The following is a 71,190-nucleotide window of genomic DNA, read 5'->3' as shown; positions in this document are numbered from 1 at the left end:
TACAACGGCCGGTTCGGCCTATATTTCAGCACATTTGTGAACAACTGTCAAAGCAGAAGTTAATGGATGCGCACTGCTATCAGTTCCCCGTGCTGTTGTGTTGAAGGTGACATCTACACAGGGATCATGTGTCATGCTGTCGTTGGTTTTGTGTGTGTGTGTGTTTGTTTTCTTTCACTCCCCCACCCACTTTCTTGAGACCCGATCTTAGTGTGTAGCCCTGGCTCTCCTGGAATTCACTATGTAGACCAAGCTGGCCTTGAACTGCTAGAGCACTGCCCGATTTGCCTCCCAAGTGGTAGGATTAAAGGCGTGTACCACCACACCTGGCCCGACCTTTCTTTTACTATCTAAGTATACCTACGTATTTGGAATAAGGCTATTCTTTTCTTACGTGCTAATCAGTATTAGACTCTTTTCTCAGATAGGAGTGTTTAATATTTAACTTAATCAAGGCGACTATGTGACCTCTGTCAGAGACTCTTGGTTTGGTTACGTGTTTATTCGAGGTTACCGACCCCTCTGATTGACAGGTAGTTGTGGGCAGGGTTGGGAGGAGGCTGTGGAACTGCACATGTATGGTAATGGAAAGGCCATGGACTCTGGAAAGTCCGTGCTTTTTAATATGTTCCAAACATTGGGCAAGTATTCTCTTTGTGTGTCGGTCTGTGGCTAAGAAGCCATAAAATGGCGTTGATTTTTGCTCTGAGTCTTACAAAACCAAATGCAGCGGTGACGACAGCCCGTCCCTGCAGGCCTAACGCGCAGTGTACACATGAGGGACGGCGGCCTAGGTCCCCGTTATCTGAGGAGTCCTGCATGGCGCAGAGTAAATCTGGGAGGATGTTTCACACTTAGAATATTCTGAATTTCTCAAGTTTGTATGTCCTCATATGGCCCTCTCACACGTCCCACGCCAGCTGCTTCGTATTTTCTTTCCTATACCTGTGAGTTACCAAAAGGGCTAGATTCGAAAAGGGATTTACCCTTCCAGTCTTTGTCCTGAATATATTTTTCCCAACTTCAGGCAAAAAATGGAGTCCAGGAAATGGAGTGCTGCTCGCTGGAGTCCGACTGGATCTACTTCCATCCTGATGCCTCCGGAAGAATAATACATGTCGGACCAAATCAAGTCAAGTGAGTCCTTTTTCAGCCCTTGAAAATTAAAAGCGGTTCTTGTAGCATTTTTGTTTTCAGTTGAGACCCCTGTAATTATGTGAAAGATTCATTTGTGTGGAATATTTCCCGAGAGACTGTTGTCTGCACAGTCTGTTTTTATTCTTTAGCTCTACTGTTAACTGTTTGTAAGTATTACATATCCTCAGTCCCTTACATATCAATCAGTCCCTTGATTGATATGGGAATGAATGAGAGGAATTTTACATTATCTTTTTTCTCATTGAGTGTTGTTTTGTTTTAACACAGCTTCTTTGGGGTTTGCTGTGTAGCTCATACTGGCTTCCAGGGTCTGTAGCACTGGCCTTGAACTCAGTCTTTCTGCCTCTATGCCCTGACTAATGAGATTACAGGAGCATGCCACACACGTAAATGGGTCTTAATTTTCTAGGATTGATGAGAAAGAAGATAGCTGAGCCAGGTGGCACAGGCCTGAAATCTCAGCTGCCCAAAAGTCACAGGCAGGAAGATTGCAAGTTCAAGGCCAGGCTGGGCAATTTTGTGAGCCCTTGTTTCTACATAGAAAGGGGCTGGAGCTGCAGTTTAGTGGTAGAGCACTTACCTGTACTGAGTGAGGTTCCGAGTTCAGTCTCTGGTACCCTGCAGAGAAAGACACTGATTGACATTTGTTCTGAGCCAGTGGACTAGTGTTTGCTTTCCAGCTGACCTCTGCCTTACAATGGCCTTAATGTGGCTTCCCTGACATCAAACTGCTCTCATGGTTTTGATCTTTTACCCAGACTTCCACCAACTGAAGCTTATCTTCAGCATTTAGGTCTTCGCTTCTCTTCTCAGGTTTTCTTTCTGTTTGGTTCTAGTTATTTCCTTGATTCAAAAACTGAAATATTCTGCCCTTCCCACCTGCCAGCTTATTTGCTGGCCCAGACCTCTCATCAGTCTCAGAAATCTGAAATTCTGCTTTTCATTTTTTGTTTGTTTTGAGGCAGGGTCTCTGTGGTCCTGGCTGTCTGTCCTGGAATTTGCTCTGTAGCCCAGGCTGGACTCCAACTCAGATCTGCCTGCTTCTGCCTCCCAAGTACTGGGATCAAAGTCATGTACCACCAAGCCAGGTTTTAAACTTTTTTAATATTGCCACGAATTGAGCTAGTTAATTTCTCAGTTTAAAAACCAGTATCTGATTCCTCTGTCGTTGGCAGCTATGAAGTGCCATTTGTCGCGGCCGTGGTGGCGACTTGCTGTTCTCTTTGCCTAAGGGACTTGGAGCTTTGAAAAGCTTTTAAAGCCTTTTAATGATATAAACAGATTTCTATGGGTGGGAAGCAAATTATTTTATTTTCTCTTGATTAATATGCTTGATCCATGAGATCATTTTTACTCTGGAAATCTAAACCTTAAAATATAATCCTAAAAGAAATGGTATTGTTGGTTGCAGATTTTGCTCTCTTGTGAGAGTCCAGTGTTCCGGCTAATTGCTGTCCTGTCTGTCTCACTGTTAACTCTAAGAGTTATTCTTATGTGTCTTCTACTAAAACTACAGTGCAACCTCTCATGGGGCAGGAGAGACACTCTGGTCCTGCTGCGGGAGGAAGAGGCGAGGCTTGCTCTGCAGTGTCACTAAGCCATCTGGAAAATGCCTCAGGACTGAGCAAGCTGCTGCCTTACTGGTTCAGTACCACTCACAGCCACACTTTCCTGTTCCAAAAATAGGAGTGTGGAGAAGGTTCTGGATTTTAGTGATGAGATTAATATTATAGGCTAGTCAATGGAGGGGAAGTGAGTTGCTGCAGTTTTCATCTGTCGAGTCTCATGTGAGGTCACCTTTGCCAGATTGATGGTGCTTCTTGCATTCTTAGACTTCTGTATCCTTTCCAGAGTCTTGAAGCTAAGTGAGGTAGAAAATAATAGTTCCCAGTGTGAGATCTCTGAAGATTTCATCATTTGGGCCAATAGAGAAAACAAAGTAAGTCAAAAATCCCTTATATCCTTTCTGTAGAAGCATCTGTGTAGCTTGCACTGTGCATGCCTGCTGGCTGAAACACCACCACAGCTCTTCAGAGGCTGTTCACTGGGTCTGCGTGGCTAGCTAGTCTCACCCCACTTACATATGAGGTCTGGAGACAGTTATACTGGGTTTATCTTGCTTCTCTCTGTTTTTTTCTCTCCAAGTTTTTTAGTAATGAATTGTCAGTCTTTGGTTCTAAATAGTTGTACAAACTTAAGGCTCCCTGGGTATCAGTCTTTTAAACCAGATACCATGCCTTAACTGTAGCTGGTACTTTTCCTTTAGTGTGTAAGCTGAGGTGCTTGAAGAGAAACATTTGTGAATGCAGATATACCTTTAGTTTCCTGTCAGAAGGGTGAATGAAGAGCAGATTTATAACTTTTAATTAGTTTTTGCCTATTTTAGTATTTTATCCATTTAAAGCTTTTATTAAACTATGATTCACTGAGTGAAGAATTTAAATAAACTTGGAATGTTCTCAGTTCGCTGAAGGCTGGTGTGTGCTGGGAAGGGCTATCAGGTGGAAGCACATTCTGGGACTGTTGCCCTTGCGTGCATGCAGTGGAGCGTGTCTTGACTTTCCTTCTCCCACTCTGATAGAATGAAAGTTTAGTCACTGTTACAGCTTCTGGACGCGTGGTGAAAAGAAATTTCAACCTTCTGGATGATGACCCAGAGCAAGAGGTATTCTTTAGCTAAACATGAGAGTCCAACAGTCCATTTCCCCTCAAACCTATGCTCCCAGGCCCCGGGGCAGACACTGGAGTCAGAGACCCTGCAGACAGGATGGTGTAATTTGTTGAAGTCAGCATCACCCGTTTTCTCTTTTCTTACTGGAAGCTTTCTCACAGTCTTATTTGTAGTAAAGTTTGTAGGGCCAAAAAAATTTGGAAGGATTATTAGCTTACTGTTTTTGTGAGGCATGGATTTACTTTTTTTTTTTTTTTTTTTTTTTTTTTTTATTTGTTTTGAGACAATATTTCTCTTTTTAACCCTGGCTGTTCTAGAACTCACAGAGTTCTGCTTACCTCTGCCTCCCAAGTGCTGAATTAAAGGGATGTGCCACCACTGCATTCACACACAAACACACCACAAACACAGTTTTTTTGTCTTGTTTTGTTAGATAGTTTTTAAAAAGCAAATTTTAAAATTCATGCTGACTAAATTTAGCTTAGCAGTAGAGTGCCTGAGTAGCATGCACAAGCTCCTAGTTTCAATCTTTGGAGAAAAGGAAAACAAAAAGCTGGAATCATAAGGTTGTGCTGGCAGTAGTTTGGGGTTGGAGCAGTGGCTCAGGAGTCAAGAGCACCTGCACCAGAGTTCTGGTCCCAGCACCCATGTAACAATAAACTGAGCATACTAGAAAGGCCTATAACTCCAGCCCCAAGGGAGCCAGTGTTCTTTCTGGCTCTGTTTGCCAAGTCTGTAGGATTCAGATTTCCCTGGAAATCTGGGGAATGACCTATATTTTACAGGTACACGTAGAGATACATTTCTACTGATTCTCCCACCCATTTGTTCTTCTCTTCATCCTATTTTCATAAGTGACAGAATAATTAAATTTAAAGTGTAGGAGTAGCCCTAGCTTATTAACTGGAATTGACCTACTTTTATCTGTCTTCTTCATCTGCCCCAAGACTTTCAAAATTGTGGACTATGAAGATGAGTTGGACTTGCTTTCTGTAGTCGCTGTCACTCAAATAGATGCCGAAGGCAAAGCTCACCTGGATTTCCACTGTAATGAGTATGGGACCTTACTCAAAAGCATCCCACTAGTGGAGTCCTGGGACGTGGTACGTATAACCTTTGGGACACTAAGTTACAAGGGTTTCCTTTACCGGTGCCGTTTATTAGAACATGTCCATATCAGTCCAGTCACCTGTGCCATGACCACACAAAAGAAGTTATTTCCCAACATGCAAGACAAAATGAGTACTCCCAAGCCTTCTCTTAGCATTGGGGATACCTTCTTAGCAGTATCCTTGGAGATAAAACTTGGTGTCTCTTGAGACATGTTATTTCCTTACCATAGTCTTTTATTTTCCTCCCAGCTATAAGTTTGGTAACATTTTTAAAAATGAAATTATAATGTGGTTATCTTCCACAGTTAGATAGTAAGAGGCAATATCTGGGTAAATTGGGTTTCCAGCACTTGGGAATATTCATTCTTCCAAATATTCTAACATAGAAATGTCTTGGTAGAGTACCAGCCTAGCACACTAGACTCGTGTCCAGTTTCGAGCCCAAATGAGCTGCTGGTGGCAGTGAATAAGAGTTGAGAGGACTGGGGAGCTGGCTCCGTTCCTGTGCAAATGTGAGAACTTCGAGTTTGGATCCTCAGCACCCACACAGATGCTGATAGCTGTGTCAGCTCCTCTTTCAGAGGTGCAGACAAGGTCTCTGAAGCAACATGGCTAGACCAGCTAAATCACTGTGCTCTGGGGCCAATGAGGAAGGTAGAGAGGGACTGAGGAAGCACCCTCCGGCCTCCACACACACCTGAGTGTGCACACACTCCACAGCACATGTGCAAAAGTAAACGCTGCAAGGAACAGCATACTTTCCGCATACACCTTTTTCTGTCAATAAGGAACCCATGAACTCTTGTACGTGCTCATGCAGCTAGATGGTTGTATGGTTCTGACAGTGAACTGTGGATTCAGCTCCTAAGTCCAGAGCTCTAAATGGCCTGTTTTTCCATTAGTCATCCACATGCACATAACTATTGAAAAATCCACTTCTGGCAGTTCTTCCAGAACTGTGTACATAGGAAGGTGCCTGGGGTAGGTGCTATAGTATTGGTGACGCTACGGTGAATATGATTATGTGAAAAGCAGATCCTGTGTGACTGTTTTCTTACAGACTTACAGCCACGAAGTCTACTTTGACAGAGATTTGGTGCTGCACGTCGAACAGAAGCCCAACAGGCTCTTCAGCTGCTATGTTTACCAGATGGTCTGTGACCCTGGAGAAGAAGAAGACGACGTCAGCAGAAGTGGTTAAGACAATGGGGTCACTGTGACCTGATGGAATACCCAGTCAGCCGAGTTCAGTTCTCATCTGCATAGAACAGTCTGCAGTAATTTCCGGAACAGGTCTTGTTCTAACTTCAAAGGACTAGGTTAAACCCTTGCCACATAGGGTGGTAAGGACTCCCTTGTATGTAAATGCTCTCCAGGATGCTGTCCTAAGAGGCTACATTTTGACTAGGTGCTAATGTGGATATAAAGTGCTGGGGAAAGACAGTTAAATCTGGGTGTTGAGGAAGCATCATTGATTCAGGGATTACTAGCATAATTCTTAAAGACTACTGTAAAGTTACAATTAGTAAGGCTAGGAGAGAAAAACAAAAATATTCAACCTGGAAGCCACATGTGGTGGTGCACACCTGTAATCCCAGCACGTGGCAGGTAGAGCAGAAAGATCCGATCTGAGCCACTCTTAGCTATCTAGCAAATTCAAAGCCAGCTTAGTCTACATGAGACCTTTTCTCAAGATGACAGCAAAAAGGTAAAGTCCTGTATACTCTATACCAAACTTTGCATAAGGATTAGAAAAAGCATTTGTAATGTAAAATCATACTTTTGAACCAAAAACTTCACAGCTTCTTTGTAAACAAAACCAAAACAATATATAGTTTTCTTGTGTTCCTATACAATATCAAGAATTGATTCTAGTTTTCAAATTATTTTTTTAAAATTAGTTTTAATTAGTATCATAAAAGAGAAATAAAGCAAAACAGATGAGGTAACAATCAGCCTGGAGAGCTCCCTGAAGAAACACTCAGGAAGAGTGGAAGGCAGGGCTCAGGAAGCCATCTGAGCACAAGGAGGCAGCGTGCTACAAGAGTGCACCTGGACCAAGGGTCCTTTAGGACCTGGCTTAGTATCAGCTTCTCTGAGGAATGGTACCTAAGAAGTTGGGAAATCAAGGTCTAGGCCCCCACAGGCACTGATGGAGGAAATTCAGATCCGCCTCAAGAATGCGACTGAGGGCTGCTCAAAGGGAGTTTGCATCAGCAGCTCACAGCAGGACACCCAGCGCACCACAGATCCTCCTTCTCATCTGGCTGGTCCCCCTCAGTCTTCTCCAGGAGCAAATCATTCAGAGCCCTAGACTGTCTCCCGATAGAGGAAGCGTGCACAGATCAATCAACGTCTGCAACCTTCACCTCACGAGGCCCAGCATGAGACTCTGTGGCTTGATTTCCCCCATGAGTCACGTTTTGTCACGGCCATGGGTTAAGGCATTTGCCAGTTCCTCCATTGTCGTGGTTATTGCTCATCTAAAGTGTGGTTTCTCTGAAGCCCCTCATAAAGCCTGCCCCGTGGAGCATATTGCAGAATGAAGCACACCCAGTTAGCATCACGAAAGTAGCACAGGCGTAGGGTACTCGGGTGATGTAGGCACACCTAGCTCTCCACCTCCCTCTGAAGCTGTTGCTCCACTCCCTCCTCTGTCTGGGCCTTGAGGATCTCCAGGGCCACGGTGAGATGGCCTTCCTCGAGCCAATCCCAGTACACATTCCCAAACCACCTCTTGCCCAGAGGATGCTCTATTTCAAAGTCATCAGTGGTGAGTGCCTCCTGGATGAGGCGCTGGGCTCCATCTAGCCGGTGGGTGAGGAAAGAGGGAGGAAAATGGGCGTGGCGATGCTCAGCCACAGTCCCAGTTTGTGGACGAAGCTGTGCCCAAGGCTGGTCACCTTCCCTTAACTAAAGGGTAAGGGCAAGCTGAAGTTCCATTAGCTGCTCGGGTCCAGGGCTCCCTTGAAAGGGGTGCCTGGTTAGTGCCCCACCCACAGCCTTTCCAGCTGCCCAGAATAGAGCACCCAAGACCCCACTGATAGATAAACCCCAAATTATCCTTTCTTATATGCTCTTATTCCCATGGCTTGATGGTCTTGTGTTGTGTGCACTTGAGTGTGTCTGTGTGGAAATATTTGCAAGTGTGTACATACTTGCATGTGCATGTGCATTTGGAGGCTAGAAGTCTCTCTAGGGCCTGAGGCTCACTGATACCAATAGTCTGGTTGGCTGCTCAGAGATCCTCTTGTCTGCTTCCCAGCACAGGGGTAAGTGGCATGCCATCATGCCCAGATGTTTAGGGCTGGGCATCAAACTCAGGTTTGCATGCTTGTGTTGCAGGCACTTTAGTGTTCGAGCTATCTCCAAGGCACTGAGGAGATATAAAAGATTCCAAGCAAGATTCAAATGAAACCTTTTCATGATTGTAGCCTGTTTAGCTCATACTACATCTAAATATGTTGGTCGTTATTTTCCACACGTTCGCACTTTTCCAATTCAGCCTCAAGAGTGACTATAAAACAAGAGCAGTCAGGGCAGATAGTCACACCTGTAATCCAAGCCTCAGTGATCGGTGACGGGAGGATCTGCAGGTTTCAGGCCAGCGTGAACTAGGTAGCAAAACTCTGCCTTAAAAATTAGACAGAACCACCACCAACAAAAACTTGAGGCAGAGGCAGGACAATCAAGAATTAAGATGCAGCCTGGGCTGCATGAGATCCTGTCTCAATAAAACAAAAGCAATAAACCATTATTTGATTCAAGTTTAAGGTTAAAATTGGTTGTACTCTAGAAGGAAGCCAAATTAGCTTAGAGGGTTAAGAATAGATTAATAATGGCACAGTTATTATGTTGTGAAGTTTATTATTAGGCAAATAAAATAGGGTCTCAGTTATTTGTGTGATAGCCAGATTAAGAGAGAAACAGAAACACGGTTTTATCTAAAAATTAAAAAAAAAAAAAAAACATCCCAGCACTCAGGAGGCAGACGCAGGTGGATCTGAGTTTGAAGCCAGCCAGTTGTACAGAGTGAGTGCCAGGATAGGGCTATACAGAGGAAAACAACAAAAAAAGAACTACCATCTGGGAACATAGAAATAGTTACCTTATGAGCAACATAGTAACCTGTTAAAATCTAATACTTGCATCTACTGATCAAAAAAGTTCAGTCTTGTTTTATGATGTGTAACAGCTCCGTTTGGTGCCTCTGAAGCTCTAAGAACGTTTTGGAGACAGCATTGAAATTAGAGTACTTACAGTGCCCAGCCCTGCCTAGCATATTTACACCTTGGTGATTTGCATTTGCTTTGTTGTTTAGGTGTTATTTTTTTTGTGTGGTGTGCGTGTTTAGACCAGGCTAGCCTCAAACTCAGTTCTGCCTGCCTACACCTTTTATTTTCTGATTTCTTTTTACAATGTATTCATTTTATATCCCGATTGTAACCCCTCCTTCCTCCCCCTCGACCCTTCCGGTAGTCCACTGAAGGGGGGAGTCCTTCTCCTCTGCCTATCAAGTCTCATCAGGACTGCCTGTATCCTCTTCCTCTGTGGCCTGGCAAGGCTGAATAGCCAAGGGGAAGTGATCAAAGAGCAGGAAACTGAGTTCACGTCAGACAGCCCCTGCTCTCAGAGATCCATCTGGAGGCTGAGCTGCCCGTGGCCTACATCTGAGCAGGGGGTATAGATCCTCTCCAGCATGGTTCTTGGTGCATCAGTTTCTGCAGGCCCTCTGGGCCCAGGTTTTTTTGTTTTGTTTTGCTTACTTTATTGGTTTCCTTGTGGGTCCCCAGGTCTTTCTCTCCCCACCCCCTTCTTTCATAAGACTCCCTGCTCTGGCCAAAGTTTTGCTGTGAGTCTCAGCATCTGCTTCAATCCTCTGTTGGGTGGAGCCTTTCAGAGGACCTCTATGACACACCTTTCAAGTGCTGGGAGGTATACCACACTGGACCCATTTTGAAAAACAAGTTCACACAATTAAAAATCCAATTAGAAAAACAACAGCAGAAAAAGGACGATGCTGTGTGGGTTCGGCCCAGCAGTGTCTCTGCTCTGCACTTTGGGAGCATTTGGAACAGGGTGTCCTTAGACTTCAGTCTTGGCAGAGAATCAATTTTAGGTGGTTGTTGACTTTAAGTCATGGCTGTGTGTGTGTGGATGGTAGAACTCATTCAGAACGGCAGTCGAGGCCTTCTGAGGTGCATGGGAAGAAAAGGAACGGGCTGTGTCTAAGTATGATGTGAGCTGAGCCTGATGCTCACATCTGTAACCCTTGCAGCTGCTCCCAGCTGAAGCAGGAGAGTTGCAGGAGGCTAGCCTGGGTTGCACGGTGAGAGGCCATGCTGGGCTACACAACCACCTCTAACTCCAGCTCCAGGAGATCTGGGACCCTCTTCTGTAGGGCCCCTCACATGTGCACACACATACAACAAACATAAAAAGAGCTCAGTGTGAAACTAACAGAATGAGCTACAGCTGTTTAGTTTTGGCCAGTTGTGGCAGTTTATGGGAATGTAGGCTGCATGCTTACGTAAAATGACCTTTTATTCTCCTGAAGTAATTGCTGTCCCAGAGGCTTACTGCCTGTCTGCTAACCTAGGCCTAGTCCAGGAAGCTTCCAGCCTCTGAGACTTACTGCTTAATAAGCTCCCCCTTTCTTGTTCTGTCTGAGCTCCAGGCTGGCCGGTTCACCTCAGCTGTTCTGCCTCAAACTCCTCTCAGCTGATTCAATCTGGTTTCTCTCCCGGCCTCTGAATTCCTCTGCCTGGCCTCAGTTTAAACTCCAGCAATCAGCTCTAATCTTCTGGCTCCTCTGGCTCCTCTGGCTCATTCAGACTTCACTTCAGTTTTCTCTCTCCGAACCTCTCTATTACTGTCTCAGTAAAACTGCCTCCTCTCTTTCTCATTGCCCCTTAAGTAGCTTCCTTTTCGTCTCTCTTCTCATGAGAGTTGGGCATGTCCTATTTTGTCAAGTCTTCCTCTGATTTGTCACTGTTTCTGCCACTCAATTAGGCATCTCTTTCAAACATGGGTGGTTCCTATTACAAACTAACATTACCTTCATTGTTTGGGTTTTTTTTTTTTTTTTTTAACCTGAAACTTGTTCTATACCAGGCTGTCCTAGAACTCAGATCTGCTCGCCTCTGTGTCCTGGATTAAAGGTGTGTCTGTATTCCAGCTAGATCACACTGACCTAGAAAGTCTTTGGATTGTAATCTCTTGCCAAAGCAGCCTGGTTCTGAATTAGCATTCCTCCACTGATAACAGGACTGATTCCTCCACTGATAACAGGATGGTGGATAACAAGACGCCGAAAGATGTGGAAGCTAGAAAAGAATGGAGGAGATTTAGATGCCACTCATACCATGAAGATGAGCTGGGAATGTAGCTTAGCAGTGGAGCACTTGCCTGTTGTGCTTGAGGCTCTAGGTTCATTTCCGGTGCTGGGAAAACAGCAGCCGCAACGACAAAGACTGCTTCCCCAAAAGGCACGGTCTTTCCAGTGTCTGCAGCTGCTCGCTCGGAGGTGGGGTTGCTCCTCTCAGCAAGTGCAGATGTTAAGCAGAAATGAATGCATTTCTGTACTCTCAGAGTGGCACAGCAGGCCTATGGTTCTTTGGCCTCTACAGTATTTGTCACAACTCAGAGCAAAAAACAAACAAAAAACTGTCACTATTGAAATAACAAGTGCTTTGTTTAAATAAATTAATATATTTCAGTTTCCTACCATTTGAGTGTTTATTAAACCTTGTGTATACTTTTTTAAATAAAGGAGAAAATCATGTTCTGTATCTCTAGCTCCCTTTTCCTCCTTCTGTCCCTTTTCCTCTCCTTCCCTCTCTCCTCTCTCTACCCCTCCCTTTCCTTCTCTCCCCTTCTCTCTCCCTCTCTCCCAACCCCTGAAATGCACTGTGTAGTCCAGGCTGTCCTTAAATCTGTGACGAACCTCCATACCCAGCTGGGTGTTCTGAATGTTTTCTATCCAATACTGGTTTCAATACTTGTACAGTATTCCTATTAGAATTGATCAGGTCAGGTGCACTGCCATTGTCTTTCCCCTTTGACTGGGGAGGAGGTGAGGCTTGTACAAACTCCCATAGCCTACTGACAGTTATGACATTAAGGACCTGAGAAGGTGCTCACTGAGTGGGAGGCGGTGTTGGTTTGCTATGTGAGGTCTGCACTCCACCCTGGGGCTGAAGATTGACTTGGGGCCTCTGTGTACACTAAGCAATGCTTTTACTACATCTCAGATCCTAGTAAGTTGTGTGGCTGTGATAATTGAATTTCTACTTTTCCCTAAGTTTGGATAAGGCACAGTTTATACATAAATTGACAGAAACATGGCTCTTCATTTAATAATTGGATTATTTCAGAAACAATGTTGTTTGTAACGGGGTAAACAACATTATAGGAACTACTCTTACTATAAATTTGCTTCTCTTCAATAAGTGGCTGTACACTTGAGAAGCAGAAGAACAGCCACAGGCTCAAGCCAGCCTCAGCTACTTAGTGAATAACCTTGAGGCCAGCCTGGGCTCCTTAGTGAGTACCAGTCCAGTAAGGACAATAAAGCAAGATCCCATAAAAAACAAAACAAAACGTAACGATAGTGTAGGTGATTTTCACTGTTTCTTCTCTTGTTTGTGAACATTAAACATTTTAGAACTAAAGAAAACTCAGGAGCTAATTTCTGCTCCCTGCATTTCTGTGGGAGGACAATGTATTTAAAGCAGGGCCTACAACAGATGAGCCTAAGAACCTTCCTCATTGTGTTGGGAAGATTTTAAACATAGTAAAGTTTATGATTTTATTGGGTGTAACTGAAAGGGTTAGACTAACTTTGTAACCTGTATGTCTTCTAAAGCCTATAGTTTTGAGTTTTTAGGCTCAGGTTAAGCTAAAGCCTCTTAGTACCTTTCCAGAGAATGAAAAAGTGTGACCCTATCTATGAGGACAGATAGAAAAAAAGGCAAGCAAGCAATGATCTTCACTCAGCAAAAAGAAAAACTCCTGTCTTTGAGATAGCATATCTTAGCAACAAACCTAGACTTCTTCTGAGTAGCTTTTGACCTCCAGCCAAAAGTCTGCAGCCCCTAATCTTCAAGGATGAGCTAACCACCCCCACCTTCAATTGCAGCTGCATCCACACTTGGCAGGACTGGCCAAGCTTGAGCACCTAAGACTAGCCAATTGTCTTACTTTATAGCTTCCTCATCCAATCCTAAATTGCCAAGACTGCAACTTCAAATCTCCCAAATTTCTTTTAAAAACCTAAAGGCCTTTGTCTCCGTGTGCCACTCTTTGCTGACCAGCAGGGGTGACCCCATTGTGCAATGGTTAATAAACCTCTTGCTTTTGCAACGAGTCTTGGTCTGGGGGAGTTTCTGGGAAGGGCGCGATCTTGAACTCCTGAGCTGTGAGACCCCAGGTCTTACATAACCAAACACTAACTAGTTTTACTCTCTCTTATTACCCAGCTTTCCAGTGCATTTCAAACCAAATCACCAATGTCAGATTATCCCTCTAGTACATTAGCACACATATAATAAATTCATTATCATGTACATTTTTAATATTTACATGTAATGAAATGTTCAGACATTGTATAAACTTGCTGAATTTTTGTGACTGTATTCCGAATTCTTTTCAAAATTGAAAGCACTGAAGTCATTCCTTCCCAGGCCACCTACGCAGCTGTAACTCATCACACTCCAGGTTGAACTACTCAGCACAGTGACTGAAATTCGCTTATTTTGGAGCATTACTTGTTTATTCCTTTTTATTTCTGAATATTTTATATGAATACAGCCATTTGTTTTTCTGTCTCCTACTGATGGACACATGGGCAGTTTCTGCTATTGTTTTCTTTCTGTTATAAATAAAGCTGTTTTGCTCATTTGTGTGTGTCTGCATTTATTTATTTATTTATTTATCTCTCATGGATAAATTTTAGGGTTAAGATAAAATGTTGGAGCCTTTTCACAACACAGTCATCTCCGAATACATAAAAGAACACATACTGGAGAGAAACCCTACAAATGTAATCAATGTGGTAAAACCTTTGCATATCATGGTTATCTTCAGATACATAAAAGAATACATACTGGAGAGAAACCCTACAAATGTAATCAATGTAATAAAGCCTTTTCACACACACACACAAAAAAAAAAATGTTGGTGTCTACCGATAGGTGTGTGTTTGACACACCAGACTTTTCCCAGAAACGTGCTGTAATTCACATGCCTGTCACACAGTATGAGATTTGCAGTTGCTTTTTATTTTAACATTTTAACATTTTTATCACTGGTGGCGAATGTGTAACCCCTTCTGGTTGATGCTCAGATTGTTTCTGCATGTGTCCGGCAGCCCTCTTGGCAAGCCGTTGCTCTTTACCCTTTTTTCACATCCCACCCCCACTCCAGGAACTTTGAAGCATTATTTGTGATAACAATTAAAACGACCTGAAACTCAGACTGAACTGTTCTTTATCAGACACAGAACACTGTGGGCACCCTGGCTCATTATTAGAGAGTAGCATTAAGATCGAAACAGGTTCCAAGGTCACATATTGAATTGCACACGTGACCACTGGAGCTGGACGAAGTGGCACAGGATGAAAGAGGCTCCATGAGTCTCTAATAGCAGAAATTGATGACTGTTCTAAAGGTCACGAGTTCACGTTATTTTAGGTTGTGTTTGTCTGCACTGAGCAAGCTTTTTCCTTTTCCCACCAATAGTACTCTAGGATGCATATGATACTGAATAGTTATTCAAGCTGAAAGTTAACATTTTAGAACACTTTGTTTCTCTTCTGTTCTCTTTGAGTCTTGGTTTAAGTGTCCTAGAATTTGTGTAAATCTCTTCCTTGGAGTCCCTTGAGCCATCTCTGGGAGCAGAGGAGGGCAATAGAGGATCTTAGCCTCCTGTATAAGCCCAGTAAGAAGAACCACACATGGGCACTGGAAATCTCAGATAGGATCCCACAAAATTAATAGAAAATGGCAATGAGAAGGAGGCTTTTAATAAAAGACCTTCAGATTTGTGGGCTATTTTTCTTTAGTTCCTATCTTCTTGGCTAAAAGTGCTACTTTTAATAGAGGCAATACTGAATTTGATTTTTTTATAGAATAGATTTTTTTGTGGATAAGTAGTAATTCATTTTCTCCAAATTTTATCAGTTGACTTTGTATAATAAAACTATATCAGCAAATAAAGTCAGATAATTCAAAACTGTCAGAGGTAAACCGACTTATTTCGGGTAAACTTGAAACACGGTAAACTGGGCATCTGTAAAATATATAACTGGATAAATTTTGCACGAAACTGACCACGATCAACAATAGATGCACCCATTATCCCCAAAATCTTTCTAATCTCTCCCTCCTTCCGAAGGCAATTAACTTCTGTGAACTATCTTTCTGGGTTTGGGTTACCTCACCATGACCTTTCTTAGATCCATCCATTTACCTGAAATGTTCCTGATGTCATTTTTTTTTCTTTACAGCTGCACAGTATTCCACTGTGTGTATGAATCACGTTTTTATTATCCTTTCATCTGTTGGAGGACATTTAGGTTGCTTCTATTTCCTGGCTGTCTGGAATAAAGCCACAATGAATATGTCCGAACGACTATCTATGAAATAGGATGTGGAATCCTTTGGGCAGATGCCAAGATGTTCATATGGTAGATCTATTTTTAGACTTTTGAGGTTCTCCACACTGATTTCTAGAGTGACTGAACTAATTTGCATCCCTACCAATAGTTAATGAGGGTTCCCTCTTTTCCCACATCCCCTTCAGCACCTGTGAATTATTTTGATGATCTTTGCCATTATTCATAGGGTCAAATGAAATCTCAAGGTTGTTTTTATTTGCATTTGATAGGGATGACAAACTTTTTGAGCTATTTCTTAGCCGTTTTTATTTTGTTGTTGTTTTTGTTTTTGAAGACAGTCTAGCTTTGTAGATCTGGCTGTCCTGGAGCTCACCATATAGACCAGGCTAGCCTCAAACTCAGAGAGCCACCTACCTGCCTCTGTCTCCTGAGTGCTGGTGCTGGGATTACCACTATGCCCAGGTTCTTAGCCATTTTTATTTCTACTTTTGAGAAATCTGTTCAGATCCCAGGCCCATATTTTGAATGGGCCATTGTGGGTTTTGTTGTCTCGTTTTACTCTTTATATTTAGTACTTTACATATTCCTGTCAGAAGTACAACTGGTAAAGTTTCTCTCCATCCTTTGGACTTCCTCTCCACTCCACTGCTTGTTTCTTTAGCTGTGAGGAAGCTTTTTAGTTTTATAAAGTTTTGTCAGTTGTTGGCCTTATTTCTTGGACAAACGAAGTCCTATTTAGAAACTCCTTTCCTACACCTGTGTCGTGTTAGGTACTGCCTATGTGTTCTTCTAGCGGTGGCAGTGTTTCAGGTTTCATGCGTAGGTCTCTGATTAATTTGAAATTAAATTTTGTGCAAGGTGATAGATAGAGATATAGCTTCATTCTCCTACCAATTTTCCCATTTGTTAAAACAAGAGGTTTTCTTTTCCCCAGGCTATGTTTTGGCATCTTTGTCAAATGTCCAGTGGCTGAAGTCACATGGAGTCCTGTTTGGGTGTCTGATCTTGCTCATTGGTGTACACGTCTTGGGGCAGCACCATATTGTTTTTATAACTATGGCTCTAGCATAGCTTGACACGCGACCTGATAATCCCTCAAGCATTGTTCTTTTTTTCCCTTAGGATTAGTTTTGGCTACCCATGGTCTTTTGTGGTTCCATCTTAATTAATGCAAGGAGCCTACACTACAAAAGCCAAATCCAGCCACCTGAGGGATCCTCAGTGCTCCACAGCAGCGATATTCATGGCTTCTACACCTCCCATTGATTGTGTATTTACTGCAGTTACAGAATTTACCTAGTACATTAAAGTTTAGAAGTTAAAAATAAGTTTGCAGCCAGCAAACTTATTCGGTTTGGGGGTTAAGAGCACTTTGCTTGATGTCCTGAGCCCAACGGCTAAAACCCATGTGATTAAAGAACCAGATCCCACAAGGCTTCCTCTGAGCGCCACCCGTGTGCTCTCATGCACATGCCCACACACATGCACACCTACAAATAAAACAAAAAACATCAATAAAAGATTGCTTGTTTATTTTTGGTTTTGGAATAGTTCTTACTCAGTGACCTCTAAACTCACAACTATCCTCTTGTCTCAGTTTCCCAAGTGCTGATCTGAGAGGCCTGTGTCACCGTGCCCTGCCAGTCTGCTTTTTCTAGTAGAAAGACTGATGCCTTTGGAAACAGTAGCTAAACTGGAGCCCTGCAAATTACCACAATGTAAGACGTGAGTAAAATAAGTAAAAGACTGAGCTATCATAACTTGGCTTCCCTCCAAAGAAAGCCCAAGTGAGAGCTCACGTGCCACCCCCATGCTAAGAGTGACGTCTCAGTGGCTTCAAGCAGGGCTTCACGCAGGGCTTCAGAGGGAAGCCAGTGTGGGGTGTCAGGCTGGCAACTGTGTGCTTAATCTCAGGGACAGACTTCTGGGAAGCTATGTAAACAATGCTGCAAGGCAAGACAGGCGGGTTTGGGGAACAAAAGGGAAGAATTTGTCTTACTGCTCTTATTTGCCAGTCTTCAAAAGTTCACTTTCAGAACACCTCTCTCTCTCTCTCTCTCTCTCTCTCTCTCTCTCTGATGACCTTAAAACGAAGGGATTGGAGCTGGAAAGATGGCCCAGTGGTTAAGAGCATTGGCTGCTCTTCCAGAGGACCCAAGATCAATCCCAGTGCCCATGTGGTGCTCACAACCACCTGTGATTGCAGATCCAGAAGATCTGATGCCCTTTTCTGGCCTCCACGGATACCACACACACATAAATAAAAAGAGAAAATGGAAATTGTTCCAGATTATCTAGCTGGGATATTAAGGGTGAGTGAACATGGAAGAGGTGGGCAGAAGGTCAGAGAACTAGGTCTGGTATAGAAGAAGGCAGAGAGATACGTCATGGCTTGCTCCGAAGTGGAAGAAGGGACCAATAGCCAAGGAATGTCAGTGGTCTTTAGAAACAAGAAAAAGTGAGAACGTGAGCTCTGCTTTAGAACTATGACCCCATGATCCCTGATTAGCCCAGCAAAACCAACATCCCTTAGCATCGGTAGTCAAAGAGACTTTTAAGAACTTCACTTTTGTCCCATTGAGTTTGGGGTCACAGAGGGCTGAGTGTAAGCGCCCCAGGAGAGGGATGGAGCTTTGTCAAATGGTGGGATTCTCTGCCTGCCTCCCCTGTGAATAAAGGGAAGGATACTGACTGGCCTTTCCTCACAAGAGAAACACCAGCCAATCTGAGGCTGACCTTAGGTCAGGAACGCCTTGGCTTTCCTTTCTGAATACCATTTTGAGACTATGAGTCTGAAATCTGAAGTTACAGGACATTGCATCACCAGAACTGCCACAGGGGTCTGCTGAAAATCTCATCCAGGAACAAGGGAAACTCAGAATAATCTCTTAAGGGGACAGTGACATAGTAAATGAAGTTGCCTTTTTATTGTATGAACCTTCTTTAGTAAGATCTTGCTGTGTAGAGCAAGGTAGCTTCAAATGCATGATAATCTGCTTGGTTCAGACCCCCCAACCTGCTGAAATGACAGGGGGCAGCCTCCACTCCCGGCTTCTCGATGCTTAAGGAAATATCCCCCTCTCCCGAAGATAAGAATCCTACGTACTTTGTCACCTGGGTTTGTAAGGACCCTGAAGGAACATGTCCTGTCTCTGAAGTACTTTGGAATGTCCAGTCTGCCCTTTGCTCTGTTTCTGCTTCTGGAAGTCCTTTTCTTCTACAAAGCCAGTTTCTGTACACAGCCCTTGGGAACCTGCCTCTGTTATATGGGATGATTGTTCCCTGAATCTAGAAGAAAGGGGAAGGCCGATTAAGATGACGGAGCTATATTGTTGTATTTTGACCTTTGACAGTGCATACTTTTCTCCTTTTTTTTTTTTTATTTTTTTTTTGGGGGGGAAATTCCATTCGTGAGCATCGTAACTATAGCCCTCCCCATAGCTCTGGCCTCCGTACAAAGCATGGAAGCAATGTTCTGTGTGTGGCAATCTACAAATGCTGTGCCATGAATGCAAAGAGAATGGAAGGATTCGCAGGCAGGCTTGCTCGTCAGATATATCCCTTGACTACCGATAATAGCAGCTGGTATAGGTTTTTGGTTAGCTGTGATAATGGGACAATCAGAAGTTGTAGTTAGAAGTCACAGTATTCATCATGTGAACACCTATTTTGGGGAACAGCTTGGGCTTTTGTAGACTTTTACCACTTTTGTTTTTGACCTGATTGTATTCACTGAAATGTAACTTTATATGTAACAATCTGATGATAAATGAACTTAACAAGAAAATAACTCTTCTCTCTTTGCCCAGGCTCTGCCTCCCTCTGCAGGGGTTGGGTGACCTTGCCAGGACATCCAGAGCCCGTAAATTAGCGACTCTCAGGCTTCATTTACAATCATAAATAAGGAAAATTCCCCTTTATGCTCATGGCTCTTGGTTTTGCTTTGAACTATAACTTTATACCTTTGACATTTAGATTTAGCAAATAAAAATGTAGATACCTTGACATAGTGAGACATGTTGGAATCCCAGCGCTGGACAGAGAGAGAAGTAAGTGGGTCATGAATTCAAAGCCAGCCTGAGCTACATAGTGAGACATCATCTGGGAAAATTAAAAATAAAAGCCTCCTCTAAACAAACAAAACAAAAAACTAGCCATAGAAAAGAATAAACAATGAGCTGTACATACAAAATGTATAAGACATACTTATGCTAAAAATATTTCTCTGGGGGCTGGAGAGATCAGTGGTTAAGATCATTAGCTGTTCTTTCAGAGGTCCTGAGTTCAATTCCCAGCAACCACATGGTGGCTCACAACCATCATTATGAGATCTGGTGCCCTCTTCTGATATATATGTAATAAATAAATAAAATTTAAAAAAAAAACATTTAAAAAATATTTCTCTGAAATTCACTTTAAACTGGGCACATCTCCATTTTGACCTGAGCACTCTCACTTTAAAAAAAAAAAATGGTAGCACTGAGAATAGGAAGTTAGAGCCCTGTACATCCTAAGCGACAACAACACAAAACTCCGTAGTCTCACGTATTTCTTATCTATCCACCCAACTGATCACTCGAAGGTGTTAGTAGTGGGCAAATTAGAAGAGCTTGGCAAAGCCCACTGGTTAGACTATTTTCCGCCCATTTCTCTATTTCTTCAACAATCAGGATGTGGACTCAGGGATGAGACTCTGTGTTAAAAAGATGCCTACTATGTGCAACACCTGAACTCTGCCCAGCAGTATGAGAAAACCAGAAGCCAAGATAATCCTTGTTACCATGGGGGTTGTGGGAGGGGCTCCTAGATGAGGTCTGAGAAAAACTGTCTGGAGAAAGGTCAGGAAGTCCTTCCTAGGATGTATGGCCTGTTTCAGAGGCGAGGACAGGAGGAAAGGGGGTGGTTCTGCTGTTTTAGCTTCTCCACAGGCTCAATATTTGAATACTTGTTCCCAAGTTGTGGGCACTAGTTGGGTAGGTTCAGGAGGGAGTGTGTCTTGGAACACATTTTGAGGTTTAAAAGCCGAATGCCACTCTCAGTGTCCTGCTCTGTGCTATGGGTCAGCATGTGAGCCCTCAGCTTCTCCGTGCCTGCCGCCTCTGCTCTGCTATTGGGGACTCTCACCCTCTGGAACTGTGAGCCCAAATAAATCCTTTTTCTGTACCTTGTCTCAGTCACGGTTCCATCACAGTGATGGAAAAGTAACTAATGCACTGAGCGGATGTGGTCTTTGCCCATCCTCATCCTACTGTGAGATCTCTCCCTCTTGCTCATGGGTGTGCTCGCCACGATGCAGTATAGCCAGATGTCAGTGCTAAAGGCCAGCATTGGCACCATGTTGTTTGGATGCTCAGCCTCCAAGGCTGAACTACAGGAACTTGTCCCCTTTTTCAGTCAGAGTCCCGGGATCCAACCCAGACGCAAGCGAAGCAAGCACTCTGCCACTGCATTCTCTCGGGCCAGACTCTGCTTTAAAAGTCACATTGGATGAACAGGCTTGTATTTGTACAACTAAAGGAACTCTAATTAGGGCAGGATGGTGAGAGGCAGAAAGGGGATGCCACTGGGCACAGACAGTGTAAGGAAAAATCAGAAGAGCTGCTGACCAGCCTCTAACAGCCACTCCAAGATTTTAAAAGGCCCTCTTCTAGCTGGGCACACACCTGTCATCCCAAGTGAAGGCAGGGGGATTAGGAGTTCAAGGCCAGCCTTGGCTATAGGAAACTACGTCTCAAGCAACAACCACCCACATCAGAACACAACAAAAATTCCCCTCTTAAAAAAAAAAAATTCCACCTCTTAAGACTCATCAGAGAAGGTGGGTATTTCCAGTTTTCATTACCTTCTGACTCAAGAGAAGCCCCCTTTTCCCATTTAGTTCTTTGTCGTAAGTTGTTTTGTTAAATGACTGATAGTTGTGATTCCTCTGTGTTGTGCAGGCCTGATGGTAAGTGCATCAGTCAAAGACACAGAACCCAGGCGAGGCGTCCTTTGATGACAACAGGCACAGGCTCCACTCTGGGTGGCCCACCCACCTTCTTGGAGTCACACGATGGCTACTGGGAAGCGGCTTCAGCTTAGCTTCTTCAGGGCTAACCTCTCAAACAGGAACTGGTAGCTATCAAGACACCGAGATCTCTCATCTTCCTCCCCTAATGTGGGAGTTGAATAGAATGGGGATGTGGGGAAAAGGGTCCTGGATGCTAGCCTTCCTGCTGGAGCCAGTTACAGAAGACATTCGTTGTTTATTCTTTAATATTTACTGCAACGTTATCAATTGTCCTAGCTGCGGCTGTGGTTTGTTTTGGTTTGTTTTTGAGACATGGTATGCTGTAGCCCAGACAGTCTTCAAACCCAGTACTTCACGGTGTAGCCTAGGATGACCTCAAATTTCTGCCTCTGCCTCCTGAGTGCTGGGATTGTAGGTGCACCACTCCAGGTTTTAATAGGTGCTGGGAATCAAACCCTGGGCCTCATGAATGCTGGCCAAGCTCTCCACCAACTAAGGTATTTCTCTCTCCCCCCTCTCTCTCTTTCATTCTTTCTTTCTTTTCTATCTATCTTCCTTCCTTCCTTTCCTGCTTTCTTTTTATTTTTTCCTTTTTCCATATCCTCCCACTTCTCCATATCTTTCCCCAACTCCATGTAGCCCAGGCTGGCCTTGAGCTCATGTCAGTCTTCCTGCCTCACCCTCCCAAGGGCTGAGATTGCAGGCATCAGCTATCGTGGCCAGGATCTCATTCCTTTTTAAATATTATTTAAATGTGTATGGATGTTTTGTCTACATGTATATTAGTGGACCATGTATATGACTGTTTCTCAAGGAAGCCAGAAGAGGAGGTTGGATCCCCTGGAAGTAGAATTAACAGATGGTTGAGAACCACTCTGTAGGTGCTGGGACTCAAATCCAGGTCCTCTGGAAGAGCCAGTGCTCTTAACTGCTGAGCCATCCTCCCTTCAAGCCCTGTCTCATTCCTTTCTTGCCCTGAGACAGATGACAGGGAAAAGCCTTGACAGAGTCAAGCATCTGGTACTAGCTTTGCTGCTGCTTAAAAATATTTATTGACTCAGAAAACAGATTGTTTTGGTAATATTTGGGGGGGGGGGCAGGGATGCTGAGAACTGACTGAGGGTCTCCAACACGCACTTGGCACCTAACTTTTTTCCTCAGCCACTTTGCCTCTGCTACTTCCTTTTTGTTTGTTTGTCTTGGTATCAGTTCTGTTTTTTTGAGCTAGGGTCTCACACTTTCTCCTTTTAAATTGTTTTTCTCCACATATTTGTCACAGTGACGAAAACTAATTAACCCATGAAATGAGGTACCTTGTTCTGTCCTGCAGGGAACCATGGAGTTGGCCCGGCCTGGCTGCCTTGAGAGGCATGCATCATAGGTTTTTCAGGTTGGAATCCATGGCTCCATGGCTGGGGTACTGTGTGTCTTTCAGCTCCTGAGAAACCGAGGCACTCCCTCAGGCGGTGAAGTGTTCAGGCCACTTTATGTTTCGCTGTTTGTTCCCTCGGAAGTCAGGTGAGCATGGAAACCTGACAGGACAATTGGTCGTAGACATTAATCTTGAATATCCTGTATAGCTTTTAAACATCATTGTGTCCTAGCAACTACAACTGTATTGAGCCTGGCAGTCGCCACTTATCTGTTTCTGATAAGGGTATAACAAGTCTGATTTCTCTCAATAAACTTGTCACAGCCTCGGTCTTGGTCTGGCCCCTCCAACCCTAGCCTGGTTTAATTTCTCACCAGCCATAACAGGTAATCTTGGCCTGGTAAGTAGCATGAGCATTTACAATGTCCACCAGCTTAACACACAGCTTTAAAACAGAGAAGAGTAACACTCGGGGCCGCCATAGTGTGGAGGACCGCCATGCCATGATGTAGTTATGTAAAACTGCAGCCATCTTTTGTGAGACAGTTTATTTATTGATTAAAATATTTTACTTTAGCAATTTCAGTTCAGAAATTTGCCTCAAAAGCATCCAATATGTGTGTGTGTATCAAGGCAATTTTAGAATAGAATAGTGAAAGTCTATAAAAGTGTAAGTGTTGAGGTCAAGGAAGGACTGCATTAAATGAATCATCAGGATAACAGTGTCTGTAAGTGGGGTATCTAAACTACTCAAGTTTGACTCACCATCCCGTTATTTCCTTGCAGTAGGAACTTTTTTCCTTAGGGTTTGGCTTCCTCGTCGCAATGATGGCTGTGAGCATTAAACTGTATACAGTGTACAGTTGCCTACTAAGTGATGAATAAGATTCACAGTTTCCATGATTACGTCAACACAGATCGCCAACACTTCCTGTAACAGCCAGGCTATCGCTCTCTATTAGCACTGGACAAGAAAGGATAGTTCCTCTGCTTGAGGTTCGGTAGGAGGCCAGTCCGAGTGTTGGAGTAAGGAGGTTTCAAGAAAGAAAGGGGCCAAGGGAGAGCTGAAAAATCAAGCTCACAGTGAACCCCTGACTGGGGCTCTGGCCAGGCCCTGGGTACCGACAGCACACCAAGCATGACAGGGCATCTGCCAGTCAAACTGTCCCTAAACAGAAACTAAGCAGCTGAGGTACAGATATTTTTCTTCCTTCAGGAGTGAGAGTCAGGAAAGCTCAGATTCCACAGCCATGCTGGATTAGGAGGAGACAAGGCTTTTCCAGGCTGGTTTTCTAAGATTCCTATCAAATCATTCAAGTGCTTTTTTTATATGCCTATTGTGTTAGGATGGTGACAGTGCTCCGTGAGACGTGAATCTGAATTAGTTGATTGTCTTCCCTTGATTGACAGGTCCAGCTGTTCACTCTCTAGAGTTAAAAGCAGAAATAAACGTTAGAAGTTGTTGCCCAGGAGTTCTCAACCATTTGTATAACATGGACTCCTTCAGCAAGCTAATAAAGCCTTTCCCTCAGAATATTGTTTTTAAGTGCAAAGTCCCAAACATAAAAAGCTACAGGAAACCAATCACATTGAAAAGGAATTACCAACATCTTAAAAATAAGTTTATAATGTGGTAAAGTGTTGGCATTGATCCAATAGAATCGCAATTCTCAGTAGTAATTAGTATTAATTAAAAAAAAAAAAAAGGCTGAGCTCGGATGATATCTGTGAAAATCCTATGACATAAAAGTATCAATTATAAGTAAGTGATAGCTATTGCAAATACAAGTGTCACCCACCCACGTAATTAAAGACATCACTCAATTTCATTTAGGAGTAAATACAAATAAAAAAATGCTGTTTTCCCCATCTGTGTTTGATCCCATCTACCAGGTTCAGACCCTAACTGATACTAACACTATCCTATCGCTGGTTAGCAAATGACAGCCCAGTGCACGGTCCGATCGCTCGCTAGCAGCAAGGTCAAGTTCCTCATCCCAAACAGCTGCGTGTCGTCTGCCTGGACTCCAGCTGGGGTAGAAAGAACTTTTAAATGATGGGAGCCTGCCCCTCCCCTGGGCAAAGCAGGAGAGCTGGTTTTGGGGGCACGGGAGAGCTGGCGTGGCTCTTATAGATCCAAAGCTGCAGGATCTCCATGACACAGGGAAACCACGGGACATCTGAGAGGAGACCTGCTGAGGATACAGGATTGACAGTGTAGCAGATGCCAGAGGACTTGAACCAGAACAGTGACTCATTGCAATGAACATTTGAGAGTAAAGATGTGTGGACAAAAGGGTATACTGTGTGATTTAAAAAAAAAAAAAAACAAACTTTTTTTTTTCTTTTCTGGGTGGATGTTGCAAGGGTGAAGGGAAGATATGGAGGGACTGGAGCATGCATGGGACTGGGGTGCATGATGTGAAATCCACAAAGAAGCAATAAAAAGTCTTTGTTCGTTTGTTTGTTTGTTTTTGTTTGAGTCAGGATTTCTCTGTGTAGCCTTGGTTGTCCTGGACTCAATTTACAAACCAGGCTGGCCTTGAACTTGCAGAGCTCCTCCTGGCTATGCCTCCCAGAGTGCTGGGATTACACAATAAAAGTTTTTAAAAAAAATGGAACAGAAGTAAAGTTTGGAGGACCGGAAAGATGGCACTATCAGCAAAACGCTTGTCACACAAACAGGAAGACCTGAGTTCATTACCTAGCATCCACAGAAAAAAAAGGCCAAGAGCAAACACACTACCTGGTGTAACACACGCTTAATTCCAGCACCTGAAGACAGATGCACACAGATTTCTGTGAGTTCGAGGCCAGCCTGATCTAAAGAGCCAGTTCCAGGTCAGCTAGAGCTATACAGAGAGACCCTGTCTCAAGTAAATAAATAATTAAATAAAGTTAAAAAAACGTGAAGCATGCTGGCACATGCTTGTAATTCCAGCACTGGGGAGGCAGAAAAAGGCATATTCCTGCGGGCTCACAGGACAGCCAGCTCAGCCAAATTGGTGAGCCCCAGGTTCCAGGGAGAGACTGTCTTTATAAAACAATAGGTTTCAGTATATTTATCCTATATGACTAATATCCACTTAAGAGTGAGTATATACCATGGGTGTCTTTCTGCTTCTGGGATAGCTCACTCTGGTTTATAGGCAGAGTTCTTTTTTCATCTGTTAGCAGAGATACAATTAAGCCTTCCCAAAACCCAGTAGGAAACGTTTAAACTATTTGCCTGTACATTTTATTTAGTAGAACATCTAACATCTCTCTGGAGCCAGCAAGATGGCTCAGAGAGTTAAGGAGTCTGCAGCCAAGCCGAAAGACCCGAGTTCAATTCCCAGGACCCACATGCTGGAAAAAGAGAAGAGACCTGATTCCCACAAGTTGTCCTTTGATCTCTCTCTGTCTCTCTGTCTCTCTCTCTGACACACACACACTACATTTTTAAAGGGGATAGGGAACGACTGTCTCTGGTCTATAGCCAGAGTTCTTTTTCATGCTTACCTGATCCTTTCACCCTTCAATAAGGCCCTGAAGTCTGTGAGGCCAAATTCTATTTCTGAGGTGTGCTGCTTATGAAAGCCCTTTTAAAAATGCATCAGAGACAGGAGGATTACCATTAAAATACTTTTTTCCCCCATTGTTATTATAAAGCCAACAGGAAAGGCCCCAATAAAAACTCCAAAGGTAGAGTTATGGCTTGGAATCCTCATTAAGTGCATAGCTCAGTTTCTCACACAGTATAATATCCCAGTCACATAGCCTAATGTACTTATAAAACTTTGGTGTGCGTGTGAGAGCTTGAGTATAAGAAACCTTTCCAGGGCATTCCATCCCTCGCTAACTCCTGGTTTTATCTTAGACTCTGACCTCCTTGCTCTATCAGCATGGATGTATTTTTTAATGGTCTTTGTCAACAGCGGTTTCAAGCTGTGTTATCTCTGTTTTCGGTATTATTCATCTCTGGCATTTTGTGTGCCTTGTGGACCCAGGGAGACACCCCTCCCAGTGTAAACTAATTCCTGGAGATAACCTGCCTGCCTGTCCTTGATATGCCTCCATGATGAAAGCACAGTCTTCCCATTAGCAGGGTTCTGACTTCATGCCTTTAAAACACTAATCCTTTTATTTCATTAGGAGCCTTTGACCACTTCTCCGGCGTGTCTCGTATCACAAATGGCAATCTCAGCTGTGAGTCACTTGACCTTGGACATCTGGGATGCCATTTTTTTTTCTCAGTATTAGAGATCAGACCTCCAGGAACCCATGTATCCTAGGCAGGTCCTCCACTTCCCAGCCATACCCAAGGCAACTTTCTGATCCTCATATTTCTTGTCTAGGGAAAAGGGGAGAAGAAGCTGTGGTCGCATCTTTGATTTTTGTTCCAGTGAATGTTCCCCTCCATTCACAGTAAGATGAAACATGAAATGTCTGTCACCGGTCAAACATTAAGTGAACCAAGCTGAAGGGGGAAAGATTGGTTTTGGCTCTTGGTTATTTCTTTATCTTCTTATACAGTTTTACACCTTCTTATTTACTTATTTCTGTGTGCACGGAGGCTGGGGTGGGCATGTGTTACATGGCAGGTGCACGTGTATGACACGTATGTATGGAGAACAGAGAACAGCCTGCAGGGATCTGGTTCCAGGGACTGAAGGTGGCTGGAGTGGGACTATGGTCACACTCCTACCAGGTCATTCTTTTTCCACCTGTGTCTCTCAGGATGAACAGTAGGTTCACACAGAGGATTGATTTTGCGAAGGTTGAACAAATGGAATATTTTAAGGGGGTGGGAGGGGACGGACTGAAAGCAGCTCAGCAAGTGTCAGGGACCACCTGAGGGAACTCGCCAACTTCAGAGACCACCTGTGGAAGCTTACCAACTTGCCTCAATTTGCCTGTTCCCTTACCTGCAGTAAACATACTGCTTGGAGACGACGTCAGAGACCACCTGTAGAAACTCACCAACCTGCCTCAACTTGCCCGTTTCCTTACCTGCGGTAAACATACTGCTTGGCAACAGCAGAGATGTGCTCACAGAACCATGGCTTATCACAAGATGTTTCAGGCCCCTGGCCGAGAAGAATCTGTAATTTTTCACCCACCCTACTTCCTTATCCTGAACCCTTTATAAAAGCTGATTCTGCTCAGTAAAGTTAGTCCTTGACAAGCACCTGTTTGCTGGGACTGGTTTCTCTTTCTCGCCCATCTTTTCACAGGTATGGATTCTCTTTTACCCCGTGAATAACCTTAGCTCTGGTGGCCAGAGCAAGCAAGACTGATGGTAACCAGGGGTCCCAACACAAGAGAAACTGGGGAGGAGGGAGGATGTGGCAATGTGGGTCAGCTATCGTCCTTCTCACCCTTAACCCGTTCGGGGGCTGCATCCATCCACCAAACACAAGCGGAAGCCACACGACAAGGAAAGCTATAGACTAGCTGTTCTCAACCTGAGGGCCGACCTTTGCCACAGGGTTCGCCTAAGGCCATCAGAAAACACAGGTGTCCGCATCACAGTTCATAGCAGCAGCAAAAAGTTACAGTCATGAAGTAGCAGTGAAAACGACTTTCTGGTCGAAGGTGGGGTCCCAGCATGAGGAAGGCTGAGAACCGCTGCTGTAGACCGAAGGCCCCTGGAGAAGAGGTGGAGAACGGAGGAGCAAACAGATACCAATCAACAGTCGACAGATGCAGGTGTAGAAATACTGGCTATCACTCTCTGCCATGTTTAACTCTTTTTGATTGAGAATAACAAGACTTCTTACTCACAAGAAGAAACGTGTGCCATGCTCAGCCCTCCTGCACTCTGCTCTGTGCCCCGGAGAGCGTACCAGCAAGAAGCTGCATCAGAGCCCCCTGGCATCTGATTACCTTCTGATTAGCCACTGGGAGACCTCTGCAGGAGACGGGCAGGAAGGACAAAAGCAGACTAGTTATCCCTGTGCAGTGTTTGCCTTTAAGGGACCTAGCAAGCTGGCTGCGGCTCTCTCCAGTTTTCTCCCTGGACTCCAGCAATCCTCTCTGCTCTCGGCTTGTGGTAGTGTCAAATTACTCAATCTGCACACAGATGTAAACACTCCTAATTTATTCCCAGATCACTTGGTCTGAAGCTGCTGTCCATTCCCTGAAAAGACCCTGACAGACACATTAATCTTCCAGCAAAGGTTTACTGAGTGGCTACTACATGCCAAAGAAGAATAAAAGGGGCAGTCAGAGAGCGAAGACAGCCCTGGGGGCATCGTATCACAACTTCATCGGGGCGCCGAGTGGGCACTCAGGTGGGTGTAACAGAGTCTGGGGCCTGTAAGAACTTGGGGGTTTCTCGGAGGGCATGAAGGGAAAGAGGTTGATGCTCAGGAGGCTCCAGGAGAGACCTTTACGGCCAATAACATCTGTGGTCAGTCAGAGTGTGGTAATTGATAAGAATCAAGGGCCAGGCTGAGCCAGATCAGAGGAAGCCTTAAACCGGAGAGGTGGCTCCCTTCCTTCCGTTTGCTTCATCTCCTTTGAGGGAAAAACAGCAGCATGGCTCGACCTACTTACCTGGGGGGCCTTGACACTCCACTTCCTTGGCCTAAGACCTTTACTTTTAAAAACACACAACATTTTAGGGTCTGGAGAGTTGGCGCAGCTGTTAAGCAGATTGCTCTTCCAGAAAACTGGGGTTCAGTTGCCAGCACCCACAAGGTCCCTAAGAACAGTCCCAGGGGATCCAGTTCCCTCTCCTGTACCACAGGGCATGCTGTGGTACACAGACGTGCAGGCAAAATTCTTACACATACGAAAGTGAGTACATAAACCTTTAAATTAATGCTTCTATTTTCTTATTTCTTTAAAATTAATTTTAAACATCTGAGATGTGTGTGTGTGTGTGTTCTGTGATCAGCATGAATGTGGAGGTCAGAGGACAGTTTGAAGTAGGTTTTCTTTTTCACCCTGTTAAGTTCCGGGGATCACACCCAGGTTAGCAGGCTTCGTGACAGTGCCTTCACCTACTGAACCATCTCACTAGCTCTTAAAACCTGTCTTTGGGAAAATCATTCTTTGATGTGCATGCCCCTCAGATGTGTACACACACACACACACACACACACACACACACACACACCATTGTTAAGGTCTCCAAGGGCTGGAGTGGGCATTTCCAAATGCATTTTACAAGCCATGGTATCCAGTAGAATGCTGACGATGTTCCTGCCCCACCTAGAAGGGATAATGGCAAAGTCCAGTGTCTCTTCTTCAACATAAATCACCCCAGCTGGTGCTGCTGAGGGTGTTAAGGTTTAGGCTCACATTAGTTTGGGCAGGCAGACATCTTTAACACACTCTAGGCAGGGCCAGGGAAGCAGCTACCCATTTTCCCTTGCTCACCAAATGTGGTGTGTGTGTGTGTACACATGCATGCACCTATGGTACGTGAGCTCATAGATGTGTCCGTGGGCAGGCACATCAAGGAATGGTTTTCCAGAGGTTGCACGTGGCATATTTTCTGTTGTTTTTCCCTCTTTCTACCCTTCTTGTATTTCAGGCTGGCTTCAGGCTCTTCATGTAAGTGCGCATATTAAACTTTTTGATCCTCCTGCCTCTACAGGGGTAGGATTACGGGTGTGCGACCACACCGAACCCGGTTCATTTGGTTCTAAGGACTGCCCCCGGTCTTCGTGCAAGCTGCGCAAAGGTTCTCCGCCGCGCCTTGAGCCTTCACTCTTCTCTCTGCTTTGATTTTGGAGACAGGCTCTCTCTGTAGCCAGGCTGGTCTGGAACTCACTATGCAGCCTAGGCTGGTTTTAAGTTTGCGGCCATCCTCCTGCCTCAGCTTTCTGTGTGCTGGTATCGCAGCCGGCTGCATCGGCAGGCTCGGCTCTACTGGTAAAGCCAAGTCCCCTGAGGCCCACACCAGCTACTCAAGCTCTTCTTCCTCTGCATGCTCCGGGCACCAACCGGCTCCCGTGGATCTCTCCGAGCGTGCACCACTGCCCTACCCAAGGATAAAGAAGCTGGGTGCACGAAGGGAAGCGGCAGGCCCGAGCTCCTAGGGTGCTCTCCCGGAGGGGAAGTGACCAAGACGTGACTCACTCTCCTGGGACGCTGGTCAGGTGTCGGCTACCGCACAGCCAGAGCTCTGGGCGCGACCGCGTGATCAGGGGGGTGGGAAGTGGGTGGGACCGTCTCGGAGCTTGGGCACCCGCCCCCCTGGCTCCCCCCCCTCCCCGGAGGCCCCAGAGCCTGTTACCTCGAGAAAGCCCCTCCCCGCGGGCGGAGACGGCGCCGAGGAGTCGCCGCCCCGGCCCCGCCGCCGGGCCAGTACCCCGAGGCCACGGCCGCGGCGCCGAGTTCTGTCCCCAGCGGTGTGCCGCGGAGCATGGGGCGCTGACGGCCATGGACCGCTCCCGGGGCTTCCTGGGGCTGCTGGTGTCCGCGCTGCTGGTGGGCTTCCTGGCGGTGGTCTTCGTGCTCGTCTGGGTGCTGCACTTCCGCGAGGGGCTCGGCTGGGACGGCGGCGCGCTCGAGTTCAACTGGCACCCGGTGCTCGCGGTGACCGGCTTCGTCTTCATCCAGGGCATCGGTACGGGGCCCTTGGGAGGGAGGGGAGGACCGGGACACCAGCGAGGATTCCGAGGGATCCATGAAACTTGAGAAAGTGACTCCTGCGGGCAGGGCTCGCACAGTCAGGGGCGCGGAGCCCCTGCTTCCGGAGGGGAGGGTCCTGCCCTGGAACTTGCTTCAGGTCCCCAGGTAGCGAGGCAGGCCCGGGAGCTCCGCGCAGCATCCTCACTGGCACCGCTCTTCGCTCTCTCTCCTGTCCTTTTCTCCCGAGCGCCCTGCGCCTGGACCAGTCACGGGGCAGCTCTCCACTTGTTGATGTGGCCAAAGTTCCGTGGCGCTTTGGGGGGGGGGGGGGCGGCGGTCTGGAGTCTGGCGGGGGAGATGCCGGCCGAGCGTGGCCGGGAGGGATGGCTGGATGCCCTGGGTCGGGTCGTCTGGCTGCTGTGGTGCTGCGTGGAACCGCCGACCTCCAGAGCTCCTCTCTCTGTCTCTGTCTCTGTCTCTCTCACTGTGTGCGTGTGCGTGTGCGTGTGCGTGTGTGTGTGTTGCTGCTGCCATGCAATGCAACACACGCACTTGACTATCTCCTTCAGCCTGTGTGGCGCAGCACATTTTTCAAAAGGCGACACTGAGGACGCGTTGGGAAAAGCAAAGCTGTGCTGAGGTTGGTTCGCAGAAACTGAGATGCTCGGGACAGGTTCCAGCCCTCTGAATGGGCCTCCGATACCGAAGGTCCCACACACAGCAAACACAGAAGCGCTGGCTTCGTTCCCAAAGGAAACCGTTTCTGTGTGTGCCGTCCCCGCCTTCCTGCGTGCTTTAAACCCGCTCGAGTGTGGCCAGCCTTCTTGCTCAGCCTGCAGAGGCTTCTCTTGTGTGAGGTGGGCGGAAAAGCCGTTTCGTTGCACAGTGCCCAGCTCCTTGGCCACTACCCTAAAATGAGAAAAACACAGTCAAGTTCCAACTTTCCAACCGCCAGAAGCACCATTTCCTTCACGGTGGAGCCCTTGGCTTTGGCCTGAGCTTTCAACACCCTCTGTTTCATCAAAGAGCCCCAAACATTTCTTGGTGGCTTCCATCCACGCAGAACCAGCTCCGGATGTCACGAAAACTCTCCAGAGGGTTGGGCAGTGTCCTGTAGCTGGGGGTGAGGGAGACGCAGGTGACGGCACAGATTACACGACTTACCCAAGAGAAGACAGCCACGAAAGCACTAACGTTGTGGAGCGTTTTGCTGCGTCGTCACTGGACGCATTACAGAATACGCAGATGCACAGGCGCTAATGTCCGTTTGGAAATAGAAATTCCTTCAGCACCTTATTTTAAACAATTTACCCTCTTTCTCCCCGCCCCCCCCATGCTTTCACTTCTTGTGCTTTATGGCACTACACTCACTTTCTGAAAACAGGACTTTTTAAGAAGCTAAAATTTCCTCTAAAATATACTTTGAGACTGTCCGTTCATGGTTGGAAATCCCCTTCACTCTTTTTCCTAAAAGGATTTCTGTTTTCTTTAAACTTGGGAATTAGCCTTGTTTACTTACTTTGGGGCAAAAACATGTATAGGGATATACTGGAAATTTTCGTCTGCGGCTCTTAGACAAAGCTTGCTTCTTCTAAGCTGAGTATGTTGATCTGTGCTAAGGCTCCACTGATTGTCCATCGACGTCACTGAGCCTGTTTAGAAGGATCCTAGGTTCACAGCACATTCTAATCACATAATGCAGTTAATGAACATTAACTGACCTTTTCGTATATGTAGACACACGCAGCATTCTTCCATACCTTGGCCCACAAATACTCCTCCTCCCATCAGAGAGAAGGCTGCACTGGAAGAAACAGACTCAGAGGCTCTTCTGTTTGGAGTGGTCTTCCATCCCCCATAAATCCACCAGAGGTTGCAAGCTGAGGATGCCTTTACCGTGCCTGACTCGTGGCTCAGCACCCACATGCTGCAGTGTCACTGTTTATGTCCTTGTGACTGAGTGGCTGTCTCTCTGCTACTGCCCAGGTCAAAACCAGATTAGATAGAACAAAACTTAAAGCCCACGGAATCCACGGGGCTTTCAAGTCACTGGAAAGCCAGAAAAACTGTTGAACCATCCCAGATCCTCTAGAGACATCTAAAGCTGACTTTAGAGGCTGCGAGAGACACACGGCTCAAAGAATAACAGTGTTGTCACTCGGCATCTTATTGTGTGTAATTGCTTCAGAGATGGAAATTTCATGCTATGAGATGCTATACTTCTAGCAGAGCATGTGGCATGAGTTTTTCTGTACCCCCTACACCTCCTATACACAGGTATTTGGAGATGATGCACCCCAAGTTTAAGATAATTTGCATATGCATTAAGCAAACAGTAAACAGTATTGGAAACTGTTAAGAGTAAGGATGGGTGCTTTGGGACCTTTATGGATAGAATAAACTGAAGAAAGAAGCTACGAAGATGGGAGACTGGCTGCTTCTCCAAAGGGCCTGGGCTCAGTTCCCAACACCCACATGATGACTCACAACTGTCTGTGACTCCAGTTACAGCAGATCCTAACCCTCTCCCGACCTCCATGGGCACCAGGCACGCATGTGGTACGCACACATACATGCAGGCAAAACACACACAATATAAACACATTTTAACAAGAAGCTACAAGGTAAATCTGTCCGCTCTGTCCCCCTCATACACCATATATGCTTTGGGAGACGTATGTATAACAGATATGGGAGGTTTGAAAGAAAACCTGTTCTGGCGTTCGGGCTGGCCTTGAATTTCTGTGCAAGGGATCTTCCTGTTAGAGAGCTGCAAGTCCTGGACTACAGGCGCTCCCCACGACGACAGGTGTGCGCCATCACTCTCTGCTAAATAGAAACTCAGACTAATGGTAAATCCAGCCGCACTCTGGCATGAATGAGGAAGGCTTTAGAAGAGGCATTGTGTTTCTCTAAAACGAATGCCTCCTATGAGGTAAATACACTGCAGGGAAACCAGAGAAACGGCCATTGTAGAGAAGGCTGCAGAGTGAAACAATGGGAGGTTCTCCAAGTGGCAGCGGCCTTTTTTTTTTTTTTTGAAGGTTCAGCATGCTGGAATGGATTTTTTAGTGAAAAGTGGAAAATTCGGGAGTCTGCATTAGTGAAAATAAATCTTGGCAATTCTACACCCCTTCCTTTCTGTATGTGCAGCTGCTTTTGTGAGAGAAGCTGAAGGGAGAGAAATTAAATAGCCTCAGATTGATCTCAGATTGGTTTTTGTGAGAGAATTTAACTACATTTGAGTAGCATTTAAACACGAACAGAAAAAAAAATAAAAGAGAAAGGAAGAAGGAGAGAAAGAAGGAAAAAAAAAGAAAGCAGTTATTAAAGGCAGTTGAAATATCCTTCTAATGTATCTATAAGTAACCAAATTCCGAGATCACTTAACATATCTGAAAGGCTTCTGGGCTCAACCCTGGCGAAGAAGATAATGGGGAAAGTCCCCAAGCGACTTCCCTAGAAGGTACCTGGGAAAGAAGCTTTGAGGACGAAGTTTGCCAGTCTCCCAGAAGTGGAGCTTTCTCGTGGCAAGAGGGGACAGTCCAAAGGACCTCAAAACATGTTCTTGTAAAACCCCACACACGAATCACTTCATAACGAAACCGACAGAGTACTTTTAGTACAATTATTTTGCTCCTGGTGGATCCTTAGCACCTAGAAGCACATGATAGCCTCCCTTGGTGCCCCTCCCCCCCCCCCCCCATGGTGTTGGAGAGTGAACCCAGGCCTTGTGCATGCTGGGCAAATCCTCTACTACTGAGCTGAATTCCAGGCCTCTGCCAGGAATCACTTTCCTTTAGAAAGTTCTTTTTTTCTGTGCTGGGAAGCAGTCCAGGCCTTTATACATTGCCACTCAAGAGCTTTGCCACCGAGCTATGCTCCTGGCAATAAAGAACTGTTGAATGAGTTACTCCCGTCTCATCATTAAATTGTTAGCAACAAAATGCAGCTTTACAGCCATTCATTCGTATGATAATAATAATAGCAGTAGCAGTAGTAATAGCAGCATCTGAAGTAACAAACGCCATCCCCATGGCCTAGTGATTGTTCAGCAGTTCAGCAAGACCACTTAGCCAAAGCCAGGGAAGAAAGGAGTCCTGTCGTAATGGAAAAGCAGCTTTGTTCCCAGGTTGTGTGGTCGATAGCCCGGGACGGCCTGAGTGCTCTCTGGGGCCCCTCTCCTCCTGCCTGCACAAACACACAGCACTTTACCTCAACGCTTCCACTTTACATTGTTAACTAAAAAAAAAACAAAAACAAAAACAAAAAACAAAAAACAAAAATGCACCCTTGGGGGCTGGCTGGCTGGCTCATCAGTTAGGAGCCTCCGCTGCTCTTGCTGAGGACCTGGGTTCAGTTCCCAGCACCCACATGGTGATTCACAACCACCTGGAGCTCCAGCTACAGGGGGTCTGACACCTTGTTCTGGCCTGTGAGGGGACCGGGCATGCATGTTGTACACACGCCCATGCAGACAAAATACTTTCACATTAAGTAACTAACAAAGTAAATAAACATAAGGACCTCCAACCCTTGACTCTGTTTCCTTTCCTGGCAACTGCCCCGATTTTCTGGGCGTCCTGCCCTAGAACTTGAAACGTGTGTCAACACTGCAGTCTGTGATTCTTTTCTTGCTCCTCCCTCTAGAACTTTCCCCAGTCAAAACTTTTCATCCCTCTGCACTACAAGAGACCTCTGGGGCCACTACAGAAACCAGCTAGTTCAGCGGGACATAGGCTGGGGACGAGAGATTACAGCACTCCACAACAGGTCCCCTGGAGGCAACAGTGCACGTGGCTACCCACACGATCTTCATAAGTCACCCACACACCTGGACGACGGCTCAATTACCAGGAGAGCGAACCCACACTGAAGGGATCCAGTCTTAAACTGCCCACACCTCACAGGGACCGTCACCTTCCATGCTGCTGTACAGACCTGGCTCCCGGGAGCCCTGCAGGGTTATGTTGAAAAGTGGTTACAGGTTACTTGAAAAGTGGCTTCCGGAAGATAAATGCCAATCCTAATCCTAACACGGAGACTGTGCCAAGTTTGAAAATAGGGTGTTTGCAGATGCAATTAAGCCCCTCAGGTGAGATCACCCTCGACTGGCCACTGGCTTCCCTGTTAGAGGAAGGGGAAGGAGGTTAGAGACAGAAGTCTCAGGGGGAAGGCCAGGGGAGGATGGAGGTGGAGATTGGCATGGCATGTCTGCTGGCCGAGGAGCACCACAACCCACTGGCAGCCACAGGCTGCTAAGAAACAATGCACTGTTTCTTATGTATGCACTGCATTCTTATGTAATGCACTCTTTTCCCGGTTCCTCCAGGGGAACCAACCTGGTCAAGGCCTTGATTATGAATTCCTGGCCTTCCGATCTGAGAAAAGAAGAGAATGTTTTAAATTACATTTGTTATGTACTTGTTTAGTGTTTGTGCTTGTGTGTGTGTGTGTGTGTGTGTGTGTGTGTGTGTGTGTGTAGTATTTGTGTGTGGAGTGTGTGTGTGTGTGTGGAGTGTGTTTGTGTGTGCAAGCTTGCAAAACTCAGAGGACAACTGACTTGTGGGAATCAATTCTTCTTCTACCATGTGGGTCTTAGGAATTGAACTCAGGTGATCAGTTTTGGCTGATCCTTTACCCACTGGACCATGTTGCTGGTCTAAATTTTGGTTCTTTTTCTTCTTTTTGAACATGCCATATTTATTTATTTAATACATGTGAGAGTTCTGCATGCATGCATGTATGTATTCCATATGCATGCCTGGTACCTGAGGAGACCAGAAGGGTATCACTGCCCTTGAGAATGGAGTTCCTGCAGTTGTGAGCTGTCATGTGGGTTCTGGGAACTGAACCTAGCTCCTCTGTGAAAGCAGCAAGTGCCATCTCCGAAGCCCCAAATTTTGGTTCTCTTAAAAGACCAAGTTTGTGGTGATTTGCCACAGTAGACTTAGGAAATAAACACAGGATGTAACAATTACCTCTGCTCTCTGGGAAATCCAAAGTGTTGCCATTCTCATCAAGAATTTATGGGTTTTCATTGTCTCTCAAAGTACAGACACTGATCGCCAGCCAGGGAGGTTTTTGTTGTTTTTTTTTTAATCGTAAGTGGCATTGCCTAATACCATGGGTAACTCTTTTATGAGGACAGGTAACCCCAGGTCACATACTTGTGAGGCCAAATATAGGGATGCATGGAGAGGCAGGGACTGGCATGCAGAGGCCTGGCAAATCAGGAGCTCATACCTAGTGACGGCTGAGTGTGGCTATGTAGGGATGCCAGGCCATAGCTGCTAGATTCTCCCATTTTCCCAAGAGAGTCCAGATATTTAAAAACTGGTTGACTAGGGCTCAGCAGTTAAGAGCTTGTACTGCCCTTCCAGAGGACCTGAGTTTGATTTCCAGCAGTCTCACTGGGTGGCTCATGAGGGCCTGTTCCTCAGGCTCCTTCGGGATTCAGCTCATCTGGCTCCGTGGCTGCCTGTGCTCACTTGCTCATGCCTACACATAATTAAAAAGAATGTAGACTGCAGAGATGGCTCTGTGCTTAAGAACACTGGCTGCTCTTCCAGAGGACCCAGGTTCAGTTCCCAGCACCCACATGGAAGCTCACAGCTGTCTGTAATTCCAGTTCCAGGGGATCCAACACCCTCACACAGACATACATGCTCATGAAATAAAATAAATAAAATAAAAATGTCTTGGAAAAAATAAAAACCTGTTCAAACCAAATTAAACAAGTCAAGAAAACAACTCAGCCAATAGCACAATGATGAAAAGATACTCAGATTTTAGTCTGAATCTTCCAGAACTCTTCTGCAAGGGTGTCTGTCTTGACTTTGCAGGTTTTAAAATGTTTTTAGATGCGCTTCAGCAGTTTCTTTCTTAACAATGACAGACTAGTATTTTTCTTGCACGTGGAAGCTTTCTTGAATTATCAAAAGGCTGAAATGATGATAGCCTTCGACTGCACTTTGCAGGGCTCTTCTTTCCCCTCTCAGTAGTTCATGTCTTATCCCAGGCAGCTGATTGGCATTTCTTTGTTTGCTTTTGAGACAGGGTTTCCCTTTGTAGCCTGGCTTACTGGAACTTGCTATGTGGCCAAGCTAGCCTCAAACTCCCCCTACCTCTGCCTCCTGAGGTCTGGGACAACTGGAGTGTGTCACCGTGCCTGAGTTCCATGCGAGCGCGCATGCACACACACATGCACACACACACACACACACACACACACACACACACACACACACACGGAGTGAACATCACTGGGTGAGATCCTGCTTAGCATGTCTTGGGTTCTATCCTCAGTACAGGGAAGAAGGAAGGCATGTAGGTAGGTAGGCTTGTCTTTTCTATAAGTTGTTTCCATTTTATTTGGTTAGATCTGACTAACATTCCTTTTTAACAGTGTAGGTTATGGCTGGGTATGGTGCACACCTTTTAAATTCCAGCACTCAAAGGTCAGAGACAGGAGGATCTCTGAGTTCAAGGCCAGCCTGGTCTACAAACCAAGTTCCAGGACAGATGAGTGCAGGGTTACAGATTCCTTAGTGTTTAGAACTAGACATCCAAATCCTCATCTGAGCAATCCCAAGCCTGGCCACCGCCAAGCAACCAGGTAAAATCGGGTCCAGTACTTTTTTCTAATTGGTGCTAATACTGGTGGGAGGTACAGGAAAATATGACCAACTTTTCTAAGGACGTAAAAACTCTTGGATAGGGGCTGAAGATGTGGCTCAGTGACTAAGAGCGCAGTTTGCTCCTCTGAGAGGACTGGGGTTCAGTTTGCCAGCACCCATGGGTGTTTGACAGCTGACTGTAACTTCAGTTCCAGAGGACCCTCTTCTGGTCCCCCCCCAAGGCACTTCCTGCACATGGAGTACAAACATTCATGCAGGCAAAATGTCCAAACACATAAAATAAAGATAAAATAGAAAAAGAAAAAAAAAAACAACACTCCTCAATATTTAAAAGTGTCTAGTCAGTTGATCAGTTCTTCCTGTCCTGATTTTTTCCATTCGTCCATTTGCTAGTAAGCACCTACCTTTGTGATGATTTCAGTCACTTCAAGGACAGAATGCCGAACCCAATCCCAGTGGTCCACACCACTCTCTTCATTTCAGTTCCTTGATATTCGTGTGCGTTGCAAACTCTCCATGTTGCCTTGCAGCCACTACAGGATTTTCGAGAGGGCTCTTGGTTTCCGTTTGAAGTTGAGTTCCTCTGGATAGGATACGGTAAACTGGGGTACCCTGGGAAGGGAGTTTAAGGATGGCCACTGCTGCTCTGAGCATTTTGTCAGACGGGAAAATGAGACTTTATTCTAAGAGGGAAGGAAGGTGTAATGGCCCACCGTGTTTAAGTTCACCTCCCAAGTGATTTAAAACTCCAGCGTCCTTCAAACGCAAGGGCTTGCTCTTATTTTTAAATTCGCTTCACGCTGAAGTGGGCCCAAGAGCAGAAGGCTTTGTATTTGTTTGGAAGCCACATTTGATCTTACATAAACTAGCATCTGTGCCAGCACTGCAGTTTGTCTTGAGATTTTGCCTTGTGCATATTATTTACCTGTGTGGTATATATGCGTGTGTGTGTGCGCGCGTGCGTGTGTGTGTGTGTGTGTTGGAGTGCTTGCGTGTGTATGTGAGGCCAAGGTCAATGTCAAGCATCTTCCTCTGTTGTTCACTCCCTCAGTTTGTTGAGACGAGGTCTCTCACGGAACTTGGGACGCACTGATGGGGAGAGACTGGCACAGAAAGCACTTTACCCACTGAGCCGTTTTGCCAGTTTCTGGTTTGTACATCTTAAAAGAGGGTTTGGGCTCCTGGTCGGGCTCAGGGAGTAGAGGAACTTCAGCTAGGCTTGATGACCTGATCCCATGAGGTGGCAGGAACTGACCTGTGAGCATTGTTCTATAGCTTTCATACATGTATATAGTGTACACACACACACACACACACACACACAAATAAATAAATAAATATTAGACGAGGACCAATTGCAACAAAAACTGATTTGTCAGCTAGTTTAACCTAACCACTTTATAATACATAACAGAAGGTCACATTAAATATATTAAATGTTCAAACATATCTTACTTCTTTTTTCTTTCTTTCTTTCTTTTTTTTTTGGAGATATGGTTTCACTGTAGCTCAGTTTGGCCTGGTACTCACTCTGTAGCCCAGACTAGCCTAGAATTCACAGCAATCCTCCTGCCTCAACTTCTCAGGGTGGAGAATACAGGTGGGAGCCATCCCGTCCAGCTCTATCTTACTTTTAAAAAATAAAATTGAAAAAATAAAATAAAATAAAATAAAATAAAATTGAAAAACAAACGAGAAACTGTCTCTGCGCTGAGAACACAGAGTCAGTTGCTTCTTTGTCAAATTCTTTTCACTTTGTGTCTTCCCAACATGTGCCAGGCTCAGGCCTGTCTGACAGACTAGTTTCTTCCTTCGCCAGTTACAAGGTTTAAGAGTAGAAGAGCTATGGTCAAGTGACCAAGTGTTTTCTGTGTCTGGGGACATACCTGCCCCTTAGTCCTCTCTCCCTGACCTGATCTCAGTTTGACAGACTCAGACTTTACACGTGGCACACATTTGTATATAAATATGCCTAAACAACAGTACATGAGAGGAAAGTTGTGTCAAGCCAGAGGTGACCTCTGGCTTGAATGTATATTTTCTTATATCCCTGAGCTTTGATTATGCAACTAGGATCTGATAAATTTTCTAATAAAATAAAGTTGAATTCTAATTAAATACAAATGACTGTATTTTCACCTTGATGCACTTGAGGAAATTTACCTGCCGTTATGAGCTCCCTCCTTCTTTCCTTTCTTTCTTTCCTTTTTTTTTTTTTTTTAAACTTTTTTACAGTTTCGTGTGTTCCACCACCCCTTGTTTTTCCTCTGAAGGCCCTTAAGGTATCTTTTGCAAGCATGCTCAGGTTTCCCCTTCATTTCCTGGAGGGAATGGCCCTTCGGGGCAGAGCTGCCAGCAAACCCTTGTTTTTATCACCCCTGCTCCCTCTCCTTCCTTCTCACTGAACCTCAGGAATGGAGAGAGGAAAAGCTACTGCACTCCTCCCTAGGGAGTTTTACAGCTGTGGGGGTGGGGGGACAGGGGAGCTGCTTGTTTAAGAAATGTGGTCTGATTTGTTAAGCTCACCCATTTTTCCTTAAACCCATGGTCTGTTGGATATTTACATATTTTGGAAAAATGTGTAAACAGTATTTGGAAATACAGCATTTCTGGCCACCCTTCACTTGTCCAGAGAGCCTTTGAACACACTCAGCTGTGCAACAGAGCCTCACAGATGTGAACAGATGTGGAAAGCCCTTGTGTGGCTCACCTCACAGGGAGCTTCACCAGGGCTGTCTGTGACGTGTAGTTGAGCCTAGCTGGCTACTGGGTTTACAAGCTTCCAACAACCCCCCCCCCCAAAAAAAAAAAAAGGAAGAAAAACAAACAAAAAAAACCAAACCACATTTTAATGTTAAGACTCTAAGGAATCCTTTCAACCACACATAAAATAACACACACACAACTGTTATTGAATATTAATATTTATTATTGATTTATCTTTTAGTTAAACAGCAGTTATTCCTAAATCAGCTCTATATCCAAATCACCACACAGAGACTAGCATATATTTAGTTAACCTAGAGCACAATGCCGGGCAATGATTACTTTATCCTAAACCTCCAACCCTGCATAGTTTCCTACCATTCAGATTTTACCCATTATACTTGCTTTTAGTCATATCTTAGTTCTGGTTCTTCTCTCCTGGTGATTCCAAGTTCTCTCCTCTCCGATCTCTCTTTCCCGACTCTCCCACTTCCTTCCTTCTTTTCCACTCTGGACCAAGATGTCCAACCCATTCTCTCCATTGCTCAGCATTGGCTGGTTGTTTTATTGACAACACAGAGAACAAATGGTGGCTAATTCACACAAACTTGAGACAGGTGATGCTTAGAATAAGCATCAAAATGCAATGTCCGGATTGAAACCAGATAGTGGAGTAGAGAAATCAGCATTTAAATGAACAAGGATAAATTGTATACATTCCATAAGAACATTATATCAACACATAGCATATGTTAAGACTGGGAACAACATAAAAAAATTAAGCTAGAACTTACAGCTGATGAGAATCAAGCATAAGGCAGGATGATGGAGGGAAAGGATGGAGGCACCCTAACCTGATTGGAAACACAAGCAGTGCTAGAAAAGTACCATGAAGACTCTAAAATTATAATTGTCTGGTCCATTTTGATCAGTGGCAAGCACATATCCTCTTCAGAATTGCCTCATGGCTTTCCCCCAGCAAAATAATCAGAGCTTTGCATCAACGAAGGGTTAAACATGTCCAATTGCTGCCACTATCGGAGAAAGAATGTTAGTGTGCAACCAATATAAATACTTGCAGGGGCTGGAGAGGTGGCTCAGTGGTTAAGGGCACTGACTGCTCTTCCAGAGGACCCGGGTTCAATTCCCAGCACCCAGATGGCAGCTTACAACCGTCTGCAACTCCAAAATCTGACACCCTCATGCAGATACACACACAGGCAAACACAAAGTAAGATAAAATAAATAAGTTATTTAAAAACAAAACAAAGAAAAAAACAAAAAAACTACTTGTCACTTGACAGCTGGAGCAGGAGCTAATCCTTGAGGTCAGGAGTTCATGAGAAGCCTGGGTAATAACAGTGAGATCCTGGCTCTAAAACAAACAGAATAAGCACACTTTTGCATGAATGGAAAAGAGAGAAAGAACCAAGTTTTAACAGTTAAATAGAGGTAGGTTTCAGTTTTATGCCAAGTTTTGGTACATTCCTCTCTGTGTGAAAAATAACTCTTTGCTGAAAGTTCAGTTGTGTTTGAATGTTTGTTTGATATTGTGTATGTGTGTGTGTTTGTGTGTGTACAGTGTATGTGTAAGTGTGCGTATGAAATGATGTTAAACCAGGAAATGAATGCCTTATCTTTCCTCCCCGTCTCTGTCTCTCTTTCCCTCTCTCCCAACCCAACTCTCTGCATGGGTGAGTGTGGGTTGTGTGTGCCAGGACACAACTGTCCCTGGATTAGAGGACACCTTGCTCGAGTCCCCTCTTTCTACCAGGTGGGTGCTGGGGATTGAACTTGGGTCTTCAGGCTTGGTGGCAAGCGCTTTGCCCTTCTGCGCCATCTCCCCAGCCCTCAGTGGGCATTTTTATAAAAATAGAGCGGTAAGCAGCAATCCTTTGGAGTTTGGCTTAAGGAAAAGGAATACTGTCCTTTTGGTGAAGGCTGTCACGTGTTGCAGTGGGACCACAGGAGGGGCCTCATGGTATCTTACAATTTAAAGAGGTCGCACTCATATCCATCTTTGCGGTTTTAGATGTGTTTCTTCCCTCATATGCTTTTATACTCTTAAAGACCTATAAAAAAATCTTTCTTTTACATTTCTTTGGATGTCTGTCTGTTACCTAAGGTCAGAAGGGGGTGTCAGACTCCCTAAAACTGGTATTACAGATGGTTGTGAGCCACCATGAGGGTGCCGAGAACTGAACCCAAGTCCTCTGCAAGAGCAGTGAATTCTCTTAACCATGATCCATCTTTTCACCCTAGGACAATTTTATATACCCAAATTATATTGCTTGTTTTGATTGTGTAATGCTCCTTTTCCTTATTTCCTGGGATCAAGAGGTTTCATGGCCCATGACTGATGGAGTGGGACCTATCTTCCAAGGAAGTATTTCTCAGAGTTTTTCAATCTGTCACACATCTCCAAATATTTAGAATTTCTCTGACGTGGATCAGATAGGTAAGGAGGGGCACACTGTTGTCTTCACGTTGTATGACAGATAGCGTGTGCATTTAAAATATCTTAAGGCTACTTATTGAATTTTAGTATACATGTTGAAAAGCATACATAAAGTGCATTTACTGTCTTCAACGTATATTATTCTGTGGTGCGGATCTACTACCATCCCATGTATTGATGACAGACATTTGGGAGGTCTTCAGGCCTTGGGCTACTGTAAATGGTGGGGCTAACAGTGGCGTCTGTTGGCGAGTGTATGTATCTATTTCTTGGGACATATGCTCAGGAGCTGAAGTGGCAGCGTCAGAGGCTTAGAAGGAGTGCGGAGAGAAGGCAGGCTGGGAGAAGGGGGGGGCGGTGCCTCAAAACCATCCAGGGGGTCCAGGCGGGTTCCTTTGTGTTGGTTTTAACAATACTTTGTTTCTTCAGCCATCATCGTGTACAGACTGCCATGGACCTGGAAGTGCAGCAAGCTCTTGATGAAATCCATCCACGCCGGCTTAAACGCTGTGGCCGCCATCCTGGCCATCATCGCCGTGGTGGCTGTGTTTGAAAACCACAGCGTCCGAAAGATCCCGCACTTGTACAGTCTGCACAGCTGGGTTGGACTGACAGTTATCGTACTTTACATCCTACAGGTCCGTGTCTCCCGTCTTTACAAACGAAGAGCAAAACAGCTCAGTGACTGCAGGAGTTTTCTAAGCTTGCTGTTTCTTTTGTGTCCAGGATAACTCTTTCCGGGAGGGGGCCATGAACTTCAGAATTCACAGTCTAGGAACCCGGATGTGTGATGTCTCATTTTAAAGTCTCTTAGACTAATGTTGCTCAGTCTTCAATCCCATGTTCTGAATCAGCTCGGCTAGGCAGGAGCTTTGCTGCATTTTTAGGTTAAAATTATCACCTTTCCTAAGTGATAGTGCTGATTTTTTTTTTTTTTTTTTTTTAGAACCTTTTGCGAGATTTCGGAGTGATTCTTTTATTTACTCCTTGCACGCATTGCTAAAAGCGTGCATTCTGAAAACACTGTACTGTACTGAAACTTAATGGCGCGTGGTAGTTATTCAGCGGTTCTATGTCACAACAGTAAAAGTTAATGTTCTGAGTCTTTGGAGTTCCTCACCACTTTGCTGAAAAATCTTTGCAAATGGTATTGATTCAGCGTCCTTCCTTGCTATCACAGTGTGTATTCAACTTCCTGGCTGGGATATCATTGTGAAGTTTACTTTTCCATGGCTGCAGAGTGAGGCACTAGAATGGGTACCTACAACCCCTCAAATAAACGGCCCTTTTAAGGAACAGGCCCCCTTCCTAGACACTGACCATTTTTTCTTCTAAACGAATACATATTTTTAAAACCTTGAATCATGATGCATTTTTATTAAACAGTGGGTAATCTCTATGGACAGTCTTAGCTATTTAAATCTGTTAGCCATCCTGGAGTTATGGGTTTGGGATGGAAAGGAGCCAGGCAAGAGGAAGATGCAGAAAACAAAACAAAACAAAACAAAACAAAAGCGCTGTACCCACGGTGATTGTTCTAATCAATAAAGAAAACAGCCCTGGTTGGATAGCTTGCTCAGACGTGTGTCCTCAGTTTCCTTAGTTTCCAGCTACTTGTGCATCTGAGAGACCCCTTCTCCACCGTCCCCAGCTGGTGAGCCTTCTCTCCTCAGAAGTGAAGGTGGTAGGAGCCATTGATCTGTGGGTTGCTTGGGGGACCCAGCAAGCACAATATCATCTCTGTGGGGCTTTGCTCAGCTTTGTATTCTTTTTGAAGGTCAGCTCCCTTAGCTTTCCCTACAAGGCAGAAAGCAGGACACAGCCACAGGCCGCACCACACCAAGCACTCTACGCATTTCCGGTACAGACTCAGGAGCGCAGTGGGAAGGAGCCTGCCTTAAGCTATACAGTCAGTGGCAGAGCCGGGACTCAGACCCCCATCAACCTTTACTTCCCCTGTTTCCGTGACTCCCAGACTGATGCCCCAGCTTATGTTCGAGCATTCTCAGAGGAGGGCCATTTAACCCGCTGAGGGTAAAAATGAAACCAGCCAACTTCGTATTTGGTTTCCTGTGAAGGTCTCCATGCATACATGGCACATCCTTACTTTACTGCTGGCCTAGTCGCAGAGATGGCAATGGGCTCTGCCACTGTAGATAAGGTATGTGGCTCTGTGTCTCTGAGTGCGTGGTTAAAATGGGCAGACTAAATGCCTTTCCCGAGTTACATGCTCAATACCCCTAGATCCCGTGGGACGGCAGAAGTGGGTTTCTCTAGTGTCTGCCAGTCATTATTTTCCCTTTTACTTCTTTTATCTTATAATAACTTCTTTAGCGTATCTATTTTTCATAATAGTAGGATTAGTGAGTAAGCAGTATAATGATTACATAGATAAATGAAGATTCCCTAATTAAATATGGCTGTTTAAGATTAGCAGCAAGCTTTACTAGAAGATAAACCAATAGTAAATATTAATAACTTCTTACAACAGCCATATTTAATTAGGGAATCTTCATTTATCTATGTAATCATTATACTGCTTACTCACTAATCCTACTATTATGAAAAATAGATACGCTAAAGAAGTTATTAATATTTACTATTGGTTTATCTTCTAGTAAAGCTTGCTGCTAATCTTAAACAGCTGTATAATCAAATCACCACACAGAGATTGGGTTTATTTAGTTAACCTAGAACACAATGCTGGGTAATATTTACTCCCTCCTAAACCTCCAAGCCCTCAGTTTCCTAACCTCCCACTCCTTTCCTGCTCTCTAGCTCCTCCCTCTTTCCTGTCCTCTGGCTCCTCCCATTGCACAACATTGTATCTAGTTGCTTTATTTTGTCCTGTTTACGCAAGAGTTGAGACAGGATGCTTATAATGAGTATCACAATGCAATATCTGGATTGAAACCAGAGAGTTGGGGGTGGGGAAATCAGCGTTTGAATTAACAAGGGTAAGGCGTATACATTTTAAAAGAGCATTATACCAACATATGGCTTTTAATCAGATTAGATTAACCAGAACACTAAAGATACTTCCGTCAAAAGCACAAGTAAGACATGAATACTTGCTACCATATTGTCATTCAGCACTGTTTTAGAGAGGGGGAGAGCCATGATAAATAATTGTGACTCACCTTTCAGCTTGTAGGTCACATAATGTGTGTCTAGAAACCAACAAATGACTAGAAGTAGGGAGTTTGGAGTGACAGCTGGTTTTAAGAGAGCGTGTGTAACTTTTGCCTACTCCAGCAGTAAGCACCTTGTAAAAACAAACTGCTGGGTTCTGCCGAGGAAATGGCTCAGTCAGTAAAGTGTGTGCTGTGTATGCATGAGGACTTGAGTTCAAATCCCGCCAAACCTATGGAGAAAGCTAGGCACAGTGGAGCACCCGAAGGAGGTATGTGTTAGCCAAACTAAAATAAATACAGGTAGAAGGACAGGAGGGGCTGGAAAAGTGCAAGTGTGTGTAAGAACATTTTTAATGTTATAATAAATGCATTTAACAGATCCTTTGCATTTAGGAAAACCATACATACCATACCACATAATAGAAAAAAAAATCTAGATTAAGGACCTAAATACAAGAACTAAAGCCAAGGAAAAGAGAAAAAAAAAATGTATACAATTTCTATGGTGTAAGATAGAGGACCAGAAGGTTGGTGAGAAACCCCAAAACCATATAAGAGTTTTTTTGTTTTGTTTTGTTTTGTTTTTAAGTGTGTGACACAAGACATCGAAGTAAACAGAATGACAGAAAAGCTGTCACACATGAATAGTCATGTGTGAATGGGCAAGCCACTCCGAACATTAATAATAAAAAGTCAACCAAACAGAAAAGACGTGGGGCCGCTGAGACAGCTCAACAGGCGAGGATGTCGCTGCCGAGCAGGACAGGCTGAGCTGGATCCCTTGGGCCTTTGCTCTAGAGAGAACCAGCACCTGTGGGCTGTCCTCAGACCTCCCCGTGGCCACTGTGGCACCCGCTTGCCCATGTACTTGAACTCGCTTGAGAGAACGCAGGTTTATCCTGATGAAATGGACCCATTCCGGAAAGCCGAGCCTGGTAGTAAGAGCCGCTAGAAAGCTAAGACTCTTCAGCAGCGGAAGGCGCTTCTGAGCTGGCATGTGGAAAGCCGAGCTGTACTCTTGAGTTGCAGCGAAGAGAAGGGACTGCACAGAGCAGCCTGGGGTCTGCATGAGACCTTGCCCGGTTCACCACCAGCTGGGTGTCCTGGGGAGACTTACCGAAAAAGAGTAAATGCAGCCAGCTCGACAGGAAATAAAGCAAAGCAAACCAGCCAACCACCACCAACAAAAACCCCAGCGTGGGCCTCTAAATTCCACACACTCAGAAGGCAGAGGCAGGAGGATCACACCTTCAAAGCCGGTCCCGGGAACTTGGTGAGCCGTTGCCTCACAAAAGGGAAAGTAAAACAGAGAGCGGGGGACACAGCTCAGTGTAGATCATTAGCTTAGGGTGTGTGAGGTGTCTAGGAAAATCCTCAGAAAAGAGGAAGCAGTTTTAATCTCGCCTTGAGGGCAGAGTCGCTGTGAATGCCTGTCTCTATGGGACAGGAAGCCTCATCCTTCAATAGCTTTCACTCTCAGCCCCTTGGCTGCAGCCCCCTCCTCCTCAAGGTCCACCTCCTGCAGTTATCTTAGTTCCTGAGGTTACTTGGTGCTCCTCCAGCTCAGCTCCTCAGCTGCTTAGTGAGTTTTTAGGTCAGCCTGGACTCATGCATCTATTTTTTTTTCTTAAGGTTTATTTATTTATTATTTATAGTGTTCTGCCTGCACACCAGAAGAGGGCACCAGATCTCACTATCGATGGTTATGAGCCACCATGTGGTTGGTGGGAATTGAACTCAGGACCTTTGGAAGAATAGCCAGTGTTCTTAACCTCTGAGCCATCTCTCCAGCCCGCATCTATTTCTTAAAGTTACACAAAATAGCACAGCAGAAGATATTCATGTATTTAAAGAAGAGTACTAACTAACTGAGAAAAGCTCAGCCGCTTAAAACAGACTCTATGGAAGTAACCTTTTATTATCTAATTACAGCAGAGCCTTAGTTTTCTACTGTGATAAGAAAGACAACTTACAAAAGAAAGTGTTTAGTCTGAGCTACTGTCTCAGAGGGTCAGTGTCTGTGATGGCAGAACCAAGGCATGATGGCAGGAATTGCTGAGAAGGTTTTACTTTCGCTTATGTCCTGGGGGAGAGTGTGTTGTGTGAAGAGCTGCATCCATGGTGATGACTCTTGCCATTAAACAATGTCTTCGGATTGTGACCTTCAAGTCTGAACACACACAAGTCACCGGGACATCCTGTCCATATGCGGATTTCTCAGTGTGTGTCTCAGGAAAGAGGGGCAGTTACACCGGCGATCTCCCCTGTCTTCTCTATTTTTTTTTTTTTTAAATTTTGATTAGACATGTAAATCCCAAATCAGTACTTGGAAAAAAAAGGTCCTTTAAATATTTTTGTTTTTGTTTTGTTTTCTAAAACAGGCTTTCTCTGTGTAGCCCTGGCTGTCCTGGAACTCTCTCTGTAGAACAGGCTGGCCTTGAACTCACAGAGATCCGCCTGCCTCCACCTCCCGAGCACTGGGACTAAAGGCTTACACCACCACTGCCTGGTGGCAATTCAATAATCTGATAGCAACTACATCATCTTTCTTTTCTCAAAGAGAGGAAACTCCTTACTGGTGAAGAGACAGGGGCCAAAATAACAGAACCGTGGGGACTGAACAGGCTGCAGCTTATGCAGAACTCTTTTTTTTTTTTAATTTTATTTTTTTCTTATCAGTTACATTTTATTAACTCTGTATCCCAGCCGAGTCCCAATCCCTCATTCCCTCCCAGTCCCTCCCTCCCTCATCTCCACCGTGCCCCTTGCCAAGTCCACTGATAGGGGGAACCTCCTCCCCATTCATCCGATCCTGTTTTATCAGGTATCTTCAGGACTGGCTGCAAAGCTCTCCTCTGTGGCCTAACAGGACTGCTCCTCCCTTGGGGGGTGGGGAGGCCTATGCAGAACTCTTAACTAGCGTCAGTAAAGAAGTGTCGCACCGCAGGCTTAGTTACCGAGGGAATTAACACAGGCAGCATTCGTTTCTTCCTTGTGAAGCACCGTCAGCTTCTTTCTGTTTCTGGTTTTGAGACAAGGTCTCTCTGTAGCCCTGGTGTACTAGAACCAGGCTGGCCGTGAACTTACAGAGATCTGACTGCCTCTGCCTGCAGGTGCTGGGGTCAAAGGTCATGCCACCATGCCTGGCAGCAGTTTCTAGTCACATAGCTTTGTAGGCTGAGCAGACTGAACTATGTGTCCTGTGGTTGGTTTTAGGGGGAAGAAAAAAAAAACTATTTTCCTTCATACTCAGTAAACAAATTGATAGATCCTTAAGATAGAGTGTTAACTATTAAACAAAGTAAACTGGGTGAATGCGTTGAAATGAAAATATCTACCCATCTCCAAGATATACTGCTAAGGAAAAAAAAAGATAGATGTGCCCTAGTGTATACATTTACAAACAACTGTGTAAACTGGGCATACTCAGTCCTAACACTCAGGAAGTTGAGGTCGAGGCAGGAGGATTGCAAGTTTGAGGTCGGTCTGGGGAGTCAACTCTGTCTCAAAAACAAACAGATACACAGAGAGGGAGAGAGAGAAAGAAACAGAGAGAGAGAAGAGAGACAGAGATAGAGTTTTGCTTATGGACATTAGGAATGTTCTAGAAGGATATTTGAGCCGGGGATTATTATAGATATTACCTTCTAAAGTTGCATAGAGAAAAATTTGCTGTTCATTTCATGCCTCTCAGTTCTGCCTCTGCCCCTTAAGTGCTAGGATTGAAGACATCACCACCATCCTTTGCTAGAATAATAACTTACAACTGAAGTTAAATGGTAACCATTGCTCTGGGGTTCAGCTTGTTGCAGGCTTTTTCATCTTCCTGCTGCCATGGGCTCCGATCTCCCTCCGGGCACTCATCATGCCCATACATGTGTATTCTGGACTCCTCCTCTTCGGGACAGTGATTGCGACAGTCCTCATGGGCATGACAGAGAAGCTGTTTTTTGACCTGTGAGTTTGTAGCCTTTATTCTCTTAATACTTAAGCTAGAAAATGTGACATATTTCTTCCCTGGGGAAATATTATATAGATAGCCATTGAAAAACAAGATTTATTTGTATTTTGTGTGTATGGGTGTTTTATTTAAGAAAGCATCTCTGTACTGTATGCATGCTGTGTCCTTGGAGGCCAGAAGAGGGCCTTAGATTGCCCTGGAACTGGAGTTACAGGCACTTGTGAGCTGCCATGTGGGTGCTGGGAAACGAACTTGGGTCCTCTAGAAGAGCAGCAATGCTTTTAACTGTTGAGTCATCTCTCTAGCTCCATAAATAGACATTTTAATATTAAAAATTTAAGGTTAGAATATTTTAAAAATCGTTTCTCATCCCGTACATATAGTATAATATTACTAAAACTATGGTAGAATTCTTAATTTGAGATTTTTTAATAGTTTTGTGGTATTCTAGAGTGTGAATCACAGTGTAACCTAAGTGTCTCTTTAATGCCATGCTTTGAAGACATTTACTTTGCCGCTCTATCAGGCTTCACCCGAGCAGGTGGGTTCAGTGCGTTCTCGTAACCGGGCCTGCTTTGTCTTTCTCCCTAGGAAAAATCCTTCATACCATACCTTCCCACCAGAAGGTGTTTTTGTAAACACCTTGGGCCTTCTGCTGGTGGTGTTTGGAGCCCTCATCTTTTGGATTGTCACCAGGCCCCAGTGGAAGCGTCCTAGGGAACCGGGCTCTATCCCTCTTCAGCTAAACGGCGGCGGCACCGCGGACGCAGCAGAAGGCGCGATCGCCGTTAGCTCCGGCCACGGCGTGGACACAGCAGACGCAGAGTTAAGCGGTGAGGGAGCAGCCCGAAAAAGGACCGTCGGCCTTGATGACGCTGGCCAGAGGTCCACCATGTGAAGTGTAGACGCAGCCACGTAACTTCTCTTCCAGCATCAGCCCTACAGTTTAGCTTCTCCTGCCGTAGATGACTTGGGTTCACAAGTGCCAATGGGTAGCGGGGTCAACCAGGGGGGCCTTCCTGAGAGCGAGTGCGTTGACCGAGGCCTGTGAACTTGACAAACACGAAGGGACGTGGTCAGTATAAACTGTAGCCGTGTCCTCTTTCTTCTCGAGGACCCACGCCTTGGATGTTTCTGCCTGTGGCTTGTCTGAGCACTCTTGGCCTCTCCCTACGCCGCATTAATTCTGGGAGCGCACGGCGATTTCAGAACTAGGTAGAATCTGTCTTAACTTTGAAAATAAAGTCATAAATACCTGGAACGGGTTTAGACCATTGTGCCTCACAGATGCTGTGAGCAAAACGTGGCGGGGGTGGGGACGGGGTGAGCTTTTGGAAAATAACGAGTTCTCTTCCCCCTCTGCCCCCTCGATGGCCTTCTGCTCCCTCCCTCTCCAGACAATTTGGGCTCGCATGGGCCCTGGACGTGAGAGTATATATGAGGGTGTTTTGGAGCAGTTACTGGGTCACAGACAGCTGAAGAGGTCTCTGGCCAGCCCTGGAAGGACCCAACAGTCTGGTCCCCAGACTCCTAGGAGCTGGCGTACTTTCACTGCCCAGCTTCGGAACCCCGATCAATGCAAACACGCCCGAGCCCAAGTCCCCCAAGTCCCTGCTTTGCAGTGAAGAACGCTTTCCCTCGAGTTTTCTTTTCCAAAGTGCTTCGCTGGCTCTTCCTGTGTGCCAGCCACTCTCCTCCCGGGGCACTTTACAAATATTAGCTCCTTCGTCCTCCAGACCGACTTTGTTACAAGCCCCGTTTTCAGGTGGAGATCTGAAGCTTGGAAAGGTTAGTAAGCTGGCCCAACCTCACACAACGCTTCAGCTGGTGGAGCTGACATCCAAACCCTGGCAGTCTGGCTCCTCTGCCCACAATCCCACATTTCACTCTACTCCTTTCCCCATTCAAGCTAACTGGCAGCATTACGGCCCGCCCCTGAGTCAAGTCGCTGATGAAGTCTAACAGACTTTCAGAGCGCTGCCTTGCCCTTGGTCCTCTTCCAAGGGGACCCCTTATATGATGGGAAAGGAGCCATAAAGACTTGGAAGTAGATCTCGGGGCCTCAGCCACTGCCAACAAACCAGAACGTGCCTCGATGCCCTTTTAATCTTAGCAGGGCATCTGGCTTTCTGACAGGAAGCCCCGGACTAGTGTGCTCCCAGCTTCCAAGATGAAGTCTTTAGAGTACTTGTCCCTCAGGATCTTAGTTTAGATGCTGAATAGATTTTCGTTTGGAGACACTTGTATCCTAGGCTGTTCTTCCCTGGAGCCATCGGCAGGTTCTTTTCTAATTTTTTTTTTGGGGGAGAGGGGGGATTTGAAGTTCTTAGCAAGGAGCTAAGCTTTGCAGGGGGATTAAGAAGTGCTAACCTCTCACGTGGCCAGACCTCTCTCAGCTCCGACCCCGAAAGCTGCCCCAGTAACTGTGCTGAAGTGATAGCTCGGGACACTGGTTGTTTGTTGGTTTCTCTGCGTTTTCTGACTAGGATGCTTGGGCAGGGAAGGGCGAGCCTATAGTTCCAACTACCTGAAAGGCTGATATCCAAGGCTCAGTTCAAGGCCAGCATGGGCAACACAGTGAAAGCTTCCCTTGGGTTTCTGGTTTCTCTAGTTAACCCAGGTTGGCCTGGCCCTTTGTGTAACCGCGGGTGACTTTGTGATGCTCCTTGCCTTCATTTCGTTACAGCATGACAGGCAAGTCCACCAGCCACCGTGTAGTAATGCAGCTCTGTCATCTAAAGTAAGAATAAAGACAAAACAAAACACAAGGGTTTTAATGTGGAGGGGAAACAAACAAACACACAAACAAAAATCTTGTAGTTTATCGCAAAATACCCTTCACACGTTTGGTATGTACATTGTTGTTTCCAAATACAAACCTACCATCTATCAGCTCTCTTAAACTCCATGACAGTTCAGAATTCCCTCAATGAATCCCTGCTTTCTTCTTCCTAATTAATTCTGTTTCCAAAGTTGGTAACAGCGTCAGAAGGAATATGAGTGACTGACCCAAGGTTATTCTTCAGCTAGATAGAGTTCAAGGCCAGCCTGCAATGCATGCCACTGCATCTATCTCAGAAGTCCAATAAATAGGTAGAATTTGTATGTGTGCTAAGAAAGAGTAATTACATGACTGCGTGTGGATGATGACTCACCATGAAGAGCTGGGTCAAATCCCAGGGTTATTTTGGGGTGGGGGGGAGAATGGCAGGCTAGTAATTGAGGCCCAGGAATCATGGCTGGCTTTCCTTTCCGCATAGGCCCGCAGAGGCTATCAGTGCAAGGCTAATTGTGTGGCACTAGAATAGCTCCATTGCAAAGTATTTGAACACCCCTCATCTCAGCCCTTTATTTTCTCTCGAGTGGGCTAATGGGAGGGTAATATTATAGGCACTCCTTTTCTTTCTTTCCCAGCTCTTATGAAAGGATACATAGCACAATATATCGAGATCTTTCTATTTGAGACTCTTCTTTTAATGGGCTCTTTATTCTAATGATAATTATACCTTTATCTTTCAAAAGCTGATGTTTCCTACCTAAAGCATCTCCCCCCCCCCAAAAAAAAATATCACATTAAAAAGTCTGCAAAGAATAGGGGAGAAGAAAGGCGTAGGTATCAATTCCAAACAGTGATTGAAACCTCCCAAAATAATTATAGCGTATATCTTCTGCAGAGATAATCTGTCGTGGCTTACCCCATAATCTAATTTCAGGAAAGAAAGCTTCATTTCAACACAGATCTACGTCAACATGAAAGCCTTCTCTTTCTCAGGCTTTAGCAAGAAATCACAATGAATATTCTTTATTGAATTAATGTCATCAAAAATGTACAGCTCTCCTGGGCTTGTGTCAAGCAGAGCCTCCCCTCCATGGCACTTTCCTGCCGTTAAGAGTGTGGCTTCCTTTTCGTCTGTACACTTAGAAACAGCAACCGGGACCTTACGATGAAATGATAGATTAAGGCAAGCACGCTTTTAAAGGACTGGTGACAAGTACTTTCTGTTTTCTAAAGGACACCAGTATAAATTGTGTGCCTCATTTTAATTAAGCTTTCTTCCCTGCCAAGCTGGAAAATCCAGTTCATCCTCATCGACCATCGCTGCACATGGAAATGCAGAGGAGGAAGTCACTCCTCAGGTGGATTTTAGTTGTAATGTGATGAAATATTTAGCTATAAATGTCCATTGTTTTAGTTAAGTCCAACAAGAAACTATAACTTCTATGTATAATAGAAATGCAAAAAAATAATGATTATTCTTCATTTATGAGCTACTTGAGCACTTTAAATGGAAAATAATTCTTTCTACAAATTTGTCTTTTTATCTCAACACATTGATGGAAAAGTATTATCTTGATTATTTTATAATTTTGTAAGGAAACATGTACATCTATTTTTCTTGACTTTTAATATATCAATAAAAAAGCTACTTCTAAGATTTTGTGTGTGTGTGTTAGCTGTTTGTCCTGGGTTGGCGGGTATAATCATTTTTTTCAAAGTTTCTTTCCCACAATTTATTTTTTAGCTGTTTTTCAATTGGGTTATAATTATTATTTTTTGAGTTCTTTTATGGAAACTACTGTGACCTTTTCCTGTATACTGTGAGTGCTAGTCTTTCTACAGTGCTAGAAGGATTAAGACTGTCAAAATCCATAGCATTCTTTTCCACATGGGATCTGAGCTGGAGCCCACGGCTGTGTGGAAGGGTGCTGCAGTTCATGCAGATAAAGGGGGAGGGGGGGAATTACAGAGAAGTCTATCCAAAGTAATGCCTGTTAAACTAGTGCCAGTGGTTAGCTTTAAAAACATGCTTAATTATGTGCATGCTTTTGTGTCCGGATGGAGATATGGACTATTATAATTCTTGACGCTACTGAACAAAATTTAGAAAGCCCAAGATACAGAAGAAAATCTGTTGAGCTTTATCCCATATCTGTCTTGGTGCTGTTGCTCCTTCTTAATATCCCAAGTTCTCTTGTTGTTTCCTTTCTGTCTAGAGACTTCATGTTAACTCTGCATTTCCTGGAGGTCTTCTGCATGAGTTCTATGTGCTCTTAGTGGCTGAGCCCTGTCTCTGGTTCCATCAGTGCCCGGATCATTTCAAAATGGATTCCTAGTGATTGCCTTTGCCCTTGATAACCACACACAGGCTTTTCTTACTGTATCTACCAGTTTTTCTTGCATTTTGAGCATTGTGAATAGAACCTTGAAAAGACTCTAGGTTCTACTTAGCCCTCTTTTTTAAAACTCTACTTGGGATTCCTTAAAGCGTCTCCCTTCCACCACCCCCCCAACCCTAGGTAGGACAGAGAAGGTTAGTGGGGGGAGGGGCATAGACCCCTTTATTTCTCCTGGCTGTCTAGGGTCCATGGATACTTTTGGGGAACTATAGCAATCTCATCAACAGCAAACACAGCAAGCAGTCCCCTCCAAGCTGCTGAGCCACAAAGCGTCTCTCTCTCCCTCTGTCCACCCCAAGCCGTCATACCGTCCACCTCTGCCCTCTCCAAACTGCCACACTTCTTTTTCTGGGCTCTCAGTATTTATAGCCCTCAGAGTCCTAGACCACGCCCCTCTCCATGCTGCTAGGAGGCAGGCCGTTACCAGACCACACTCCGAAGGAGGCAATTATCACCTGTGGACAAACTAAAGCCCAAACTTTGAATAAGAATTGTCCCCATAAGCTCATATATTTGAATGCTTAGTCACCAGGGAGTGGCACTGTTTGAAAGGATTAGAAGGATTTGGAGTTGTGGCCTTGTTGGAGGAAGTGTACCACTGAGGTTAGACTTTGAGGTTTCAGACTCAGTCTCTCTCTGCTTGTGGATCAAGACAGAAGTCTCAGCTCCTTCTCCAGCACCATGTCTGCCTGAATGCTGTCATGCTCCCCACCATGATGATAATGAACTAAACCTCTGAAACTGTAAGCAAGCTGCCAGTTAAATGCTTCTTTTATAAAGTTCCCTTGGTCACGGTATTTCTTCACAGCAATAGAACAGTGACTAAGACAGACAGGAAAAATATATCTGTGGAACTATTATTGTTTTTACTTCAGAAGTACACATATGGCCTAAAGCAGTAATGTTTACCACACAATTTTAGCATGCCATGTTTGGTTGGCAGAGCAAATTATCTTTTTCTATTATGTGTGTAATGTGTGTGCACACATATGATCCATGGAGGCCAGGGGAGGATGTCAGATGTCCTGTCTTGTCACTCTTTGCCTTGTTCTCTCGAGACAGGCTTTTTCTCAATCTGGAGCTGAGCTGATGGTAACTACCCAGGGTCTGAACTCACAGAACAAGGGTTTAGGCACTCACGTTGCCACACTCAGTTTTCACACGGTGCTAGGATGAAAACCCAAAGGCAAGGAACCATACCCACAGGCCATAGAATATCCTAAATTCTGGTCCGTGTCAGGCTTAGGACCAGTCTCCACCTTCAAATACTGTAATTTTAATCAGGTTGAAATCTGGTAAGACATGCTCAAATATCCCACCCCACTTTCTCTGTCTTGCGAAGGTCAGCTTCCCCTCTGCCACTCAGATCCTTAGACGTCGTCCATCAGTCCATCATTTGATCTGGGTAACGTGCTGTTCCTCAAGGATCACAGAACCTGGGTCCCACTGTTACCCGCTCTTACCAGGGCAGATTTATTATGGCTCCTTAGTTCTCCTCCCCTGATTCTACACTTGTTGAGATTTGAACTTGCAGACTTCTGAAAGGGCCAGCTAGATGTTTGTTGAGTGTCCATGAACACTTCACCAAGATGAGCAGGCTAGCATTAGAGATAGGAAGTAGCTGAGGGAGCATGTGGGGCAGCTAGAGCTGGCTCTGGAATGAAGAGCCAGCTGTTGGAGTGGCGCTAAGGTTAACTACATCCTCTTTGCCTGTAGCAGTCTCTTGACCCTCTCTCTTTCATACATACATAATTAGCAGTATAATATAACAAATAATTAAAGAACAACTGTTATCTTTGGGGCAGATGGAAAATTTAAATGCAACTATTACACCTATATTTTCTATAATTAACGTTTATTACTGATTTGTTTTGGGATGGGGTCTCACCAGGAAGTCTAAGCTGACCTCAAACTCATGGTCCTTTTGCTCCAGCTTCCTGAATGCTGGGTTTGCAGGCATGCACTGCCACATCTTAATTTATTTATTCTATTCTACAAAAAGAAAATCACAAATACTTTACAGTACACATTCTCAAATTCTCATCTGCCTAGTTGACAGGATTCCAACCTATTCTAATTTTACGAGAAACTGAAGAGGATGTTTTTCAAGCAAAAGCAATGATTTTTTTAAGGCCAGGAAAGAGGAATCAAAGTGTGTGACTTGGTCAGACACCAGCCCAGCTCTGGGGACGGCCTCCTTGCAGACAGGTTAGCTGCCGGGTCCCCAGAGGCGCAAATGATGGACTGATGGACGATGTCTAAGGATCTGAGTGGCAGAGGGGAAGCTGACCTTCGCAAGACAGAGCTGATATCAAATTCTGAGACCTAGAAGGCACAACATTACGAGAATGGGCAGCGCAGGAAGATCTGGATTCTTGTGAGGGTGCTATCAGGGTCAGGAAGTGGAGCCCTGGACAGGTCACCCTCCCTTATCCGTTCAGCAGTTAGTTCTGGAGTATGCCCCTATATATAGGCCCAGGATGGCTGGCGCTCACTCAGCTAGGCTCACGCTGGAATTCTGATGTCACACTTCATTGGTTACTGCACTCAATTTATTCCACTCATTTCCTTCCTCACGCACAGAATGATCCGGAGCTCTCATAACTTGTGAGTGGAGTGGTAATCGTGGACTCGAGGGCCCTCGGGAAGGAGGCTGACAGGAGACGCAATAACAGAATCAAGAATATGCTTCTGTCAGGTGTGGTGCTGCTCGCTCCGGGGTCTCAGAGGCAGGAGGTTTGCTACCAGTTTGAGATCAGCCTGGGCAACAGAGACCTGCTCTCATCCCCTTTGTTTCCCCCACAGGGGAAGAAACAAAGTAAGCACTTCAGCAAAGAAGGTGGACAGAGAGCGCAGCTGTCAAAAGCAGCTTGTCCCTGCGGGTGACCCCAATTCAAACCCAGCAAATCTGTCTAAACACTGTCCTCTGAACGTACACTTGGTCATTCTTCAGTCCAAACTAAGGGATATTGATGAGTTTGCAATCCCTGCTGGAGGGAGAGAGCGAACTGCATGACTTCATTCCTGAAGATCTGGTCCTGGGCACAGTGGCTAAGTCACAGGCTCTGACAAAGCTGGGGAGCAAGAGCCAGGATCAATGGATGCTGGTGTTTGGCTCCATGCGAAAAGGAACAGGAGTTAAACACAGACATAAAGGATCTAATAGTGTCGGGGGAGCTGTTTTTATACTCCTCAGAAGATATTTCCATATGCTCCTCAGAAGGCATTTCTATATTTTGCTAGGCACAATGGTTTGCTTTGTTCTGGCTGGAAATATTCTAATTTGGTTGTGCTTCCTGATTGCACGATTACAATCTTGTAAAATCAATTGCTGCCCCTCATTGTATAACAAGTCAGATGATTCAAGGACTGTCGGAGATGCTCAACTGGAAAATAAACTGGTAAGACACACACACGCTCACATAAGGTTGTGACCTCATCACCCATGTGTGTGTGTGCCATGGAAGAGGGTAATTAAAATAATGTGACACATTCACTAAGAAAAACAGGTCATTAATAGAAAGGCAATCACAATCCCCAAACACCTTCTTCCTGCAGAACGTGGTGAGCAATTTCTCTTTGTGGGAGACCTGAGAACTGATTGTCATCGTATGCCAAAGAGGATCCCCCAAAGTTGTCTCAGGCAAATATAGGGCCAGTCAGGGGAAAGGTCACTGTGTGTGGACAGGAACATAAAGATTTTCACTGTGCTCCAAAGTCAGATATTCCCGACTATTATGACGCTCTGATTTGTTACACAAATTCAGCAGCATCAATCCACGCTTCACTAGATAAAGATTAATAAAATGCTCCCATGTCTTCTCTTCCTGTATCGAAAAAGGAATGCTCGGCTGAGATCCTAAATACCATTACATAGCATTGTGGTGCCTTCGAGATTGTACATTACATATTCTACAGTTAAATGTTGCAGCTTTATGGTCCCAAGTCTGATTTCATCTACCGATGTGAAAACGTCAGGAGTCTCTCTCTCTCGCTAAGGTGAAATTTCACCTGTAAGATGGAGCTACTGAAGCCTCAAAACCTACAAATTGGCAGGGAAAATGGATTTTTTTTTATGGTTTCGGCAAAATATGGAGCAAAAGAAATTCTGTCTGTCTCTGCCTTGCCCATAGCTGCATCAAGACTTGAGGGAAAAGATAAAGGAGAGGGAGAGAATGGGGAGAGAGGGCATGAGGGTGGGACTGGGAGGACAGGAGGGAGGGGGCTGGGGTCAAACTGTAAAGTGATTAAATAAATAAGTAGGAAAAAATATGAAGTCTCATGTACCCCCCCCCAAAAGGATGAAACACAAGCCAATAGGCGTGCAAATGCAAGTTAGCCATGACCACATCGTCAGGATGAAGGTAAGTCTCTCTTCCCAGTTCCTCCTCTGGCTCCAGGGACAACTTGGTTAGCCTTTCCTCACCCACAGCATAGAAGTTCCTGGAAAAAAACAACAACCCATAATCCTAAGGGTCCTGTTATAAGACTATCTTATGAAATGGAACCAGCTCAGATGCCCACCAGCAGGTGGACGGATGATGGAAAAGTGGCACATGGAAAATGAGTACTATCCAGGTGTAAAGAAAATGAAATTTGTAGGAAGTTGATGGACTTGAAAACCACACTAAACAAGGTAATGCAAACGCATGAGGAGAGAGATGCTTTGTGCGCTCCTTTATATGCTGATCTCAGCTTTGAATGTGTCCATGTGTATATACGTAAACAGGTATAATTGTGGGCATGGTATGGAATTTAGAAAGAAAACCAAAAGAGGATGGAGTAGGTGACAGGGAATGAGGGAATGTAGACAAAAGGGCACATAAGTCTTGAAAGAAGCTGTAAAGCTAGTTTTTTTTTTTCTAGTTTCAATTCCATTTTGTTTGTCTGTTTGTTTTTTAGTGATAGATACACAAATGTCATTATTTTGGGTAATTTCATTGTTTTGGTATTAAGGTAGCAGGAAATATTTTTGCATTCTTTATGAAAATCTAGGTTGGGGCTGAAGAAGTGGCTCAGCAATTGAGAGTATTTGTTGTTGCTCTTGCAGAGGACCCGGGTTTGGTTCCCAGCATCCACACAGTGGTTTGCAACCATCTGTACCTCCAGGCCCAGGAGATCCTGTAATGGAAGTTTTGGTTTCTTTAAAAACCCAGTTATGTTATGTAAATATGTTTTTGTTTTAATCTCAAGTGTGGGGTTTTGTTTGGGCTTTCGCTTGTCCACAGCTGCTAATTGCCTACTGTGGGTGAGTGGTCTTTGCCAGCTAGTAAGGGCCTGCCTCGTGCAGCGCGGAGAGGGGGCGTAGTCTAGAACTCTGAGGGATATGAATATGAGAGCACAGGAGGAGGCAGGGATGGATGGCGTGGCGACTTGGAGGAGACAGATGGAGAGAAACATTTCAGTGTGGCAGCTTGGAGGAGACTGCTTTCTCCTCCTGCTGGGCGGCCGCATTCGGCAGTAATATGAGGGGAGATGCCTAGTCTCATTGCAATTTGATATCCCTGGGAGGCCTGGCCTTTTCTGAGAGGAAATGGAGGAGGGGTGGATGGAAAGGGGGGGGGGGGAAGGGAGGGAAAACTTCGATCAGGATGTAATATATGAGAGACTGAATTAATAAAAAATAATTTTAAAAAGAAGTAATTCCTCTCCCCTTAAAGGTGGGCCAAACTTAGCAATTCATTCTAGGATTGCGTGTGCTGGTTAATTTTAATTCTCAATTTGACACACTCTAGAATCCGTAATTCCCTGAAAAGGGAGTCTCAATGAACTATTTGGATTAAGTTGATCTGTGGCTGCGGCACATAAGGGATTTTCTTAATTGGGTTAACAGAGGGTTGGGTGGGCATACCCAACTGTGAATGACACAATTTCCTGGGCGAGGCCCTGGGTTAAATGAAAAAAGAGAGTGAGGAGAACCAGCATGCATTCATGGCTGGCTGGGCATCAGCATGCATGTCTTACTGTCCTTGAGTGTGGATTTAACAGGGCTAACTCCTTGAGCTTCTGCAGTTGTGACCTCAGTGGATGGACAATAACCCGGAGCTGTAAGCTAAAATAAACCCTTTCTCCCTTAAGTTACTTTTGTTAGAGTATTTTATCACAGAAACAGGAAAGTAAACGAAGACACTATGTAACTTCTTTGTGTTGATGTTGTTTCAGTTTTGTGAGACAGGGTCTGTCTCTCTCTGTCAGGCTGGCCTTGAACTCAAACTCTCAAAATCAAGGCACTCTCGCCTCACCCTCCCAAGTGCTGGGATTACAGGTACTACCACTAAAGTCAGAAATACTGTGCTAATTCCGGTGTTTTCTTTTCGGCTGCTGGCTGTGGAAACCGTTTCATCATTTGCTGAAACCAAACTGAAGCGCGGCTGCACGGAACAGCCACAGTCACGGCTGGTGTCTGACCAGCACTTCCAGATGAGCCCCCGGTCACTGCTGGCGTTGTCACTGTTGTGTGCATTCTCATAGTATCCTGTCGCTGATCACCTCAGCTAACACTGCATAGGGAACAGGAAAAACGTCCCTTCAAATCCTTTCCAACCTAACAAAACAAACCTGAAAATATGGCTTCAGGATGGGAGATGCAACTTGGAAGGTTAATGTTAGTGAAAGCTTCATTGATGACGACGATGACGACGATGACGACGTACTTGTGTGTGTGAGAGAGCCTGAGTGTATGTATGTATACCATGTGTGGTACCCTCAGAGGCCAGAAGAGGGAGTCAGAGTCCCTGGAACGCTATGGCCACTTGCTGTGAATGCCGAGAACTGAACTCCAGTCTTCTGGAAGAGCAATCAGTGTGAAGTATTTTTTTTTTTTCTATTACTCACTTAGCTCCCAAATAATGACACAGAGACCTATTAGACTTATTCAATAAGCTTTAAAGCTCTAAAGCTGGGCAAATGTTCACCTGTTCTAACCCAAATGTGCTAGTCTGGCTGCCTCCCAGCCACGGGCCCTCTCACTTGCCGTCTCCATCCTTCTGCTGTAACTCTCTGTCCTCATGCAAACTTCTCACGGCCTTTCTTCCCCTCTCCTTCCTCTTCCCTCTCTCTGGCCCCTACCTGAGACCCCAAGGCTGGGAACGGAAATCCCGCCTACTGTCTCCTCTGCCAGTCATCGGCTCTTCAGCTCCTTTATTAATCAGAGATAACTGGAGAGTAATAGGTTACACAACATTGACGGGGGAGGTTCTTCAAGGTCCACGTCTGTAACCAGATCTCAGGGCACGGAAATCAGCATCTGGATACGCAGAGCTCAGGACCGGTCTCCCATCAAACCAGCGCTCTGAAGGCTGGGCTGCGCCTCCAGCCTGGTCGCTCTTGACTTATTGGGTAGGGATGCCTGTAGGAAAATGTGACTGGGGAGTGAACAGAGTAGCAGAAGTTCCGAAACATTGTCGCCTCTGGCCATAAGGAGAATGAAAAGATGGCCTCGCCCAGGGCATTGTTTCAGGCATGGGATGGGCGGTACTGCCTGGTTTCCCACTGGGCCCGAGGTAAAAAGCAGGAGGGAATTAAACCGAAGAGGGAACTGTCGACTACAGCTAATGAAGCAAGCCGCCTGTGTGGAATTCAGAGCGCTGCCAGGTGCCGAGGATTCTTTAATGAGTCCTCCCAGAAAAAGCAGAGCACAGCTTCGATCCCTGAACAGGGTGGGCTCCATGACTTGCTTTCAACAGACAGACTATAGTAGAAGTGATACTGTATGTCCTGAATAGTTTTATGTCAACTTGACACAAGCTAGAGTTATCTGAAAGAAGAGAACCTCAACTGAGGGGGAAAAAATGCCTCCATAGATTCAGCTGTAAGGCATTTTATTAACCAGCGATTGATGTGGGAGGGCTCAGCCCATTGTGGGTGGTCTATCCCTGGGCTGGGGGTCCTGGGTTCTCTAAGAGAGAAGGCTGAGCAGCCAATAAGCAGCCCTCCTTCATGGGCTCTGCGTCAGCTCCTGCCTCTAGGTTCCTGCCCTGTCTGAGTTCCTGTCCTGAGTTCCTTCGATGATGAACAAAGATTTGGAAGTGTGAGACAAATAAACCCTTTCCTCCCCATCTTGCTTTTTCACCACAACAATAGAAACGCTAACACACTGCACCACTTCTCAAACAAGGTCACGGGGGGGGGGGGGCACCCAGCTCTTGCCTTCTTCTCTTTTCCATCAAAGTGTCAGCCTTTGGAAGTAGCCAGCGTTGTGTAAGGATGCCAGGAAGCTGTACAGAAAGAGACCACAGACGTGCATGTGTCTCTCAACCATAGTGATGCCTGCAGGCAGGGGGGAGAGTTGAGTTACAGAAGGAGATGCAAGAGCAGGTGGAGTAGCTCCATTGACACTGTACATGATGTCCTGGGTTCAATCCCCAGTACTGCATAAATCAGGGCCTGGTGTAGTCCCGGTACACAGGAAGTAGAGGCAGAAGGTCAGGTGTTTGGTCATTGTTAGCTCCATAGTGAGTTCAAGGCCAGACAGGGCCATATGAGACATTGGAGAGACAAACAGAGACAGAGATAGATGGGAGGGGTGCAGGAGATGAGCTGACAGACTCTTATTTAAACAAAGCTTTAGAAACACGAAATCAGTGTTTTATACTGTGTGCGGACCCTTAATAAAGTATTACCATACAGCTCCTATCTACGCCCACGTGGGTGGCCCGGGAAACCTGGTGGGACACAAAGCAATAGCAAAAAAGACATGAAAATAAGACGGGGACTTGGTGACAGAAGTTGCGGGCTGGTGGGGGCAAGAGAAAAATAAGATGGAGGGTCACATGACCAGAGTGCATTATATACATGTATGACATCATCAAGGAACAAAACCCATTTGTTAAAAAAAAAAAAAGCTGATGTTTTATGCCAAGTATGAATACATCATATAGTTATTAATAAAAGTGAAGAGAAATTAACAAGGATGATGAGCATGAAACTCAGGGGAGTGGACGCTGTAGGGGCTACCTATTCCGTAATAATCAAAGCAAAACTACCTTTGAAAATGAGAACTTAAAAATAAAGTAACGAGGAAGCATAGGCTCGCCCTGGAGGTAAGCATGACCTTTGGCGCGGCAGCCGGAGGGACTGATTTGGTGCGTTTATAAGCCCTGCCCTTGATGAGCAGATGAGAAGTCGTTTGGTTAACATTCTGCTCTCCGATGCGTTTATAAATAATCCCAATAGTAACCTTTCTCATTGGGAAACACCTGTGCGGCGCCAACTCTGATTACTCCCTGTGGATATTGCTTGGCTCAAAATTAATATATCATACTTTCAAGAATGACAGACTGTGGGCTGGAGTAGGAGAAAACAGTAATTTATAAGATGGAGTAATTACCGGAGGATCCAGGTATTTACCGACTTTCTCCTTTGTTCCCAAGCCAACAAAATTATCGAGTCCACATTCCAGAGTCCTTTATTAGCCTTAATCTTAGGTTGTCTATCAAAAACAATACAGTTGTGGATTAATAAACACCACAAACCCATAATAAGCCGTGCGGGCTCTCGGTCTTCCCAGGTAATACGTGAGCTCAGCTGAAGCATTTATCAAAGTGACTGACTGACTGCAGGTCCTTTTTCTGCGGCTGCTCGCTCCGCCCGGGACGGCCTCGCTGGCTGCACTACCAGGAATTTCCACCAGGTGGCAGCAACCGCCCGACGAGGCGGAGAGGCCAACAGGGAGGTTTTAGCTTCAGAACCAGGCTTGGTTGTTTCTGTGAGAGCTGGGATTTGGAAAAAATATTGCGATAACCCTCACTTAAAAGCATTGACAATAACAACTAAAATACAACAATAATTTGGTGTATAACAAAGTAAGCCCCCTGCCCCCTTTTCTTTTCTTTGTATACCTGATGTTAAAAATTTTATTTTGGAAATATGACCAGGAAGAACTATGGGGAATGTAAAAGATTATAAGGAGTAGAAGATAGTGTGACATAGAATACAAAGGACTTTAGGGCAAAGAAAATCTCTCTTTTATATATATGTCATATCTGTGTAATACACATGCTCATGTACAAACTCCAGATTCACAGACTGTAAACTGTGGTCTTGTGTGATAATGTTGGTGCAGTTCTCTGTTGTTACAAATGTGATGTTGGTCACTGGGGCTAAGCATGTGTGGAGACAGGGGTGCAGAGACTCTTGCCATCAGCACACAGTGTTACTCTGGGTCAAGGGAAGTCCTCGTTTAGAACGTTCCAAGAGGAGAGCTGGATTAAATGGCAGGATGTTTGACAGAGAAGTTGCTCCTCTAATGGGTTGTGGTGGCTGAAATCCACACAGCCGAGAAGAGCAGCCAGCTGGGGGCAAGAACCCAAGCTTCCCAGAGAACAGTGGTCTTCTGAGCTGACAAGCATTTTGAAGAGGCCTGAGGCCTGAGGTGTACAGAGATCAAGGCCTGAGAGACTGTAATGGTTAGCAGACACCCTGGCTTCTCCCGGAGGACTTAGGATCCAGGCTGCCTTGTCCCTGTAATGCGCTTAAGGATACAGCATTGCTGAACTCTCAGGGCACTGTGAGACCCCATGAGATAGACTGGTACATACTCAAGAACGTCACTGTGGAAGAGGAGGGAGTTTTAAATGGTGCCTTATGAACAGCCCGGAATACATAACCAAAGGTTCTGTAACTCATGTCTTAAGGATGTTGCCTTCAAGGTCCTGGCATATTGCTGAGTGTCTTGGGTCCTAGACTCCTCCCTGGGGGCTTTATGAAGAAAGGACAGACACAGAGACCCATGTATGGGAAAGCTGGGATCAGGTGGGGTCTGCTACAGCCCAACCAGAAAGCGCTGTCTATGTGTCAGTCTGTAGGTAAACAGGCTCAGGCGGCAGACATCCAGGAGGAAGCTGTGATGGCTAGTTTTTGTACACGCTGGTCAGGCATCCAGAATCTTCCAGCCTCTGAGCAGAGCTTCTCCACACCTCCTGAGGCTCGCCCGAGTGAGGCCTTGTCACCTCTGTGGGGCTAAGGCACTGGAGTGCTCACAAGGCCATTCTTTCATCAGCAATAACACACTCACTCAGGACTTGACTCACTCCGGACTTTCTCCACCCACGACTGTTCCTCCCAAAAATGGGAGGAGAAAGAACAAAGTTAATTAAAGCAAGCTTTTTGTTGTTGTTGTTCATGTGAATGGGCTGCCTCCCCCTAAGGTGCAGTTGGAGAGGTCAGAGATTGGATGTGAGGAAGACAAAGCTTTTATAGCTCAAGGGGTAGAGGCTTTCCAAATGGGGGATTTGAGCAAAACGGGCAGGCTTACAGGAGGAAAGCATAAGCATAGCAAGTTAGTCATAATGACCTCCTGAAACAAAGACATGATGGCAAGGTAGGCCTAACAACAGGTGGTCATGATAACCCTTTAAAACAAAGACTTGACTGCCACTCCTAGAACAGGCAGTACAGCGCCATTTGTAGTTAAGGTTAAGGAGGAGTTGGGCATAATCCAGTCCATGAAAAACAGATCAGTCATGAACAGGAATGAACCTAGCCTGGCCGGGTAGCCACAGACAGAAGCTGGGCTGCTCTTTTCATAGACACAGCAGCAGGCCAAATACATTTGTGCCTCATCCTAGACTTCCCAGGCATGTCAACAGTCCCCACCAACAAGGGACAGAGACGAACTGAGCATGCGCTCTCAATGGTGAGCATTTATACCAAGTCACTCGGACGCTGCTTCCTAGAAGAAATCGTTTAGCCTTCGTTTTTTAGCTTGCTCTCTGCTTCCCAGCTGGCCACGGCAGCTTCCCCTCTGGATTAGTAATCACGAAAATGAAAAATCCACGGGTGGTGGTGGGTTTTGTTGTTCTTTGATGTTCTTTGAGACCTAGTCTCATCATACGGCCCAGGCTGGTCTTAAACTCCTATGCTCAAGCAATCCTCCAGATCAGCCTCGAGAATGCTGGACATATGGATGTCTACCAGTGCAGGTAGCCATGATTTTACAGATGAAACTGGTGCCCTACCACGGATCCCCAGAGCGAGCAAAGCAGAAATTCCCATCCATCACCTTTTTACTTTTGTGGGCAGCCTGTTTTGGAAATCTGAAGCACAATTGCATTGTTTCTGAGGAAGCATAGCTTTAAATTATTAACATTATTATTATTATTATTATTTTGCTGGATAAACTAAATCCTTATTTCTCCGTTTGTGCTTCAACAGGTGATTATAACCTACCATCTACTTTGATTGTTAATATGTAACATTTTAAACACCTCTTTAATAAGAAGACAACATCAAAATTACATGTGTCAATATTACTCAATATCTTTTTGAAATGTGGATACATAGTAGATTTTCTAAGTTAAGGAAACTAAGTAGATAGAATTTCTAACTTAAGGAAATTCTCTCCCTCGCTTGCTCATTCACCTTCACTTTCACTTTCTCTCCTGATTCTATAGGATCTTACCGTTTTGCTCAGGCGGGCCTCAAACTTGTGATCCTCCTGCCTCAGCCTTTAAGTGCTTGGGATTAGAATCTGACGCCATGCTAGGTAAGAGGGCTCAAGTAGACATCTCAGCAGTTTTCAAGGATGCAGTACTTTGTCTTCCAATGTGGTTCAATTGCACCACTTCTCCTGAGTAACTGGCATCGTGCGTGTTTTTTGTGATGGTCAGTGAGCAGCCTTGGTGTGGGTTCTAGGCATCCACCTTATTAAGACAGGGCCTCTCATGTGTCATACTCTGTACTCCAGGACTGCTGGCCTGCAAGGGTCCTAGTGATTCTCGTGTCTGTGCCTGTCATTTCTACGTAGGAATGCTGGGGTTCCAGATGTGCATTGCCACATCCCACTTTTTACGGGCCTCTGGTGCTTTTATCCCTTTGGCCCACATTCCGTGTACTGTAACCATCCTTCCTTCACTTCCTCTCACCCCACTATCCACCCCACCAGCCCTTGGTGACTTTGTGGGACTCCAAACATAAGTGTGGGGCTTCTCTGTGCTTGGTTTATGTCACTTAAAATAATGTCCACCAAGCTCAACCATATTGTCATTTGTGGTAGCATTTAGTGAGTACATGCTTGTTGCAGGAAATATAGACACATTTAAAAAGTACTCAGAAATCCCAGATCACCATCCTTAACAATCTACTGTAAACATCCCCAGCTACTCAGCAAGCCAAGAAAAGCCTTATTTCCCTTCCCTTGTATAAAGCCTCATACCTCCTCCTTTTCAGTTTCTTGCCAAGCCTTGTCTAGTTTTTTTGTTTTGTTTTGTTTTGTTGTGGTTTTTTTTTTTTTTTTTTTTTTTTTTTTTTTTGTCCTAGGAAGGAGGAATACTAGTCAGGGTTCTCTGGTGGAACAGAACTAATAGAATGAATCTATATCAAGGCTTCCATCAGATGGTCTGGGTAGTCCAGCCACAGCTGTCTTCACAGGGGAGAAGCTGAGAACCAATCGTTGCCAGACTCTGAGGCTAAAGGTCTTCTCAGCAGTCAGAATCTGCTCTAAAGACCTAGAGGATTCCCAGCAGCCACTGGTCTCAGGTCTCATCGGAAGCCTAAAGGCTCTGGGTCCTGGAAGGATGCAGCAGCAGCAGCATTAACTAAAGGGTAGATGGCGTCACCCGTGAGATGCAAAGGCAATGGAGCAAGCTTTTCTCTGGGACTCCCTTTTATGGGGGTTGCCATCCCATTAAGGGTGGCTCTTCCACTGCGGTTAACAGAATCATGAAAACCCATCCCAGCTGCACCCAGCAGCTGATGGTCGATTCCAGCCAAGCTGACAAGATCAGCTTCCGCCAGAGGCAGAGCGCACGGGACACTGTTGAGAGCTCCTAGTCTCCCAGGCTCTCTCAGCCATTCTGAGTGTTCTCCTTAGAAGATGCGACACCCCACAAGTTTGCGTTTCTTTTCTTCTCAGGGAAACGATCCCACTTGTTCTTGAGATTCAATTATTTAATGATTCCTGTTGCTTTCCAACATCAACCTGTTATTAGTGAGTCCATGACTCATGCCATGACTCGATAAATAAGAATTAACCCCTTCACGCCAACTCACACTGTGTCCAGCCGGTTGTAACACCGTACTGTGCTGGAAAGATCATCGCATCCATACAGACAGTTAATGTTTGCTTCAGTGTGCTGTCTCCATGGCAACTCGGAAATGTCAGTTTCATCCGTGCTATGAGTGACAAAGTGACCGAGATTCAAACTTGTGAGATGATTTTACTAAGTATCGTATGTGCTCAGAGTGGCAAAATGGTCTTCAAAAAAAAATTTTTTTTTTGCAGAAATTTTCCTATTAACATGTTCACTATCTATCTATCTATCTATCTATCTATCTATCTATCTATCTACCTACCTACATATGTAACACATACAAGAATGCTGAACTATTTCATTTTTTATTAATCTAAAGGTATTAGCAAGATAAAATTTTATTTAGAGTATAAAAAGGACATGTAATCTTACAAATTATGTACAGTCACTCTATTAAGGTATCTTTTATACAAGGCGGGGAGCCGGCTCAGTCAATAAAGTGCTCGCCACCAGAGCTGGAGGACCAGAGTAGCCGAAGTATGTAGGAAGTTGTTCGTGGTGGTGTCAGCCTGTAGCCCAAATGCTGGGGAGACAGCGGCTAGCAGGTCCCTGAGGTCTGCCAGCCACTAGTCT

At 45.1% G+C, this 71,190-nt stretch overlaps 2 protein-coding genes across 4 annotated transcripts in view; both read left to right on the top strand.

The window, feature by feature from the left end:
- The window catches only part of Dcaf17 (DDB1 and CUL4 associated factor 17), a 31,844-nt gene extending 20,177 nt beyond the window's left edge, over positions 1 to 11,667 (top strand). The window contains exons 10-14 of one of the 2 annotated variants that reach the window (XM_055600069.1): positions 1,028 to 1,137; positions 3,010 to 3,097; positions 3,740 to 3,823; positions 4,777 to 4,932; positions 6,002 to 11,667. In XM_055600069.1, the coding sequence (XP_055456044.1) occupies positions 1,028 to 1,137; positions 3,010 to 3,097; positions 3,740 to 3,823; positions 4,777 to 4,932; positions 6,002 to 6,142 (579 nt within the window). In that variant the 3' untranslated portion in view covers positions 6,143 to 11,667. The remainder of the gene's footprint in view (positions 1 to 1,027; positions 1,138 to 3,009; positions 3,098 to 3,739; positions 3,824 to 4,776; positions 4,933 to 6,001) is intronic. The other variant, XM_055600070.1, reaches the window with a different exon arrangement.
- A 16,788-nt stretch (positions 11,668 to 28,455) lies between these two features.
- Positions 28,456 to 55,843, top strand: LOC129671261 (plasma membrane ascorbate-dependent reductase CYBRD1). 2 transcript variants are annotated; one of them, XM_055600013.1, is made up of 4 exons: positions 28,456 to 29,217; positions 44,744 to 44,952; positions 51,251 to 51,405; positions 52,001 to 55,843. In XM_055600013.1, exons 1-4 carry the CDS (start codon positions 29,124 to 29,126, stop codon positions 52,305 to 52,307), a joined length of 765 nt encoding a protein of 254 aa, XP_055455988.1. In that variant the 5' UTR covers positions 28,456 to 29,123; the 3' UTR covers positions 52,308 to 55,843. The 2 variants fall into 2 exon arrangements, with proteins under 2 accessions (XP_055455988.1, XP_055455989.1); XM_055600014.1 differs by lacking the exon at positions 28,456 to 29,217 and adding an exon at positions 30,932 to 31,505.
- The last annotated feature ends 15,347 nt before the right edge of the window (positions 55,844 to 71,190 follow it).

The sequence above is a fragment of the Psammomys obesus genome, unplaced genomic scaffold (genome assembly GCF_907164565.1).
Source record: "Psammomys obesus unplaced genomic scaffold, mPsaObe1.curated_primary_1811, whole genome shotgun sequence".
Lineage (NCBI taxonomy): Eukaryota > Metazoa > Chordata > Mammalia > Rodentia > Muridae > Psammomys > Psammomys obesus.
This window is presented reverse-complemented; position numbering and strand designations above follow the sequence as displayed.

Bases quoted from the DNA above. Each gene is read 5' to 3' on its own strand.
- LOC129671261 (XM_055600014.1), top strand. From the start codon at position 31,319: ATGGACCGCTCCCGGGGCTTCCTGGGGCTGCTGGTGTCCGCGCTGCTG. The intron at 31,506-44,743 runs GTACGGGGCCCT...TTGTTTCTTCAG, and splicing joins CGTCTTCATCCAGGGCATCG to CCATCATCGTGTACAGACTG. The intron at 51,406-52,000 runs GTGAGTTTGTAG...CTTTCTCCCTAG, and splicing joins GAGAAGCTGTTTTTTGACCT to GAAAAATCCTTCATACCATA.